The sequence below is a fragment of the Wolffia australiana genome, chromosome 13, assembly GCF_029677425.1.
Source record: "Wolffia australiana isolate 7733 chromosome 13, ASM2967742v1".
Taxonomy (NCBI): Eukaryota; Viridiplantae; Streptophyta; class Magnoliopsida; order Alismatales; family Araceae; genus Wolffia; species Wolffia australiana.
In genome coordinates, this window is record NC_135847.1 from 11,895,847 (window position 1) to 11,964,546 (window position 68,700).

At 37.6% G+C, this 68,700-nt stretch overlaps 2 protein-coding genes across 5 annotated transcripts; both read left to right on the plus strand.

Annotated features, from left to right (window-relative positions):
* Window positions 1-32,106: 32,106 nt before the first annotated feature.
* Window positions 32,107-38,758, plus strand: LOC144710828 (E3 ubiquitin-protein ligase At3g02290-like). 2 transcript variants are annotated; one of them, XM_078584642.1, is made up of 6 exons: window positions 32,107-32,312; window positions 32,890-33,059; window positions 33,156-33,303; window positions 34,874-35,306; window positions 35,457-35,566; window positions 38,491-38,758. In XM_078584642.1, the coding sequence occupies exons 4-6, from the start codon at window positions 34,895-34,897 to the stop codon at window positions 38,518-38,520; spliced, it is 552 nt and encodes a 183-aa protein (XP_078440768.1). In that variant the 5' UTR covers window positions 32,107-32,312; window positions 32,890-33,059; window positions 33,156-33,303; window positions 34,874-34,894; the 3' UTR covers window positions 38,521-38,758. The 2 variants fall into 2 exon arrangements, with proteins under 2 accessions (XP_078440768.1, XP_078440767.1); XM_078584641.1 differs by having other exon boundaries at window positions 32,110-32,312; window positions 33,156-33,308.
* CYP51G1 (CYTOCHROME P450 51G1) lies at window positions 38,754-42,349 on the plus strand. Of its 3 annotated transcripts, none has more exons than XM_078584638.1 (4): window positions 38,754-38,905; window positions 39,440-39,568; window positions 39,686-40,195; window positions 41,163-42,349. In XM_078584638.1, the coding sequence occupies exons 3-4, from the start codon at window positions 39,731-39,733 to the stop codon at window positions 42,174-42,176; spliced, it is 1,479 nt and encodes a 492-aa protein (XP_078440764.1). In that variant the 5' UTR covers window positions 38,754-38,905; window positions 39,440-39,568; window positions 39,686-39,730; the 3' UTR covers window positions 42,177-42,349. The 3 variants fall into 3 exon arrangements, with proteins under 3 accessions (XP_078440764.1, XP_078440766.1, XP_078440765.1); XM_078584640.1 differs by lacking the exon at window positions 38,754-38,905 and adding an exon at window positions 38,912-39,002; XM_078584639.1 differs by lacking the exon at window positions 38,754-38,905 and adding an exon at window positions 39,021-39,160.
* Window positions 42,350-68,700: the final 26,351 nt, after the last annotated feature.

Below are 68,700 nucleotides of genomic sequence, written 5' to 3' on the forward strand. Positions count from 1 at the left end.
GTTTCTTAAGGAGGGGTGTTTTACGAAATATCAGGATTAAGGTATTGATATGTCGTAATCAGAATACTTGGTGAAAAATAGCTAAATATAAAATTACAAAAAATTCAAATGATAATTAAAATAAATCCAGTTTAGTCAGAAAATTCTCCTAATGATAAAATCATTTAATTATTTATGACCTAATTATTTGGTTCATGAATATATCAGCAGACCGTTGACTGAATGGTCCATGGTGCAATCCCTTTACAAAGATGGAGGGTTGAACTTCTAATCGTTTATGAATAAGATTTAAATATTATTTCCTGGTTCATTTCATACTTATTAATGTTACATTTTATCATATATGATCCAAAATTGATCATAGATGTTTGATAACTTATGTTATCTATAAACATCATATAAAGAGTGTATCCGAGTTAAATTTGTGCCTTAACAGATGTGTTTAACATAGGTTTTATGGATTCATTGAAAATCATCTACTTTTTCCTCAGTCCATTTACTTGTGTTATATAAGTATTGTCACATTGATAATTAATAATTGCACTTGGCTTCGTTGAAGATAATTTATTAACTTCGTGTGGATATACATTAAATTTCAATGGCATGTTGGTCTCAGGTAAAATATTAATGAGAATTGGAGGATAAATAATTAAGAAATGGATACCCATTGACCTATATTGAAATTGGCGTTTGATCTTGATTGGCCTAGGAGGAGGAGCTGAACCTAAATCCACTGCAGGTACTGATTGGCCTAGGCGGAGGAGCTGAACCTAAATCCACTGCAGGTACTGATTGGCCTAGGCGGAGGAGCTGAACCTAGGAGGATTGGCCTAGGAGGACATTTGCTTTTTCAGCTGGATGAAGTAGAGGCCAAGTAAGCACTAAATAGCCATATCTTCATCATGGTTACTCATGCAACTTTCTTTATGTGTAAGTAGGGATAGAGGGTCCCAAAAACCAGGACTCATGAGCAGAAACAATAGCACAATGTCATGAAAGAGTAGAAGTTAAGTAAGAAAAGACAAGGAGTGGGAGCAAAAGACTTTCACCATAAGCATAAGTTTTTTCTTGCCTTTATATCAGAGTAGAAGACAAGGGCATTTACATTTTCAGTATTAAAAAATAAGGTCTGAAGAGAAATTTTCCATACAGAAACTTTTTGTGAAGCATATGGATGCAGATGTGGGAAGTTTCTTCTACCGAGTTTCTCAACCTACTCCACTGTACATGCATGATCTTGATGCTCCTTGTGTTGGAACTCAATGATGATTGTGGTACCAAAAACTACTAGGGATGATCTCTCCTAAATATCACCTGTCCAATGTCCCGGATTCGGAGAGGTTAGGTGAGATTCACTTGGCAGATAAAACCAAACTGATACAATGAGCAAGAAAAATGAGCGAGATTGTGCTAGACGAGGCAGACGTGGAGTTGCAAATATTACATGGTCTTATACAGACCATTAATAACTTATTCATAATTCCTACTTGACTAGTTTAGAAAATTTTCACTTGTGAACCAAACAGAGACTATTTGATGGTCTTATACAAATGAGAAAGAAATAGAGACTATATATATAATAGAAAGAGATATCAATAGATAGATATAAATATAGAGAGAAAGATATGGAGAAAAAGAATTTGAAGGCTAAATAAACACTACACCTCAAACTGGAGCATATAAGTCAGGGAGGCCTAGGTTGTCATAAAAGTCACCATTGTACATTCCAATTGGGCTTTTAGAAAAGTTTCTTCCAGCTTATCACACCTTAGCACTAATGTAATGACTACTGATCTTGATGCGCTTGGTACTCTTTAGAATGGTAGGGTTGCCTAGGGGTTGCCTGCAGTTAAGATAGCCACCTGGTGATCACAGTGCTTAGCCATGCATACTAGTGAGACAAAGCTTAATATCTCTAGTAAGCAACACTTCAAACAATGCCATATCCAGTGGTCTGACTTCTGATAAGTATAACACCCAAAATATCCATGAATCTTCTTGAGTTCACATAATGCTCGATTAAGTAAAACACCCAAAATCACTCCCTTGAGAAACATACCTTAGGTATTTCTCCATAATCTTGTGTTAAGCCAAATTGCCATGAAAGAATGCCTAAGATAAATTATTCATACAATAGTTTCCAAAAGTCTAGGTAAGGAATCAAGCAACCAAGCAAGCTTTGAGAGAAGCAATAGAGCCATTAGGCTTGTAATTTAATATAAACAACCACTTTTAAGTCACAATGTTGGGATTACAAGGATGATACACAACCTTCAAGGCACCATGGTTTACTAAAGACATACCCATGGCAGCCTTCTACTCATGTAACTGAAAGGCCTCGAGACACATCTAGGGCAATGAATCAAGAGGATAAAAATATGGCAAATGCACAAAAGGCAGGAAGGAGGATCATAAGTCATTTATAGGAAGGGTGAAGAGTAGAATAAGACTTAGCATTTCTAAAGGCTTATAGAAGATCCAGACTTTCATCAGTGGATGGTGATGGATCTGAAAATATTAAGGAGTCAGACAGTACATTTCAGGCAATGGTAATGTTGATAGTGATGATGTCAGTATCATACGGCAACCCTCCTCAAGGAATATACTAGTTAGGATGGAGATGGAGAAGATCGTACCTTTTGAAATCCTGGGGGTGAAGAGGTCCAGGATAGGGAAGATGAAGGAAGGTGTATTAGGAAATTACAAAGTGTTTTTAATGAATATTATAATGGTAGAAGTGAACTAGTGATGATATCCAGAAAATAAATATGCAATATACCATTTGAATTTGAGGATAGTTGATGGACACACCCTTATGAGCTTGAGATAAAACTTAGGAAACACGACAAATTATTTTCATGAATGAGGGCTCTGCATCTGAATACATTATACTGTTATTTTGTTGTTAAAATGTTTGAAAGACATTTGTGGCAGGTTTATAGAGAGAGAGCTCATGAATGATCATCTAAAGCTTGGATAAGTACGTTTGATGAGAGATATCTCCTTGTTGCACCCAAATATAAAATAAAATAGTTAGCATTGAATATCTCCAATATAATTAAAATGATGCTCTAAAGCATCCAGGCTAGACTAGCTGAGTGTAGCAACACTCGATCATTAGAATTGGGTGTAGTAACAAGTGGCAACGATATTCTGAACAGCATAAAGTGTCGGTGTGTTGAGGAAATTCTTAAAGAAGGATGTCCATGGTCTATAAATAATTCAGGTGGAGTAGTAGGACAGTCAGACCAGATGAGTAGCAAATGGAGAAGTGGGAGTGTATGTCATGTTAGGCCCCTAACTAGGTGGCATTCCCTGCCCAGAGGCCTGCGTGCTTATTAGGAGGGCGTGTCCATTGTATTTCGGCTCACGACATTTTAAGGACTGAGTCATAATGGGTAGCGATGCCCAGATACCTGATCTTTCAGGCCATTGCCACTGTTGATGGTGATTCACAACAGACTGTGCACGTGCCCGTCCGCGCCCAAGGTGAGACGGATCAGGTACAGTCCGCGCTGTTGGGCGCGCGGGCTGAACAGTGTGTGTGCGCGCGAGCCAAGCGCCGCACGCGCCAACGCTACCCGCCAGCGTCGAGCGCTGTGCGCGGGAGCAAGAACCGCTGCGCGTGGGTGCGGGACGCGCAGGCCGGGCAGCGTGCCGCGGTTGTAGCGTGCGGAGTTGTGCGGGGTGCCACGCAGCGGCTGCGCGGGCAGCACACACATTGCGTGTGCGGGGTGCGGGGCTGGGAGACATCCCGCCAGGAGACTAAGGCATGTGGCGCACTGAGAGCGCCGAGACGGCATAGCAGGCGCGTAGCGCTCCTGCGGGTAGTGCGGGACGCGCACTCGCTAAACCCACCCCTATCACTTCTCGTTGTCCATCCATCTCATATAATATTTGCTAAGGAAGAATGCTTGAACAAATGTCAAGCCTGTCTCCCTAACGAGGAGGATACCAATGGACTTACCTCCATGGGCCACGAGGAGGATGGCAACTCCATATCTGAGGATTCAGATACTAACACGGCCCCTCCTCTCAGCCATCACAAATAACCCACACATACATTGCATATATAACACTCGCGCCATGCGAGTCAATAATGTTATGATTCTAAGTCTAATTTGGAATTCTAGAGGGATTGGCAACCCTCTTACCCAGTCTCATCTTCTCTCACTCATCAATAAGCACAAAATAAGATAATTTCCCATCCATCATAAGGAAACTCGAAATGGATCATGTCTATTGTCACTCCTTGAATAAGCTCTGGTTATTTTGGATGAGAGATTATTTGTTGGAATTTATTGCCGAAGGAACTCAGCATGTAACCCTCACAGTACCATGTTCCTCACAGATTTACATGCTCACAGTTGTCTATGCGTCTCATCAACACCTCCTACGTGATGCCCTATGGGAGAAACTCACACAACACATTCATGACAACCCCCGGCTTGCTGACCTCCTTTGGTTTATAGCTAGGGATTTCAACTACAAACAATCAGTCAATGAATGTCAGTGAGGTCGACCACCAAAGTCGAGGTACATGCAAGAGTTCAACGACTTTATCCACTAGGTGTCACTAGTGAAGCCACCCAACATAAATTAGCAGTAGACATGGTGCAATGAGTATTAGGAAGATGCACGCATTTACGAGTGACTTAACCGCTGTTTCACAAACAGAACTGCTCTGATGCCTTGCAATATTAGTATCATGCTTCCCCCGAGATTTTATTCTGATCACTCCCTACTCCTCCTTGAAATGAGTGCTAGAGTATGTCAGCCTCCTTTTTTATTCCAAGCGATGTGAATTTAACTTGAAACTTATGGAGAGATTTCTATATCGCCTATGGAGAACTTTAGTAATAGAATAAGGAATCTCAATCTCATTTGAAATGATGGAATAGACATGTATTCAGAGATGTGCATACATTGGTTGAAGCATTCAAGATGGAGATTGCAGCAATCGAGCAACACCACATGGCACTTAGATGAATGGAATGGGGGAGCATAAGTTTAGGCTTAGTAGCTAGAGGATGCCATGCAACCATAGGAGATTTACTATCTCCAAAAATCATGTATCCAATGGCTTCGAGAGCGTGACAAAAACACACATTTCTTTCACGCCTCAATTCGGCAAAGAGCTCGACCTCATTGTACGACCCTATTAGGGGCGTACATTCAAAACCCCGACCAGTTAGGGACAGTTGGGGTCACTTTCTTTAGTACCCTCCTTACCACACAACTGACTGAGGTAGAAGAGGATCTACTAGCCTACATCCCACACTCGGAGACCGACTAGGAAAATATCACACTAATGGACCTTCCTACGTGTACAAAAATCAAAGAAGTGGTCTTCTCATTTAGTAAGAACAAGGCCCCATGTCCAGATGGGTTTTCAGCGGAATTCTACGTAGCTCACTAGGATATCATAGGCACAGACATAGTGCAAGCTATCAAGGACATCTTCACATGTAAAGTCTTTACTAGAAGTTGAAAATCCACTTTTCTTGCTCGTATCCCAATTGTGGATAATCCAATTTCTTTTAGAGACTTTTGCCCCACTAGTGTTTATAATTCCTAGGTTGAGCGTTGTGAGTAGGAGACATTAACGGTAGACCATAGTGGCTAGGGATGCAGTCTCCGTCCGCGACGAGAGGCACTGAGTTCGTGGTTAACCCTTCCTCCATTGTGACAAGAGGGACTGAGAGGGACGAGAGAGACGAGAGGGCTGCAAACAAGTGCCTCCGCGACCACAGTGTTATGCCACTTTGGTTTAACCGATGCATTCATCGATCTAGTTGATGCTTGTATAAGAGAGAATCACTTTTCTCTCTTGGTGGATGTAAACTCTACACATTTCTTCATTGACATGCGAGATCTATGGCAAGGAGACCCTATCTCAACTACCCTTTTCATATTGATGGAGGAGGTCTTTAGGTGATCGCTCACACAAGAGATTGCCTGGGGGTTCATCCAATTGTATTTTTTGAAAAGGTGTTGCCCGATCATCTCACATTCTCTACTCGCATACGATGCTATCCTTTTGCATAATGGAACTAAAAATCCATTAAGGGCGTTATGAGAGTACTCCATGCGTACAAGTGAGCTTCTTGCGAACTTGACAATGCCTCAAAGAGTAGTTTCATTATGGGCCCATCCACCATCGTAAAGCACTCACATATAACCTAACAATATTTGGGATACTGACAAGGATGCCTTCCTTTTGCCTATATCGTATTCCCCATTTTTCTTGGCCCAACACAAAATCATTATTTTGATGCCTTGCTAGCAAAGCTGAGAAAGATAGTAGATGGATGGAAACTTTATTTTCTATTCCCTAGGGGCTATTCCAATTAATCTGACATGTCCTCATGAGCATTCTACTTTATGCCCTAGTGTCACACGGTCAAATCTCGAGCTAGGACTCTTTGCTCAGAATTGACGTGCGCCGGCCTCACTGCTTGGCCAGAACACTGAGCACCCTCGATCTCTTGCAGCGGAAGCTCTTGGGTCGCTTAAGATCACATAGAAGGGGTTAGAGGAGTGGTTGGTTCTAGGCACCGTCAGTGAATGGGGTCATTGCATTGTTATCATCAAGAATACATCGTAGATTACATGGGGGAAGACGAGGCGTGTTACAAGGAACGAGACGAGGTGCATTCGATGTCCCCGAGCTGGGCGCTGTGCGCCCAGCATTACCCGCTCGAACACCACGCGTCCACTGTGCCGTCTCGGCGCTATCGGTGCGCCACATGCCTTCGTCTCCTGGCGGGATGTCTCCCGGCCTCGCGCCCTGCACACGCTATGCACGCGCCGCCCACGCGGCCGCTGCGCGGCATCCCGCACAGCTACTCGCGCTGCGCCCGCAGCATGCCACCCGGCCTGCGCGTCCTGCACCCGCACGCAGCGCTTCTCGCTCCCGCGCGCAGCGCTCGGCGCTGGTGGGTAGCGTTGGCACCCACGCGTGGCGCTTGGCGTTGGCGCGTGGCTCGTGCGCGCGTGCGCGCCTGTGCCGTTCAGCCGCGCACCCAGCATGCGCGGGCCGTACCTGATCCGTCCCGCATTGGGCGTGGATGGGCACATGCGCAATCTACCGTGAATCACCACCGGCAGTGGCAATGGCCTAATAGATCAGGTATTTGGATATCGCTATCCATAATGACTCAGTCCTTAGAAATGTCGTGAGCCAAAATACACGAACAAACCTTCCCAATAAGCACGCAGGCCTCTGGGCAAGGAATGCCGCCTAGTTAGGGGCCTAACACCTAGCAATACACTCCTTATCGCTCATCGTTCTTCGCTTTGTGGACTGTCTATATACGCATTTCCTACGGTCTGGTCACCACGAGGGGGACATAGACACCATTGCATTTCCTGGCATAAAGTATGTCGCCAACCGAAGAGGGAGGTCTAACAATCAAGCACCCTCAAGACGTCCAAGACATGCTTCAAAAGAAGCTTGTGTTGTGTATGCGAACCACGAGCTTCCCATTGGGGAGCTTCATCTCGTCTAAGCCAATAAGTGGGCTTGAAGAGACTCTAATATCAAGGGTCACAAAAGGTGGAGGACTTGGCTGCGACATTGGCTAGAGATATCCAATGTGACATTGGCAATAGATATCCACAGCCATCAGAGTAAATTGATATGTATGAGATGGTGGAAATAGTCTCATAAAATCTATGCCCCTTAAATCAGAATTTTGAATTTCTATGACTTGTTTTAAGGGCAGAGCATCATTACTTCTAAGATTAATAATAGATAGACATTTTCGACAACTTTTGAAAAAGAAATATTAATCTTGAAGCAACATTGAAGAACCTTGAAGCAATAATTTTCAAAGACCAATGCCCACCGCGAAAAAATAAATGCCATAAGTCTAAGATATTTATATGGACATTTTATGGGACACATCTTCTCAAAATTTGATCCGCCCCCATATGAAATAATTCTCAATTCTCCCAAAACTAATATTGGACCTCTCTCATAAGTTTAGTTTTTTCTTGATCTTTCTAGCACTGTAGGGTTCTTCTTTGATGCTCAGTGGTTTACTATGTGTGCAAACCAAGGGGTTCTTGTACTGCTCATATTGAGTATATGCTCGTCGTGAAAGGTTTCAAAAATAGAAATTGACTTACTAATATTTGGCCTGGATAAATGACCAGCTACAAAATTAGCAAACCCACGTTTAACCTTTGTTTCTGGGTCAAACTCTTGCATTCATAAAATTGATATACAGCCTAGGTATTGCCTCTTTTTTATCCTTCAAGTACTTAACATTTGTGTGATCAGAAAATAAAACTACTTTATTGCATACCAAATACGATCTAAATTTATTTTACTGTTCCTTCTCAACAGCATGGTATTAAACCTGAGCATGTCATAAGGTCTTATAAGCATTTAGGTGGCCAATAACATCCTTCATCTCTAAAAAACATGCTTTCGTATATTAATTTCAAAGTTCACATATGTGGCCAATAATTTAATCAACCATTTAGATAATTTAGCAAAACCTTTGATGAACCATCTTTAGAAGTCTACATGGCTGATGAATCATTTAATTCCTTGGTGTTGGTGGGAAGTAGAAGTTTGTGGATCACCTTTACTTTGGCCTTGTCCACCTCTAGCCCTTGGGTCTTGACCATGTGCTTGCGTAATATTCTCTGTGGGACAAAAAAATGGGACTTTTCAAACGTGAGCACCAGCCATCTCTCCACAAATATCTTTATAAAATTTTCTAAAGTAGCCACGCATGAATTGCAATTTTGACCAAAAACAAAAACTATTATGCATAGAAACTTCCAAATAATCAATGTAGAAGCAGTATTTTTGTCATCTTCAGGGTGAATCTCTATTTGGTTGGATGCTGAATATCTATCTAGAAAGAAGAAATATTTTTTCCCTGTTAAATTTACCAAAATCTGATCAAGGAAAGGCAACAGATAATGATCCTTTTTAGGAACTTTATTAAAAAATTTATAACCAATACATATTCTCCAACTAATATCAGTCTAGTTTATATTTTTTCCCCTTGATTATTTATGGTTACTGTTATTCCTATTTTCTTTAAGACAACATGCACATGGCTTACTCAAGGACTATCCAAAGTTCAGTAAATAAATCCAGCTTGTAACCAATTCAATATTTATTTTGTAACTACATCCTGCCTGATAAGATTTAATTGTCTTTGGAATTCTCTAGTAGTTTTTGCATTTTAATCACTAAAGATTCTATGAACGCATGTGGATGCACCAATACCCTTGATATTATAAATAAACCATGCAATATCAGATTTATATTTTCTAAGTATATAGAAAATATAAACAGAAAGTCGTTGTTTACTCCTGAAAATGACAAGGATGAAGAGATAATAAACAGAAAATCATTGTTTACTCCTGAAAATGCATGTTTTAAAATCGATGGTTATGGTTTCAAATAAAGAATTGTTATCAATATTTTCCGACCTCTGTTTACTCTAGTTGTAGACAAGAAGGTTATTCCTAAAACAATAGGGGTTTTTTCAAGATGTTATATCACCTTCATATTGGCAACAATGAAATCGACTAGGAAGAAACATTGTTCTATTTTAATGACAACATCTTTGAATAATCAACAGGGTTCCCTATTACAGCCATTGTCTAGCTATATTTATAAAATAATAGGTTTAAATTCCCCCAATTTGAATCTATCATATAAAACTTTTGATAAAACATTGACACTAGCTCCTAAATCACATAATGATTTTGAAAATATCATTCCTCCTATCTCAAATTTGGTTAGGGGAACTCCTGGAGCCCTACATTTTTTTAAGATTATGTAAAATAGAACAATCATTTTTAAATAATTTAATTATGTAGTGCTTTGTACTAGGCGTACATAGATTTTTGAAAAAATTTCAATACAAGCGAATATGCTGTATTGATTCATTGAGTAGAACAGTTATTCTTACTTAAAAATCTCAAGAAGGTTTGCCTCATGAGGATTTAATTTAACTTTCTAATTTATTAAAGCCCCAGGGAATGCAATAAGTTGACCATAGTATTTAGGATTAGGCTCTATCTTGCTAGAATCATCTAAATCTTACTAAGGTACTTATACTTGTATTTCTCTTTTAACTTCAGATATGTTGGGCAAGATTTTCCATTTCTGAGTTTGTAGATAGCATGAATTATTTTATGATGATGTTGCAATAAACTATGACTTTCAGGAAAACCTAAATTCCAAGGATTAATTTGAGGTTGAGTTAGGAGTCCACCTGCTTTAAGGATGGGGAATCCATTCTTGTCCATTTTACCTTTTTGTTTGTGGTCTGCCCTTGAATTATGTTATTGTGACATCTGCTCCATTTATTTCTTGAATTATTGGATCATTCCAATAATCTGATCTTGCCTTTGCTCCATTTTCTCCTGTTTTTTTGCACATTCCTATTAAACTCACCATGTAAAGGGTATTAGTTTGCTGAAATCTATTTTTGATTTGCTATGGGTAAAAGTTTCTTTGTTCTTGCTGCAAAGAAGAGGGTTTTATATGCATTTCTTGGTATGTTATTTTTGGTTATTCAGTATCTCTAGGAATCCAAAAATTTTCATCTACATGGCTATACATCTTGGACGTATCGATGGCCTTAACTTGGTCATGCAACAGGCAGTCTACTTCTAAATTATCAGTGCAATAACAATGATGACAGAGCAAAATATCTATTAGAGAAGGGTGAGATAAAATTGAGTGATTTAAAACTATAGACACAAGTTGTTAAATCAGAAAAAACTTGTACCAGTTGGTCGATTCACAAATCAGGCTGAACAGCTTTTACATCAATCATCCCTTTTTTCTAAGCATTTGTATTTCTCTCATTATGAATAAAAGATACATAATAAGCATCACTTTCAGCTAAATTTTTGAAAATACCAAGTGTCTCATCTTAAATACTTTTTCATAAAAATACCTCCACTAGCTGCATCGATCATCTATTTTTTCGTCTTGATCTCTAAATCCTCAATAAATGTTCGAGCAATTTCCCAATCTTCTATCCCATGTTGATGGGGGACCATCCTGCTTTGAAGACCCCGGTGAACCACTTTCGTTGAGAGAGGGCTCACGCACGAGATCCAGCTTTCAAAGTACGAGTCCTATTCAACAGGCCACAAAGGTTTGACGTTAGCTTTCCTTATTTTCCTTGTTTCGTCGGTCTTATATGTCGGTCATGTATTTGTCAGTTTTCTGTTTAATCGCACATAGTTGGACTACTGTATGGACCTTCACATTTGCGCGTGTGTGACCCATGTGTGGGCGTGTTAGTGGGTTTCTCTCTCCCATTAGGAGGCCTAATTACTCTTAATTGGGCCTTCTCCCCTATATTTAAAGGGGAGGCCCATATTTGCCCTTATAAAGGTGGAGGCTGCCCTTAGGAAGAGAATATAAAGCAAGATTGAAGAAAATGTGATTTTATAGGATTTTCCTGATTTTTTAGTGTTTATTGAATTTTTGCCATTTTTATGAAAATGCTATTGTGAAATTAGGAGAGAGAAAAACCCTAGAATTTGTCGAAAACTACCATCGTCTTCACTGGAGCTCCGATCGCCGCCTCTCGAGGTGGTCTAGGGCTGCCGAAGGCCACCCAAAGCCGCTCGCGGCTGCCCGTGGCCGCCCTACATTGCCCGCGACCGCCCAGCATCGCCCACCGCAGCATCTTGCCACCGGTGCAGCCCTAGACTCCCACCGCAGCTCGCCTCTGCCACAACCAGAGTCCCATCGCTGATGTTGCTAGGCCTTTCCATGTCCGCGACTGCTTCCTTATGCCTCTCATGTTGTTGCCACGGCCGCCAGCCATCACTGTGGCTACACCTAAGGTCGCAACCACCAACATAAGTCGCAGCTACCTGCCTTGCCGCCTCGCTCCCGCCATGTCTTTCCGCTGCTGTGCCGTCGTGTCTTGCTGTCACCGCACCTGTAGCCACACTTTCGCCACTGTGCCCGTCGCTACAGCCACTACCGCGCCTCGCCGCTGTGCCCATTGGCGCGATGCGTTGCCATCGCGCCCGCCATCATGCCCAGCCGCCTGCTTGTGCCGCCACGCCTATTTGTGCCACCTCGCCTACTTGGGCTGCCGTGCCTACTTGCGCCGCCATGCATACTTGCGCTGTCGTGCCTACTTGCACCGCAGAACGTACTTGCGCCGCCACCCCTACTTGTATCATCATTGTGCCAACGTCATGCTTACCCACTGCTACCGAATCAGACACCACACGGGCCTACCGCTCCTGGTATGCTCATGAATTCCCCTTGAGCATTACATTATTTGTTTTAGTGTGTCCAAACATTTTCTCCACCGTAGGGGTTAGGTTAGTGCTAGATAGGATTCACGTTACGAAGGTTAATATTTCAATCGGTACGTCCTTGGTTGAGACCGTCGAGGGCATGCACAAAAACAGCAATAGTCGAGCTCACACCGTCGGCCTTTAACCAGACGTCCAGATTATTGGGAGCCTAATGTCGTTTCCAAGTCAAGCTTACCATAGCTGAATGGTCGTCGGTATACGTTGACGCCAGATTTATACTTCTTACTGATTTCATCGTTGCATCATCACTTGGATTACGTCCACATTATTCATCTCCACTACTTGACATGATTGCCCTCGCCCTCCCTATGTGTAACACGAGCCGTTTGATCTTGGCGTCCGTCGTGTTACATCACATGGTGTGAGCATTTTCAAGTTAACTCTCTCAATTTTTCCACCCTTACATCTCTATTTGTGAACTTTAACCTTTGCCATGCTTCACCAAGGGACTCATCAGGCCCTTGAGAACATTCTAGCATTGCTTGTTGATATAATCTCGTTTCTCTAGTAGAATAAAACTTTTTTAAGAATATGACTTCCCTTTCTGTCAGATCAAGCCAAATTGTGTACTAATTTTGAATGTCATTTTAATTTTAAATTTTCTTAAATCATATACTTTTATTAGAACATATAACTCACTCAGACGTATAGTTAGAATAAGGTCGTCTCCATGGGAACTGGTTGTTAGAGGTGTATTTAATAATTGAGTTCAAGTTAAGAAGAGGTAATAATAATAAGGATAGTGAGTATAGTAAGTGATAATTAGTTAATAAATGCTAAGATATTATGCAGATGAGAGAATTAGATATGAAGGAGAGAGTGTCAAGTATTATTTCTAACAATCACAGGTATTAAAGATAATAATAAAGTAGGATCTTGGGATGGATTGATTGCGTTAGAGTTTAGGAGGATATTAGTATAGGTAGTGAAGAAATAGATTAGCCTAATAAGATCGATATAATAATAAGATATTAGTGAGAAAAGATAATGGGATATTTATTTAGTTAATAGTAAATTATATCTTAGATAGTAGGTAGGTATAATAAAAACAATGAATTTTAAGACTTAATTAGATAGTGAAGAATAACTTTATTTTTAATAAGGAGTTACTTAATAGAAATAGTGATTTTAATAGGAGGATGGTAGAATAAAAATAATGGGAGTAGAGCTTTTCTAGACAAGGAGAGGTTATTTAATTAAGGATATATTAGTGAGCTAGAGAGATATTTATATGTGCTACGATTTTAAGGTTAAGATTAAGCTTTATCCTTAAGAGTTAATGTTAGTTTAGGTGGCCAAGGAATAACCTAAGAGGGGGTGAATTAGGTTCTTTATTTATGTTATATTTTTATTTTTGATTAGCCTAGGAGTTTTCTACTTAAAAATTGAGGTAGGGGAAATGGGACACACAGTTATTTTCTAGGCTAATCCTTAATGTTGTTCGGGGGTATCCATCCCAAGCTGATGATGTGCTACAACCAAGTTTGTGTGAATTCCCCAAGCAAATCACTTGGAAATAGGGCTGAACAAAGATGCCAAGAAAACAGAAAAATTCGATAAAGCTTTGTCGTCCTCGACCCTCAAAGGCTTCCGTGGAATGACGTTTCTTGACCTACTTCAACTTGGCCCCCAAAGCCTTAACCTAAGTGATCACAAAGATCGAGCAATAACAGTATATTTAGGAATAATGTATTTTCCTCAACAACACTCAGTATTGATGGCTACTTAAAACAGTATTCAAGATAAGGACCAATTTTAATTAATTCAACAGGAATAATTTTATGTCAAAATTTTTTTAATTCAGAGAAAAAGATTCATAAATATAGCTATGACTTCCCTTCAGTAATACCTCCTTGGTTCTGGTCGTTCTTTCTTCAATCCTCTTCTCCTTCACATTTTTCTTTGGATGAAATTGTTGATTTGTGTTTGACCTTTGATGCTTAAAACTCCAATATCTTTTTCAGTCCTGCACCAAATGCAATGAATCTACCTGGAACAGTTTTGTAACAAAATTTTGCACAGCTGTTATCTCACACAAACGGTTCAAAAATAAATCAGATAAATCTCCAGGGATCAATATTTCAACGTGTCCAACTTTAAACCCTTGTAACTCTTTCCAAACTCAATCAAATTATGTGATTCAAATTTTTTTGGTTTCTTATGGATGTTAGCAACAATTCATATGTTTATCAAAATATAGAACTCAGTATAAAAAACACATACTAAAAATTATAAAACTATCACAGGGTAGAGGATGTGCGAAGTTTGGATCTCAACCTTCTTTTCTTTGAATCTTGAAAAATCCTGCACCAAAAACCATTATTCCAAGTTTTATGTATTTGGATTGATGTTAGCAACAAATGATAGCTTCAATGAATGCTCAAAAACTGCTTGAAAATTGCTCCAAGAATTGAGAGATCTCTCTAACCTTTGGACTGTGATTTTCAAAGGGCAAGGAGGAGGGAGTTTGAAATTAGGGCTCAAACTTTCATATATGGACTTGGAAGTCTGAAAGGGCATAATGCTAATCTATCAAAAGTTCAAAAGTCATATTCATTGATTATGATTAGGCAATATAAAATAATAATCATTTTAATTTCTATTTTTTATATTTAGAATTTTGCTATCAGTTAAGATCAAAAAACTAGCCGTTATGCCAAGGACTTGAGTTTTAAAATAATATTAAACTTTTATATATGTTTACAAAATCATTTAAATAAAGATATCAATATTGGATAATAAAATCTTCACATAGTTAATTTTCATTAAATCATCAATAAATTTAGCCTTAAATACTAGAAGGTAGTGATTAAGATTTTGAACAAGTTATTCAACAAATCAAATGAAGACAAATTTACGCAAAAAACCTGAACAGTTTGAAAAACTATTTTTATCTTCATTTCATAAAATTACAAGTCCTAATTACATGGTTTGACTTTTTTAATATATGGTCAAACTAAGTAACCTTTTAATATATCTAAGACTCTTATTATATCTTCACGTACAATCAATCAACTACTTGACTGAGGGCCTATTGTGCTTGAATCAGAACCCATATTGAGGCATGCATCACTTTTAACATTCATCAAACCACACATTAAAGAATTGTGCTAAAAATACCCTTAAAGCTTAATCTTCACTTAACTAGAACTATCGCCTCCTTATAACATTAAGTGAAATTTTTTACCAATCAAAGTATTTTTTTCCAAACTTTTATGTGGTCCTCTTGAGGTAACCAATGAAAGATAGAAAGATATAAAATCATATGATGATCAATTTTGAAGTTTGACTTCTCATCTGTGGGAATGTTAATTTTAGTGGTTCATATCCTAGGGGCGCATAATATTTGCTTGATCTTTTTTGTCTATTTCCTACATTTTGTATTATAGCATAATCTTCAGGATGATCTTTGGTACTATTTGGAGCCTCTCCACTCTTCTTCATCTTCATTTTATTTTGCTTAACTGATCTACTACCAGTCATAATGAGATATATTGAGGACAACATTTAGCGGAAAGAATGCTTAAGACTAAAAATTAGAATTCTACCTCTTCTTCGTACCTCTTGTGGTTATGTATAGCTGATTGCAGGCCTCAAGACAAGATTACTAATTGTGCAAAAATCATTAAAAAAAGAAACATTAGGAATTTAATTTTTTATTGTTATTTTTTTATTTTAATCAACAAAAATATAAAACCTGTACTCAAGTATATTTAGCAAATAATAAGTATGGATTGTCTCCATTTGGAATAGTCATCAAGGGTTTAATATTCATAAGATAGTGATAAGTTTAAACAACAAACATACATACTTTAGTGATGAGAAAATGTGAGGTGAGAGAGTGATAATTAGTAATATAATTAATATGATTTGTAAAGATTGAGCAAAAGCAAAGTAATGAGTGAGTTGTATAAGGTCCATAGTGACTAAGATGACTATACAGTGAAGTGAAGATGACTATAAATAGTGTACAGATGCAATGTTATGGTGGGATGTGATGGTGAAATCAATTTAAGCTAAAAATGATGTCAAGAAAGGAACAACATAATGTGAGCATACTTACTGTAGATCCTTACATTCTGCTGGGATACGGGAATTTGTGCACGTAGGTAAGCTCAACCTCTTTTCTACTGCCTCTTGCCACTTGATAATGTGCTATCATGACATCTATTAATACCATTTATAACCAATTTAAACTCTTAAATCTTATGATTTGGCTACACATTATCGTGTATTTTAATCATTTAAGTATTTATCTCAATTGATCACATGTTTACTATTTTTCATGAATTTAGCATCAATATGATGCAATTTTCAGGTTTAGCCTTCATCAAGGTCAAACTATGGTGAATTAATCATTTTTTCAAGTTCTATGATGTGCAGGACCCAGGTTATGAGAGTTCACAATTAAAGTTTGATGCACACCACACACAGGCATCATTTCAGTACCGTGGTGCCAAATTTGGAACCACCTTTGGATGCTTGAATTAATCTTATTTGAAATATAGTATGAATGACTTCAAAGCCATAAAGATAGAAGAATTGGGCGAAGATTTCACTCCACTCGGAGCATGCGTTAGGGAGATATGCCTGCAGAAGTTGGGCAAAATTTTGCCTTTAATTGTGATTTTTAAAGAATTTACTCTGTTTATTTTATTAACTTTTCTATTTTAAGACATTATTTTTAGAATTTTATTGCTATTTTGGGTAAATAGAGCAAAAAGAAAAAGAAGAAACAATATTATTCTAGTGCCATGTGGCACATGCTCCAATGGCGCCACATAGGCACAATTGCAATGTGGCACCCACACATCGTACTGACGCAATAGGGATCTACCATGCAGGGGTGCATGTGTGATGCTAAGGGCACATGGGTAGCACACGGATGGTGCCCACCTGGGCAGATGTGTGCACACGAATGGGACACATGAGGCGTGTGTGAGAGAGATGTTAAATATTTTTAAATACTCTATGGTTTCCATGTTTTATAGCCTGAGATTTCACCATTTTTCCAAACTGTGACTATTGTTCCTTCTACTCTTTTGTAGGTGACATGGTGGCATGAGGATCGTTCATCGTACCAAAGAGACGATGACAATTAGACTAGGTGGACCAGGTCCTCGTGATCATTTAGGGGAATAGGGTATGTGAGACTTCACGATTGGACGGGGGAGGATGATGCCACTGTGTAGCGCATGGCATGCGGGAGTGTACCTAGCGTGATCTGAACCTCTTGAGGCTGATTGGATGGTGGAGTAGTTCAAGATGGTGTGCATGCACAGCGATGCCCACACGCACAAAGGACATTTTGGCCTTTGTCCTTCTCTCTCTCTCTCTATTTATCTATCTATCTATCTATCTATCTATCTATCTATCTATCTATCTATCTCTCTCTCTCTCTCTCGCTCTCTCTCGATCTCTCTCTCTCTCTTGGTGAGAGCTCACGGGTGTCGATATTGTGCATCACACCCAATTCTCATCATGTGGCAGATCCAATGGCTGACATCCTCACTCATATCTCCTTTCTCTCTCTCTCTCTCTCTTGTATCTCCTTTGGATAGGGCAACGTGGCCCCATCCTGGCCAATCGTCCCACTTAAGAGCGATCGGACAGCAAGGAGGGGCTCCCACGCCCTTAGCTTTGATCCTTGGAATCGTTGAAGGATCCCCTTTTTTCTTGAATCAAAATCATTTTACCCACTTTTTCATGTGACTGAACTGCAAAGGAGTGATCATAAGTTGTTTTCGCCTCATCCTTGGGCAAGATCCATCATCCGCGAGGATTGTTTGATGAAATGCAGGGAGATAGAATTTTGAGTTTCGTAAGGAGGAGATCTCTGATCCAAGATTGTTTCGATCGAGCAACTCACACACCAAGATTACTTTCCCTCCTTTGAATAGAATACCAAGCTAAATTAGGATTATTTATTGTGTTTGGTTAGAATTTAGGATTAGTTGTTTAAAATTTCCCCAAATTATCAAAATATAAATGTCAAATTCTAGATTTCTCATCCAATGCGGATCTGATACATGTAATTTTAGAGCCGTTGGAAAAATATTGAGTCTCTCATCATGTTTCCACTATCAAATAGTACTTTTCAACTAAAATTGTTCCTCAATCTTCTAAAATTATCCCTCCCGTTAATTGAAAATCCCTATATCTCTATGAATTGAACCTCATCTCACTACTTTAATGCAATTTAATTTTTAATTTTCTCAAGTCCTCTTATTTTTATGAAAGAATTTGTGTTAAAACAACCATAAATTATACCCATCAGCACATACCCAGGACACCAAGAACCAGCTTGATGGCTCTCAGAAACTCGCTAGCTTTCAATCATCCTACATGAGTAGGAAGCATGTTTAATGATCAATTTGTAAATGATCCACACCTCTATTTATAGATCAGATGATATGGATAGAAAGAGGGGGTCAAGATGAAGGGTCTCTCAAAAGTTCAGCTCAATCAACCACCTAGATCATCAAATATCAGTCTTCTAGATCATCACGCATCAAGCTTTTCATTGGAAGGTGAGCTGTCCAATCATCCATATTTATGATTGTTGCGATCATCTCGCCTTCATCATTTTGAGCTTTGAGAATGCCAGATGTACCTGCATGGAAGATAACACAAGAAGATTGTTCAAATATAAACATTTAATCATTGGGATCTGATGGTGTGTCGACGTGTGGCGTGTGACAAAATTCCTCTCTTCTTGTCCCTTTCTAGTGAAAAGCTCGTTGACGAATGCCGTTTAGGTCTAAAAAGGGGGAATATTCCCCAATGATTGCCTGATGTGGCAAGCATGTCCACGTGTCACATTAGCATCCGTCTCTTTTTTAATCAATTACGGTGGTACACGTGTGCGACTTTTCTTCCTGAAATTTTTGACTTTTATCTCTCCCTTTTTATTATTTTGCTACTCCATGTATAAATCTCATTTATTTCAATTTAAATGCCTACTTTTTCTTTTAGTCCATGTCGGCGGTACAAATAAAAAGGCTATAAAGAACTATTTATTGATAAGGGCTTTACGGCATTCAGACTCACAATGTCATATTTTTCACCTTCTGTAACAATTAGCTCTGCTAATCATCGTGATGGCTTTTGATTGGTCACCATTGAATCAAGTTGAATGGTGACTCATGACAGGGGAATTTCTAAAGCAAAAACTAAATTAATGAATTATTATAAATAAATATTAAATCAAAAATATAAGAAATATATATTGTTTGACTTAGAAAATTCATGTAAGTACCAATATAAGGTCGCAATTTCATAAATAATATATTCTAAATCAGAAAATTGATTTATTTACACATATGATGTCCAAAAAATCCTTTGAAATACCATTAAATCCATAAAATCAGAAGAACACTCTAAAAATAGATTGAATCATTTAAAGTTTCATAACATTCATGTATACTAATTTTAATACATAAATAAGTGGAAGGTACACAAAAAGGACCCAATAGTTTGTTTGTTATGGAGAATGAGAACTCTTTGGGAAGAATAATGGGGAAGCTCATGGGGCCAACTTGAATGAGGTGTTATAATTGATAAGGAAAAAATATTATCTTTACCTTCTCTAGGGCCTCTGCTTTACGGCTGCACTTGTGATATACTTGCCTTTGCCGGCTTGATCATCAACGCTTTGCACTCCCTGACCTATGGCTGGTTTGAGCATTGTTGTGCTTAGCTTGCTTGGCCTCACTGCTGGCTTCTACTTCTTCTTTAGTTCTTTTATTTATTTTTTCCTCTTAAGAATTATCGGCGAATCGCAGACAAGAAATATGTTACTTGTTAGATTCATTTGAACAAAACCACACAATTTCTTGACATGAAAGATTGGGCAAGTAAATTTATAGTAACAATGTAAATTTTACACACAATGGCTTAATTCATGCATAAATTGTAATTTTTAATAAATATTCAATTAATATGAACATAATGAGTCCAAAATAGTTGCAAAATTTGAAGAGTAAATGCATCAATTTGGATTTTTCATTCCTCATTCATGCCATCAAGGGCAAAGTTCTGGCCCCTGGATGTTTTTTTGAGACAGTGGTGATAGGGGATAAAGAATCTACATTCAATTCTAAAGTTTCAACACAACTAAAGTGCCTTAAGAACAATTTAAAACCAAAGTAAAAAGATAAAATGTTGAAGCGTGTCGACGTCAGCTTCATACAAAAGAAGATGATGATGAATAAGAGAAATAGGTGAATGAAAAATAGCATGAATGAAGATGAAAAAGATCTCAAGATGAACTTAAGGTGACGTGCTAAAAATTATGAATGATTGTGCCACTTTGGTTAGCTGTGTCATAGAGGCAAGCCAGAAGAGAAATCCCTAGATGCACAACTTGAGGAGAATAAAATATCTAAACTTCTCATGGAAATAAAAAAAGCTCTTCGACTTATTGTGCATGAAGGTGTCACTTGGCAAGATCAGAATGAATATGGGGTACATAGATACTAATGCAGGTAATCACATGATAGGTGCACATCTCATATTTAAAAAATGGAATGAATCTTTGCTTCTGGAAGTAAATTTTTTTACAGAACCACCACAGATAGAGATAGGCAACGATGAGTTATAAACCTTGTATTTATGATGGTAAAATGAAGATGGATAATGTCCACTATATCCCTAAAACTAAGGCCTAATATTTTGAGATTGGCCTAATTTGACGAACAAGGGTGCTCGACAGTAGTGAAAGGTGGTTTTCACACCATGTATGATAAACATGAGAGACTCATAATGAACATTTAATAAAATTTATAAAACATCGAATCAAATACTTAATTGTATTGTCAATAAGGGGTATATTTCATTAAACTTGTATGAAGCACAAAAGTTATAGTCGCTTAAAATTTTAATTCATCAGACATGTTATCCTCCCAGAAAATGGTATAAGGAGCTCCCTAGATGGAGATCCATATAGATATTTGCCACCATAGTATTTTCAGGAAGCAACGTATATGTCCTTTTCCTTCCAGTTCCTGATTTAGGGTGTTCAAGTCCTTATATAAATATCACCACCCACATTCAAAGGAAGTCAATAATTTGTAAATTTCTGCTTGATGATTTATCTAAGCTCACGAGGGTAGAAGTTTTGAAAGAAAATAATGAAGCCCGTCAGGCTGTTGCTAAGCTTAAATTTTGCTGATGCCAAAAGGGAGTGAAGTTGGCTCTCTCAAAATCGCCGAGGGGATTACGAATTCTATAATTTCGGCAACCACGCACCAATGAGTGTGATTTTTAAGGTCCATATTCTCCTCATTAAAATAGTTTTTTTTCAGAGGATAAATAGGACTGTGATTGGCACTGTTTGAAGAATATAAAATACAAGGATCTGCCACATGAGTTATGGGGAGGAGTTGTCAATACAAATGTGAATATCATGAGCCAAGTCCCCACATTTGAATTTCACAGCCAATAAAAGAAAGAAGCCAAATACATAAAATTTCAGAGCCTTTGCTTCTCTAGTTGAAATCAAGATTGTGGAAGAATAATTGAACAAATTTAATGGCTTGATCAAATACATGCCCTTTATTTGCTATGAAGTCAGAACAAAGGATTAAAGATGCTATCAACCATAGAGAGGCCATGTATTTATGACTGAGATATTGTAATTGAAGTAAAAAGCTATTGGAATTGGATAATTTCCAAATAGGCATAAAAATCAAGGTAAAGTTTAATCTAAATCTGAAGATCGTGATTGTGTCACCAAAGTGGTTACACCTAAGGATAGGTCAGTCAATGAGGGTATTATTAATGAGGAACCAATTGATGGGTATCTAAACACAAAAAAGACTCCTCCAAGAATGTTCATGCATCTTAAATGTGTCCATGATGAGACACATAAAAACAATATGTGTCATTAATAATGTTATTTGACTCAAGAAAAGCATTGCTTGTATCATGAGGAATCAAATGATACTACCTGAATGAAGAATTAGATTTACTGAGATGAAGAATTAGATTTATTGGTAACTAGTGAGTACTCCCCATATTTTCATGTCGATTGGTGACAAGTGGGTAAAAAGGGTCAAAAAGGATTCTCAAGGTGAGATACACAAGCATAAAGCCAGACTTGTTCCCTGAGACTGCATACAAAAATGTGTCAACAGTTATGAGGTTTTCATGCAAGTGGACAGGATAGAGATTATTTTACTATTGGCTCTAGCAGCACATAATAGCTGGAAAGTTTATCAAAGTGTTTCCCAATGTTCAATAGAAAAATGATATAATTTATATTTGAGCCAATCCAAAGGCTGTATTAAAAGTAGTGAACACATGGTGATGTTTTTGCATACTGTGTTATCACCTTGATGATGTGCTCTAATGCTTTTAGTTGAACATAATCTGCTTTACTCATGAGGTTATTTCTGCAAGAATGTGACTCAATTTAGTCAATGTGAAGCATTGACATTGAAGTTTAATAGATATATGATGTTATTTTACCGTAGGAAAATGGTGAGTTTGCACAATGAGAAAAACAGTTTTAAAAAATCAGTTTGAAAAACAGATCCATGTTTTGAAGATGACAAGAATGATATGGTTTGGTGGAATGAAGATTGGATGCGAATATTTCCAAATCTCTGAAATGTCATTCCAGAATTAACCATAATGTCAGGAACCAGCACAAGGGAAAGAGTGTAATTTCAGTGCAGTCTATAGTTTAACAACACCATTTACGTACCCCCATATGTTATGTTTGAATATTTCAAATAATGTATTCTTTTTCCAATATTTTGGTTTCAATTTGATAACATCAAAAATTACATCAATAAAATTATACTTTTATACTTCTTTTTTACAACATATTTTTGGATTTGCGCCAGCGTTATTCACCATTTAAGGATAAACTAATAAATTTAAGATTTATTTTACTAAGCTCTATTTTATATGTTTAATTGATTTGTGTGACTAAGCCCACTTGACTCTTTAGAGTCGTGGATTTCACACATCTTCTTGGACTTTTATTTGAAAAAAAGGACTTAGGTAAATGATAAGCCAAAAATAGGGGTGAATTATGCAATTGTAGACTCCCTTATTGTTGTTGATTTTAGCTTATACAATAAATTTATAATACCTTAACTTAAGATGTATAATGATAAGTATAGGTATCGTCCAAGGGAAGCCAGTAAGGAATTTAATTAGTGATCTACTTGAATAATTTAACCCTAATTAGAGTTAATTTAATCTTCAATGAAGATCAAATCACCCAAATTAGATGAAAATTTTAGAGAGGAGGGTAGATGAGATGGGAAGAATAGAAGTAAGGAGCTCTAGAGTGACTTCTTTCATCCAATAAAAAGGATCAAAGGAGTGCAATGGAGAGGTTCAGAGGGAGATTTGATTTGGTTGTTTTGGGGAAATCAGGTATCCAAATTCACAAACTACTATCTAATAAACACAATCTAATCTTCCTCAAAGTTAAAACTTTTTTTTTGTTCTTAATTTGCAATTGGAATAGTTAGATCAATTCAATGCTCACACTTCTTTATCCTAGTAAGGACTAGTACATTCCGCTCAAGCCAGGAAATTTCTTCAAACAATTCTAAGAGTCAATATTTTTCTCTCCAAGAACTTTCAATATACAATATTTTTTCTGCAAAGTAAAAAGATAAAATATATATTTAATTGTATTTATTACTCTTTATATTTTATATTTTATGGAACTCCAGTTTTTCACTTCATTTGAAGTAAATACATCAATTCATGAATGAAAATTCAATTTTTAAATCAACACCATATGTAATATTACCAAAGCCATCCCATTTCTCCCTTTAGATATATCGCTAATTCAACTATGTAACATAAATGTTATTTCAAAGTTTAATTAATTAACTTAAATTTTAATATACATGACATTAAAAAACATAAATTTTTAATAAATAAATTATCTAAACAATTATAGGGGGAGAGAGATTGAGACAGATTGGGTGAGCAAAGGAGAGAGAGGGCGAGACAGATTAGGTGAGCAAAGGAGAGAGAGGGTGAGACAGATTGGGTGAGCGAGGGAGAGAGAGGTTGGGGGACTCATGATTAGTGAGGGATAAAGAGAGAGAGATTGATGTTGAGAGAGACCAGGTGAGAGAGAGAGAGAGAGCTCTAGAGTGACTGAGTGTAAAAGATACACAAAGTTTAACAGAGACCATGTGGGAGAGAGACAAATAAAGACAGATTAATAGAGAGTGAAACCAGACGAAACTATACAATGTCAGAAAGCCAACCACACATTTCATTTCTCATTCATTTTTGATTAACACAATGTATTCATTATAGTGCATGTGTGATTCTTAAATTAGAGTGAATGGATAGATGATCTGACTTGGTAAATCGTGATGAGACCATAACACATAGATCACTAGTTGCTAAGCATCTTCTATAAATATTCTTATCGAATTGATACTCATGAAGGACATCAAAATATCTAGATAGAATAACACTATTTAGTCCCTTTAATACGCTTAGTATTGTGGATCCCATAAACATTACTTTGGAGAGACCAAGGATAGATAATAGATGCTCTTAAGAAAAAATATTTTTTGCTCTTGAGCCATATGGATTCCTAAATGGTATGATACCCAACTATCAATCAATTTGATTTACATCACAGTTTTTTAGTGGTCCTTTGACTTGAGACGCCAAAGACACATTGTGAATGGATGGTTGTACGATGAATATGATTTACAAGTTCCTAATCATGGAATTCTAATTTTTTTTAGCTCCAGTGTAGTCAAAGCAAACCGGTGTCAAAGAGCATTTGACAAATTGAAGAGTGCAGTCTCCAGCGACCGATGCTTCGATTGCCCAAGTTCAACAAACCTTATGAGGTACATACTATTGCTTCTGATTTTGCCCTTGGAGGTGTCTTGATGCAGGATGGACACCTCGTGGCCTACGAGAACCGCAAGCTGAACGACTCGGAAAGAAGATACTCAATACACGAGAAGGAGATGACAGTGGTGGTACATTGCCTGAGGGTTTGGCGCCACTATCTCCTCGGAGGAAAATTCGTGGTCTACACCAACAATTGGCCACTAGTTGCTTTGAGTCCCGAAAGAAGCTGACCCCGAAGCAAGCAAGATGGCAAGATTTCTTGGCGGAGTTCGATTTCGTCTTGAAGTACAAACCGGGGTGTGCCAATCAAGAGGCTGATGCCTTAAGTCGCAAAGAACCAGAAGTTTTTGTGGCCGCACTTTCAGCAGTCCAGCGAAGTATTCTTGATGAAATCAAGTTGGCGCTGAAAGATGACCCATAAGCCATTCGCCTGATGAAGCGCATTGGTGCGGGCGAGACGAGGAGATTCTAGACCGAAGATGGCATTATCTATGCAAACAGGAATAGGCAATATGTGTTGCGTGCGGGTGGGTTGCGCTGGGAGCTCCTTTATGAAGCACACGACGCACCCCACGCCGGACACCCAGGGCAGGCCTACACGCTTGCACTCCTGTCCAGCAGCTATCACTAGCCGGGAATGGAACGAGATGTAGAAGCCTATGTTCGTTCATGCCTGGTGTGTCAACGAGACAAGACGGAGAAGGCAAAGGCGACTGGAACGCTGGATCCTCTCCCGAGGGTTAGCAAACCGTGAGAGTCTATTTCAATGGATTTCATCACTTGCCTTACGTGCCATTTTGGTTGTCGTGGATCGTTTCTCCAAATATGCAACGTTCATCCCCACCACGCTGGAGGTGCACGCAGATGGCATGGCTCGTCTGTTTATGTCCCATGTGGCGAAGTACTGGGGTCTTCCACTAGACATCATTAGCGACCGAGATACAAGATTCACGGGTCATTTTTGGGAGTCGTTGTTTAAGTAGATGGGCTCTAAGCTCAAGTTTTCTACGAGCTTCCACCCCCAGACAAATGGTCAGACGGAACGTGTTAACTCCATGCTCGAAGAATACCTACGACATTACATTTTGGTCAATCAGGAGAATTGGGTGGAGCTGTTGGATGCAGCGCAAATTGCACATAACATCAACCGGAGCTCGACTACAGGTCACTCGTCGTTTGAGATTGCAACTGGAAGATAGCCACTAACTCCTCCGGAAGTGGTGAAGAGAAAGGGGAACGGACATTTCCCCGTGGCCTTCTACTTTGCGCGCGATTATCATGCTCGCATTGAGGAAGCCCGCGAGGCACTAGAACGTGCTGCTCAGAGAATGAAGAACTACGCCGATCAACATAGAAGGGATGTAGAGTTCCAAGTTGGCGACCTGGTTTTGTTGAAAACCAACACGCAGATGTTGAAGACGAAGCAAGCAAAGCAATGTCACAAGGGTCTGGTACCCCGCAATGATGGACCTTTCAAGGTGGTAGTAAAGATCGGACGGGTTGCCTATCTGCTCAACATTCCCTGTCGGTTGGCAGTCCATCCGGTCTTCCATGTGTCAGTTCTAAAGAAATATGTACCAGATCCTTAAGACGCGGTGAGGAACCAGCCCCAGCGTGTGCCGCCAAATGTGCGGGCGCATTTCGATCAGGAAGCAGAAGCAGTCCTGGCAAAGCGGGAAATTGACCGGGGAGGACGTCATGGTTGCTATCACAAGATTGAGTATCTAATCAAGTAGAAGAATAGACCAGCGGAATCAGCCTGCTGGGAGTGTGACTCAAACTTATGGTAGTTTGAGGACCTACTGTGAGCATATGAAGTGGAGCAGCAAGCGTCGATGAGGGCGTCGACAAGTTCAGGCGGCGAGGGCGTGTAGGCCCCTAACGAGGCGGCATTCCCTGCCTAGAGGCCTACGTTCTTATTAGGAGGGTGTGTCCGCGTTGTAGGCTCACGACATTAAAGGTCTGAGTCATTATGGGTAACGATGCCCAAACACCTGATCTTTCAAGCCATTGCCCCTGTACGTGGTGATACACTACAGACGATGCATGTCCCGTCCACGCCCAAGGCGGGACGGATCAGGTAAAGTCCGTGCGTGCTGGGCGCGCGGGCTCACAGGTGTGTGCGGGGGCATGCCAAGCGCCGCGCGCCAAGGCCAAGCGCCACGCGTGAGCGCCAATGCGACGCGCGAGCGCCAAGCACCGCGCAAGAGCAGTAAGTGTTGCGCACGGGTGCGGGACGTGCAAGCCAGGTAGCATGCCGTAGGTGTAGTGCACGGAGTTGTGCAGGGTGCCGCGCAGCGGCCGCGCGGGCAGTGCACGAATTGCGTGTGTGGGGCGCGGGGTAGGGAGACATCCCGCTAGGAGACTAAGGCAAGTGGCACACTAAAAGCGCTGAGACGGAACAGAGGGCACCTAGCGCTCCCGCAGGTAGTGTTGGGCGCACAGTGCCCAGCTGGGGGGTGCCGAATGCAGCGCCCGGTCCGGGGCACTTGTGTAGCGACAAGGCGGGCACGCGCGTGCGGAGCGGCGGCCTTGAGGCAGTGTGGTGACACTACCCTGGCGCAAGGTGCCTCATCTCGTTTGTTGTATCACCCCTTGTCTTCTCCAGTGTAATGGTCTCAACGATGATGCACTCTTTTATGATATTAATGCAATGACCCTATTCCCTGACGGGGCTACGTCCCCACCATCTCCTCTAAACCCTTCTATGCGATCTTAAGCATTTGCAAAGACTTTCGCTATAAGAGATCAAGGCTGCTCAGTGTTTTGCTCCGAGAACTGAGGCCGGCACACACCAGATTCGAGCACGAGACCTAGCTCAAGATTTGACCTTGTGACATCTAGTCATACAAGGATTGTCGAATAAATGAAGGACGATACTTTTAGTGTAACTGCTATAGAAGGCTCTATGAGTCAGTCCGTGCGCTCCTTTGTATCTTCTAGAGCATGAGGTGTAACTTGGAATCACATAAGTTGGACACTCGAGATATCAATTGAGTTAGATCAATCTGTCATAAATTAATCTATATGAACAAATATTTAACTAATTTGGACACCCAAAAAATTTTAGTAGTCCATTAGAGTTATTAACTAGAGTAATACATGGGCTTAGAGGGGCACATGTAAATGATATTTGTGATTTTAAAATATGAAATTAAATTTTAGGGGTTTTATGAAAAATTCCCACAAATTATGAATAGGGAAAGCCCCTAAATGAAATTCACACAGGCCAGAATTTTTCAGCCCCTTAACTTTCTTCTCTCTTCACCACTTGGGTCCTATCTATTCTCGATACAATTGGGACATTGTAACAATGATCATAGAGTAATAATTCCACTCATCAAGATGTAGCTGATTCAAGATTTTAGGGATCACGCGAAGCATCTAGGGGATGAAAATTTGAACCGCTCGACCCAACTAACTCGAGGAACTAACAAATCAAGAATTCAATATGTGCATAGGTGATTATTGTTATGATTTTGTTACTTGTCTTCAATTGCATGAATCACTTTAGTTTCATCCTAATCAAAGTCGTAGAACAGGACCCACATGCTCTTCAGACATATGCTCATCATCTTTAGAGCACTAGATCTCCTCTTCTTTCTTCAAATTGTAATGCTGGTGATCTAATTTACTCTCCCTCTAGACTCTCTCAAAGCATCAGTCAAGATGAGAAAGATGAAAATGTGGAGGTCATATTACCATATTCGTAATGCCATATTACCAAGTTTCCGTGTGGTGGCCTCAACACACTCTTTAGGGATTGAGCACAAACACCACTTTAGGATAACCCTAAGATGGAACTAGGGGAGTAATCTGTGTGTGATAAAAACAAACATGTCATCCATCTCATCTTTTGGGTTTTGTGGCATTTGAATGGTAACGACATTCAAAATATTATTCATCAAATCACCTATACACAAATTGGGTTTATGATTTCTTTTATCCTTAATTGAGACATATTGAGCTCCTCAAATTCACATCTGCTAGATATATGCACACTGTCCCTCGCATGTAAAATAACTTCATTTTGATGAGCCACATTCTTCCTTCACTTTCATCAATATGTCATTCCAATCACATCCGAAGCGGAGAGGAGCCAAGTGAAGGTAGTAGAAGAAGAATAACCCTAAAACATTTTAGTATTGGTTAATTTTTTTCAAGGCCTTCCCCTATTTATACTAATTAAGATTTCTTTAGAAACCCCCAAACTTTAAGTATATCTTCTAGTATCCAAAAGAATATTTGTGTGTGACATTGTAGGCCCATGCATAAGTTTAGTTTATGATTTTTGTGGCCTAATAATATTTATTGGCCTTGAAAATTCATTAACTATGCCACAAGGTAGATTAATTAATGATGGATTGATTTAAGCCAATTAATAGGTTAATTTTCCAACCTATTGTGGCCAAACTACACCTCGCGCTCTAGAAGATACAAATGAGTATGTATTGACTTAAGGAATCTGTCAGTCATCGATTCCTGTATACCTATAGACCCTCATCCAATTGATGCTCCTGGAATGACTTAGTGTATGGTCATTTTTCAGTCCCTAATCTACCATCCGAGTTAGTACTGATGTGTTTCAAGATCATTAGAGAACTCTTCTATGATATTCCACTATCATCGTCGTGGACTTTATCACATCATCTTCCATGAATTGTCTCTTCTTATATTGAGGGTGGATAATCCAATCTTAACCACTCAATTATCTTTGTGAAATTGTTGCTCGACCCAATTAAGACAATGTATAATGCCATGATTAGGATCTCACAGAGTCAAAGTACAACTAATTGTCCACAAGATGTCTTTTATATTGCAGGTCTAGGGACGACTTAAACAACCATGACATGAATCAACCTGATTTTGATTGTTTGGCTTAATACTATTGAGGGATTTGTAATGAGGGATATACTATTGATAGTTTGGTTTAACTTGAGTGGACTCTTCCCACTAAAGAGGCCCCACTATCTATCCATAATGCCTCCACAATTATGGCTATAGTATTGGCCTTCCTCATCATTTGAGTGAGACTAAATAGTCTTATTATATCCTGATACATCGACATCCGTCCTAAGTATCTTTCGAATGGTAATATTTAGAACACATAATTAAAGACCACACAAAAATAGAATATATTAGTTATAAAATTTTCTATTTACTAGTTCACCAACTCCACCTCTTTTCATGCATTAAGGATAATTCTTAGTCATAAAACCAACTCTTTCTTCCAACTTTGTACCCCCTCCAGATAACAGAAAAAGTATAGATTCATCTCCAACTGATTTTCAATTTGAATGAAGACACTAACACTTCATCAGATTTTAATATGAAAAATGGGAAAACTAAACATCTAACCAGTCCAAAATTTGGAAAGTAGATTTGGAAACCAACTCAATTGCACATTTATCCTGATTTCTACAAAAGTCTCGTTATTTTTTCTATCCTATAGTGAATGTATAAAAGAAGCTTCACAGATTTGATTCTTAATTATAATATTTTTAATGAAACATAATTTTTTAATTTCTTTGGAGTGTGCACCCATCAAATGACATTATACTCGTGTCTCTTTGGCAAGTACCTTCATTGACATTAAATTAAATTTTATGTCAGCGTATGTAGCTTCATTTTGTTTCCTTTCTAGTAGTTAGACAAAACTAATGTTAGAATAGGTGGAGGAGAGTTTTAATCCAAGAGATCACCGACGCCTAATGATGGAATGGGGACAAAATGAAAGCTTTCATACCTTCTGTATTCGGCACCAATGATTTACTCAATCCACTTATTGATTCTCCTGTTTTTTCCAGCCCGTATCAGAAAGGCAATGGAATTACAGATACTGTGATGCCCTTTGGTCCCATGCCATCAGTCATACGTCTAAAGAGCCCTAAAGTCCATTATATAGGCCCTGGTATAGTGGGTCCCAATACGATGCATGGAAAATTTCATATATATGTTATCTTATTTCTTTCAACTGCAATAAATTTTCTTCAAAAATTATACATGGATTTTATTCAAACAAAATGCATGAAATAAAATAATATATACTTTCATTTTCTTCAAAAAAAATCCTGGAAGTTGAAAGAAATAAGATAATATATACTTGAATTTTCTTCCAAGAAAAGCTAGGCCCCAGCAAGGTGGGTCCCAACGTGATGGAGGGGAAAAGTCAAGTTTCTTTCAACTGCCATAAATTTTGGTAAAAAAATATACATTAATTTTCTTAAATATATATATATGGTAGTTGAGATAAATAAGATAATATATACATGAATTTTTCCCAGAATCACGTTGAAAGAAATAAGATAACATGGCAGTTGAAAGAAATAAGATAATATATACATGAATTTTCCCCTGCATCAGGTTGAAAGAAATAATATAACATGGCAGTTGAAAGAAATAAGATAACATATACATGAATTTATGGTAGTTGAGAGAAATAAGATAATATATACATGAATTTTCCCCTGCATCACGTTGAAAGAAATAAGATAACATGGCATTAGAAAGAAGTAAGATAACATATACATGAATTTTCTTCAAAAAAAATCCAGGCCCTAGCAAAGTGGGCCCGAACGCGATGCAGGGGAAAATTTATATATCTTTATATTATTTTATTTCTTTCAACTGGCATAAGTTTTCTTCAAAAAATATACAAGGCAGTTGAAAGACATAAGATAATAAACATGAATTTTCTTCAAAGAAAAGTCTAGGCTCTGGCAAAGTGGGTCCCAACGTGATGCAGGGGAAAATTCATGTATATATTACCTCATTTCTTCCAACTGTCATGTTATCTTATTTCTTTCAAAGTAATGTAGGGGAAAATTCATGTATATATTATCTTATTTCTCTCAACTGCCATAAATTTTGTCAGATCTTGTGCTTGCGCCACGTGTCATATATTCAGAGACTACTCTCCACCATTTTCCTGGCAAGAGAACGACATCATACCAAAATCATCGTTTCATGCTGTTTTCTTTCTCCCGATTTCCGATTCTCCTTCTTTTTAGGTCTCTTCGTCCGCTTCTCTTCTGTAATATCTGCTGCTTTGGAGCGGTTGTCTCATCTGACGGCACATTTGGGGTACTAGGATCGGGCCTAGATGATCGGTTTCTCGTCCCCAGGTCAAAGAAATTTTGTGTTTCCGCCTTCTTAGATGATTTTTTTATTTTTTTTGTTCATCACTGGGGGGTTTTTTTTCACGCAAAACATTTGTGTTTAAAGATTTAAATTCTGTGGTTTTCCCCTTTTCTTGAGATATTTGAATATTTATCGGTCGGAATCCTATCAATGTGGAATTGGGAGATTGGTTTACTTGATCTTTGCTTATTCCTTTCCTTTTAAATCCCAATTTAATCCTCTTTACTGGGTTGTTGACATTATATCATCTGATTCCAAAGCGAGTTCGCATGGTTTTATTTTATGATTTGACTGAGAATCTCACATTTTGAGTTTGGAAGAAAAAGTCCTTTCCTTTTATCTATCCTTGATTAAAGTTATACAATTATCGGAAATGGAATTTTAATGATTCTTCTCTCATACATCAAGCAATGCACACCCGTATGTTATTCATCAATGATCTAATATCGCTCCTTTTCGTTGAATTCTTGTTTCTATTGAGATTATTTTTTTGAATTTTTTGGTGGTTGTCTTATCACATTTTGGTGACCTGTTTTCAATGTTTTATTTTTGTTTTCATAGACTGATTACTGAGGCCTATCAGTGATACCTCCGATGGTGGACTCGGCTGAATGTCTATACTCCTCCAGTCAATGTGTTATACTTGTATTCTTTAGATGGCAAGCAATAAGTTATGCACACCGACGATCTTTAGCCCAAAAGAATGACATAATTCTATAGCTGTATTTAAGGTACTTTTTGACCCACAAGTTCGATGCCAATGTCATGAAATACAAGTTTTAGGCATTCTTATCTATGAATATGTGGATTTGTGGGGCATTTTTTAGGGCATCAATCTCCCAATCTTGGGGGAACGTATCATGGGACCATTTTGTTGCTGTCCATGTGGAGATGAACTGGAAGAATATGCGAATCCAACCAGTAGTATTTATCAGAACTATCTGTTTTTGAAGAGGTTCTTTCATCGAATTATGGGTGGGGTAATGCCTTCTTCCTTATTCATTTGCATTATTTTTGCTATTTCGAAAAATTCTGTAGAAGAGCCAACATCTCTTACTTCATTTGTAAAATTTTGTAACCTTGTCAATATATTTTTATATTTGAGTGGTGAAATTTGTCTTCCATTTTTAGTTTGCTCCGAAACACCAGACATGTTTCACGTTGGTTCCCTTCGCTGCTTCTAGTGAAAGTCTACATCAGTGACATTCTTTCGTGGAGTTTATACCCTTAATAATGTATGCCGAAATTTTGTGTTTTTGTTTAAGCTGAGATTGCTGCTTTTCACGTTATTTGACTCATCTGTTCCATTCCTTCATTTTCTCTTTTAAAAATACAACGAGAATCATTGTTAAATTCATCGAGAATGTGCAGTTTATTCCTGAAGAATACTTGAGAATCATCTACCAAAGTTACTTACTCTGTTGGTTCATTGGATACCACTTCTGATATGATCATTTGACTTAGTCTGACATAAATGGGTTCCTCCCAGATTCTAATCTTTTTAAAATTATATAGACTTAACACTGGTTTCTGATACATAATCCATCCATTAACCAATTCCAATATTTAAACACGTTAATCTAGGGATCCATTCTTCCAGGGTGATTAGAGCTTCATAATTTTTTTAAGAGCATCAGTGGATACCTTCAATATCCAAGATATTTTTTGTCAGGAATCTATAGCAGAACAATCTGTATTATCTCTTACTCTTGTCTTGGCCTTGATATTGGTGAGCTTAATATCTACACTTAATTCCCTGATTTCATCAAATCTTAAGTATTTTGATCTCTAGGAACTACCTATGTCTTGCCCAAGAAGAGATCACATGGACTTTGGGTTTTGCATCATTGATACAGATGATCAATACGCAATGACGATGATAATGAAAAATAACCGTCATCATCATTATCAGTCAGTTTTTTTCAAAAAAAAATCTTTGTCACTGTCGTTGGATTTCTAAGAGTCGCCATCCATCATTTTTATGTTGATTGAGTATTTAGTGTTACCATCGTCATTGTCATCTGCTTTGCAAGAGCAGTCATCATCTTCTTCACCATGACCATCAGTTGATGACGTATCTTCTTCAGCATCGTCATTCATTAAAGCTTAAACATGGATCAATCTGAAGACTTCTGAGGCAGATGATGATGTTGACCAATTTGTCATCTTCCGCAAATCCTTCATAGATGCTGATAGAGATCTCATTAAGATCTATGGAGAATCAAGAAAAGAAGAGATAAGAAGAACAAGATGAGAAGTTTGAATGGCCTAAGCCTCATGAATTCTACCGAATACAAAATTACATTATTGGATTTTATAGCCGTCTGATGAATTTCTTCAAAAAAAAAAAAATAGCCGTCTGATGAAGCTAGAGAGTTACAAACTTTCCTGCACAATTATCAAATGGGCCCTCAACTTTGCAGACCCTCTGTGAGAATATAACTTAAAAATGGTTTAACTTGTCAGATTGCATTCAATTTGACCCTTTTTTATCTGTTTCTAGCTGACAGAAGCCCCGAATTCATCATGTTTCCTTGTCATGTAGAATGGGACAGCATTTCAAAGGATGGACGGTCGGAGTGTCATGCTGTCATTTCAAGGAGGGAGTCCATCGGCTTCATCGGGCTCGGGCATCGGAACAGATGACCACTCATTGACTGACACGTGTCAGCTCGTCCCCCGTCCTTTGCCATTTGATGCCCATGAAAGACACTCATTTTCCCAACGTGACGGGCTCGTTTCAAGATACGATAAATCTCTGGGCAATAGTCAGGATGGTACAAGAGCCTTTAAAACTGGTAGCAGCTCCAGTGTTCTTCATTTGGGGTCATTTAAGAGAGAAGATGATTCAAACGTTGATGAGGAGAAAGCTAAGCTCTCTGAATATGATAAATCCAGGCCGGGTAAGCCTTCCTTTTGGATGGACAACATGGTTTCAGGATCTGATGATGAAGAGCTCTGCCCAACTTGTCTTGAAGGTGAAGAACCTTTTTTCATGCTATTGTGAAATTTGAAGTCCAGACGTAGATACTAATGAATACTCTATCATACATCAATGCTAGAAGCTCTAATTGTAATCATTTTATTTTTTTAATGCTTTCTGTAACAGCCTATTTTTTTCTTTTCAGAGTATACGACCGATAACCCGAAAATTCTGACCAGTTGCTCTCATCATTTCCATCTGGGCTGTATATACGAGTGGATGGAACGAAGTGACAAATGCCCGATGTGCGGGAAGGTTCGGAGATTATCTTATCCCAAAAATGAGTATATTTCATTAATGGCCAATCAAGATAGAGATTCCGTCTTTCTCTCTCCTTTCTTCCCTTCCATGGCTTCCGCTCTCTATCTCTTTCTCTTTCTCTCTCTATCTTTCTGTTTATCTATCTGTCGCAGTCCTTCTATTTGTCTCTCCATCTCTATCTCTATCTCCAAGATGATCAAGGATTCAGTTTTTAGCTCTCTCTCTCTCTCCGTTTTTTCCCTTCTCTATTCTTAGCTATGAGACGATCCAAGATACAGTTGTACACATGACGTGATTCAGTCCCCCTTTATCTCTCTCCTATATATAACCCTCTCTCTCTCCCTGTCTCTCTGTGTCTCTCTGTCCTCTCTCTTTCTTCCTATCTCTCTCTCGCTATTTCTCTCTTATTCTCTCTCTCTCTATTTCTCTCTCCCTTACTCTCTTTCTCGATTTCTCTTTTTATTTCTCTCTCTTACTCTATTTCTCTTTTTATTTCTGTCTCTTTCTCTATTTCTCTATTTCTCTTTTTATTTTTCTCTCTTACTCTCTCCATATTTCTCTCGCTTACTCTCTCTCTGTTTCTCTATTTCTCTTTTTAAGTCTCTCTCTTACTCTCTCTCTATTTCTCTCTCCCTTACTCTCTTTCTCGATTTCTCTTTTTATTTCTCTCTCTTACTCTATTTCTCTTTTTATTTCTGTCTCTTTCTCTATTCCTCTATTTCTCTTTTTATTTTTCTCTCTTACTCTCCATATTTCTCTTTTATTTCTCTCGCTTACTCTCTCTCTGTTTCTCTATTTCTCTTTTTAAGTCTCTCTCTTACTCTCTCTCTATTTCTCTCTCCCTTACTCTCTCCTACTCTCTCTATTTCTCTCTTTATTTCTCTCTCCTATTCTCTCTATTTCTCTCTTTATTTCTCTCTCCTACTCTCTCTATTTCTCTCTTTATTTCTCTCTCCTACTCTCTCTATTTCTCTTTTTATTTCTCTCACCTACTCTCTCTATTTCTCTTTCCTACTCTCTCTCTCTCTATTTCTCTTTTTATTTCTCGCTCCTACTCTCTCTCTATTTCTCTACTTTTCTGCTTATTTCTCTTTTTCTCTGCTTATTTCGCTCTTACTCTCTATCTCTATTTCTCTATTTTCTCTCTCTTACTCTATTTCTCTTTTTATTTCTCTCTCCTACTCTCTCTATTTCTTTTTTTATTTCTCTCTCCTACTATCTCTCTATCTCTTTTTATTTCTCTCTCCTACTCTCTCTCTCTCTCTTTTTATTTCTCACTCCTATCTCTCTATCTCTTTTTATTTCTCTCTCCTACTCTTTCTCTATTTATCTGTTGATTTCTCTCTTACTTTCTCTCTCTCTATTTCTCTCGCTTACTCTCTTTCTCTATATCTCTTTTTATTTCTCGCTCCTACTCTCTCACTCTATTTCTCTTTTTATTTCTCTCTCTTACTCTCTCTGTTTCTCTTTTTATTTCTCTCTCTCCTATCTCTCTCTATTTCTCTTTTTATTTCTCTCTCTTACTCTCTCTGTTTCTCTTTTTATTTCTCTCTCTCCTATCTCTCTCTATTTCTCTTTTTTAGTTCTCGCTCTCCTCTATATCTCTGTCTCTCTTTATCTGTTTCTATCTCTCTCTCTTCTATCTGTCTTTCTCTCTGGATACTTTTTCTATTTCTCCATATCCATCTCTCTCTATTTCTCCCTTTATATCTCTCTCTGTTTCCCTTTGTTTCTCTCTTTCTATCTCTCCCCCTAGTGCTGTCTTTCTATACCTCTCTCAGTGTCTCTATCCCTATATTTTTTTTTCTCTCACCTCATTTCTGTCTCTTTCCCTCTCCCTATTTCTCTCTATGTCTCTCACCCTGTGTCTCTTTCCCTCAAGTTCTCTCTCGCTGTCTCTCTCTCTATTTCTCTCTTATTCGATGTGTCTCTATGCCTCGCTATCTCTCTCTCTCAATGTGTCACTATGTCTCGCTATCTCTCACTATCTCTCTCTCTCTCTCAATGTATCTCTATGTCTTGCTATCTCTCTCTCCCAATGTGTCTCTATGTCTCGCTATCTCTCACTATCTCTCTCTCTCTCTCAATGTGTCTCTATGTCTCTCTATCTCACTCTCTCTCTCTCTCAATGTGTCTCTATGTCTTGCTATCTCTCTCTCTCAATGCGTCTCTATGTCTCGCTATCTTCTCTCTCTCTCTCAATATGTCACTTTGTCTCGCTATCTCTCTCTCTCTCAATGTGTCTCTATGTCTCGCTATCTCTCTCTCTCAGTGTGTCTCTATGTCTCACTATCTCTCTCTCTCTCTCAATGTGTCTCTATGTCTCGTTATCTTCTCTCTCTCTCTCTCAATATGTCACTTTGTCTCACTATATCTCTCTCTCTCAATGTGTCTCTATGTCTCGCTATCTCTCTCTCTCAATGTGTCTCTATGTCTCGCTATCTCTCTTTCTCTCTCAATGTGTCTCTATGTCTCGCTATCTCTCTCTCTCTCTCTCAATGTGTCTCTATTTCTCGCTATCTCTCTCTCTCTCAATGCGTCTCTGTCTCACTATCTCTCTCTCTCTCTATCAATATGTCAATGCGTCTCTGTCTCGCTATCTCTCTTTCTCTCTATCAATATGTCACTACGTCTCGCGATCTCTCTCTCGCTATGTCTCGCTATCTCTCTCTCTCTCTATCAATATATCACTACGTCTCGCGATCTCTCTCTCACTATGTCTCGCTATCTCTCTCTCTGTTTCTCTATGTCTCTCTCTATTTGTGTATCTCTATGTCTCTCTCTATTTGTGTATCTCTATGTCTCTCTCTATACGCTTTTCTCTATTTGTGTATCTCGATGTCTCTCTCTTTCTACGCTTCTCTCTCCCTCATTCCTATCTCTTAGACCTAACCGCTACCTTTTTTTTCTACATTCAGGAAATGGAATTCTGCGAGAGCCTCCCGTGAAACGGCCCGCCCCGGCATTATTTTTCCTTTTTAAAAAAAATTAATATTTCAACGGCCTGGTCTCTTAGCACGTGTGACCCGCACGTGATCCCGCGGGCCCCACTTCATGTCCTTACAAACTGCCAGCTGTGCATCTGTCGTTCTCGAAAACCCGATTTTACCCCTTTCTATAATCAAATTTGTATATTTAAATGTACGGCATTAAAACTATATCAATCTTCGGGCTCGATTGTGCGCCGCTGGGCTTCTCTTTCTTCCCAATTATTTAAATTAGCTTCGATGATCTGCCATCCAATGGCTGAAGTGTGGCTTGCGATCTCTTCACGATACGTTCTGGATTGAGTTGCGATTTCAGGACTTGTTTCTATCTCGCGATTCTGTCCAGGTAATCGATTAGAGCATGATTGTGTGATTTCTCTCATGTTCTCAGTCGTTTTGCATGTGGCTGGCTAGATCTGTGCCTTTTCTTTGTGTTTGTGGCGGTATGATTGCCTTAAGTCTAGGTTTGAGTGTTTTCGAGGTTGTTAGCGGTGATCGGACATCCACTGGCGGAAGTGTTGTTACCGATCTCGCGATTTGTTCGGGAGTCGGGATTGAGTCGCGATTTTAGTATTCCTTTCCGTCTCGTGATTCTTTCAAGGTTATCGATCGGAGAATGATTATGTGATTTTTCTTCAGTTCTCAGTTATTTCGCAAGTCGCAGGCTTGATGTTATTCTTTTCGTTGTGTTTGTGGTGGTATGATTTATCTGTAGTCCAGGTTTGAGTGCTTTCTAGTTTGTTAACGATGATCTGAAACTTTGCTTTGTGTTTGTGGTGGTATAATTGTATGTACTCTAGGTTTGAGTGCTTTCGAGTTTGTTAGCGATAGTCTGAAACTCTTCTTTGTGCTTGTGATCGTGTGATTGTCCGTAATGTAGGTTCGAGTGCTTTGGGAGTTTCTTATCGATGATCTGCCATCCACTGGTGGAAGTGTAGCTAGCGAACTTCAGATTCGTTTGGTAGTGAGGTTCGATCTCAGAATTATTCCATCTCGCGATTCTGTCCAGGTAATCGATTGGCGCGTGATTATGTGATTTCTCACCCGCTCTTAGTTGTTTCGTATGCGGCAGGCTAGATCTGAGCTTTTCTTTGTGTTTTTGCTTTTATGATTGTCTGTAATGTAGGTTTGAGTGCATTCGAGTTTGCTTCGCTAGTTTGAAGTTCATTCAATGGATTTCAAGGAGGTTAAGTTTATGAACGCTGGTCTTGTGTTCGTGGCTACGCTGTTGTTTGTGAAATTATTGTCGGTCCTGTTCAGTTCAAGGAGCCAGAAACGGCTTCCCCCAATTGTGAAGGGATTGCCGATCGTCGGAGGTCTATTTAGGTTTTTACGGGGACCAATTGTGTTGATCAGAGAAGAGTATCCCAAACTTGGAAGCGTCTTTACAGTAAAATTGGTGAACAAGCATATCACCTTTCTTATTGGGCCAGAGGTTTCAGCTCATTTCTTCAAGGCTCCTGAGACTGATCTTAGCCAGCAAGAGGTTTATCAGTTCAATGTGCCTACCTTTGGCCCCGGTGTTGTTTTCGATGTCGATTACACTGTTCGTCAGGAGCAATTTCGATTCTTCACTGAAGCTCTGAGGGTGCCCAAGCTGAAGACCTACGTCGACCAGATGGTCCTCGAAGCTGAGGTTCGTACTCTTCTTGTGTATGCTTTTTAAGAAATTTTAAGCAAATCTCATTCAGATTTCCCAGAAATAAAACGTTTTATTTCTGGCTTTTGGCATGAACTTGTAGAGCAGATTTCGCAAACTCTCTTTTTCTCTTATAGTATTTATTTACTTCTGAATTTTTGAAACTGCTTCCATTGTTTTCTCTATTCTTGATCTGAGGAGGACAAAATCTTTTTCAATATTTGACTCTGGGACATGAGTTGTTAGCTTGTGAGCTTTCCATATTACACTTTGTTTACATGTGTTGTTTCCTCTTTACATGTCTTTCTATTTTAAGCCTTTCTTTATTTTCGCCATTGTGTGTAACCTGCCGCGTACACAGGAACAGATCTATGGATAAGCACTTCTATTTTTTCTTGGTTCTCCTTGTTGGTGCTTCCCCACTCCACCTGTTGTCTAGGGCTTGGCTGGGGAGAATTCTACCTGAGGCATGAGATATCTTTCAAAAAAACTCATTAGCAAATTACAAATGTTCTTATCACTCATTCGTTTTTTTGCTTTTGAGCATGAATAAGATGAACGCCTGTTTCCCTCCATCGAATAATTTCTTCAGATGAAAACCGATCTCTGTCTTGTTTCTCTCATTTTTCTATTCCAAACATTGACGTTGATTCAATAGGAACGCTGATGGAGAGAATTTGTTCTGAGTCCCTTAAATTACGGGAGACTTGATTTTCGGAGTTTAAACTTGGGGTTATATTCACATTATGTTGGGGACTGATTTGGGAATCCCCTTGATTTAAGCAAGTTTTTTTTACTTTTTCTGGACTTAATTTCGAAGTAATTATTTTTCATCATTGATTAGTTGCATGAAATTGAAATTTCCCCCGAAGTTATGAAATAACTCACTTCATGACATGAATCATGGGAACAAAGAGAATCGAGATAGAAACTCAACAAGATTTAAGCTTACTTCTCTATGCAGGCCTTCTTCTCAAAATGGGGGGACAGCGGTGTGGTAGACATCAAGGATGAGCTGGAACAGCTTATCATCCTCACCGCAAGCCGGTGCTTATTGGGCCGAGAAGTCCGGGACAAGCTCTTCGCTGACGTGGCGGCCCTCTTCCACGACCTCGACAGCGGTATGCTCCCCATCAGCGTCCTCCTTCCCTACCTCCCAATCCCCGCCCATCGTCGCCGTGACCGCGCCCGCCATCAGCTCGCTGCCATCTTCGCATCCATTATTGCCTCTCGGAAGTCCGAGAATCGCTCCGAGGATGATCTCCTTCAGTGCTTCATGGACTCTAAGTACAAAAATGGCCGCGGAACCTCCAACAGTGAGGTCACGGGCCTCCTCATTGCAGCCCTCTTCGCTGGCCAGCACACAAGCTCCATCACGTCCGTCTGGACAGGGGCCTACCTTCTCCGCCACCGGGATCACCTCGTCGCTGCTGTGGACGAGCAGAACACTGTCATCCAACGATACGGCAGCCACATCAACTACGACGCACTGTCGCAGATGGACACATTGCACTGTTGCATCAAGGAGGCCCTCCGCCTGCACCCGCCGCTGATCCTGCTGCTCCGCCAGTCCCACAAGGACTTCACTGTCAAGACCCGAGATGGCACCGAGCTGGACGTGCCAGCTGGCGATATTGTGGCCACGTCACCCGCGTTCGCAAACCGGCTGCCGCATATTTTCAAGGACCCGGACAGCTACGACCCGACCCGGTTTGCGCCCGGGCGGGAGGAAGACAAGGCTTCAGGGGCATTTTCATATATCTCCTTTGGCGGTGGGCGTCATGGCTGCTTGGGGGAGCCCTTTGCGTTTCTTCAGATCAAGGCTATCTGGTCCCACTTGCTGAGGAACTTTGAGCTCGAGCTGGTCTCCCCCTTTCCGGAGACTGATTGGAATGCCATGGTCGTTGGCGTGAAGGGCAAGGTCATGGTCCACTACACCCGCCGCAAGCTTGACCCTGAAGTTGCCTCTACTCTGTGAGCCTTTTTTCCTTTTTCTTAATTCTTTTCCATCGCCTTTTTAGAGCATGTTTTTGCCTTTTTTTGTTAATGTTTCATTATCTCTAGGCCCCGTCATTATCTTGTTTATTAGTCAGATTTGTACGTTTGTAGTGCTCCTAGATGCAAATCTAAAGTTCCTTGCCATTATTACAATCTTGTATTCTGCTTAGATTAAGCGCTGATTCTAGTCGGAGTTTCTATAGGCTTCTGAGAATGTGGGATAACAGGGCCCTAATAATACTAACAATGCTGCTTTGAGAAGGCCCACCCTCGACTCCCTGAGTGGGATTCTCATCTGTGTAGTACAATTACGTTCTTGAAGTTCTGATACACCCATAGTTTAACTTCACCATCTTGTTAAAGCCAAAGTCACATTCATAGATATACTAATATAAGCAAACTAGGGAAACCGGATAAAGCTTGTATTTAACTCAGCTCTGCTTAGGGATTGTGATGTTCTAGTCGTCTCAGATTTAGCTCCTTGTATCTATAGTGATGTTTCTTTCTTCTCAGTGTGGTCTGCCCATTGTAGTTAGCATTTTGGTTGGAGGGATCTGATTTCACACAACTTCCTTCTTTTTGTTCAGAGGTATTGATCCTAAATTGTAGTTCAATAGGTCTCTTATTGGTTGCTTCAATTGTTCCTTAGAAAATGCTGTACTTGATATTCTTCTACCTAGACTCATTCACATCCCCTTGATTAAAATGCTATTATCTCCTTGGGATATGTTGGAATGACACAGCCGTAGTGCACGGACAATTGCCAAGCATGCCTGGAACCCCCGAAGCCCATCTCCACAGAATCAGCTACTTTAGCACCTATATAGAATCTATGAGGATATGGCGACAACCCTCGAATCCACGAGGGAGGTCTGTTTGAATCCAGAATCAACACGAAGAAGAGCACCCAGAGAAGGAGAAAATTCTTAATCGGGAAAAATGTAGTGAATAAAGAGTAATTAGTTCATGTAGAGGAGTATATAGGTCTCGAAGAGTACAAGGGTGTCCAAATGGATGTAACAAGACATTTGACATCCTCTGTCATGGCTAATAACCCATTAGAGATCTTGACACAGGCAAAAGGGAGATTTCAACCCACTAACAGAGGTGGCAAGAGTCGAAAATGATAAAGGTGAGATTTCTGGTCACAAGCTGATTATATATGTCTTGAACATGGGAAAAGGCTACTAAAAGGGGGATTTTTTATATCCTTTGTGGCAGAGACACTCATAATTCTGCTAACAAATCCTATTGGCAGAAGTAATGGCAGATTAATCTGAGATTACTAACAACCCGACAGACCTGACAAAAGCTATGTGAGACACTTCTTGAACCTGTTACTTTTCTGCAATTCTGACAGGGTGTGTCACAGTGTCACCTCTGACAATACAGTTTTGACAAGATGTGGTAGAATGATCTGACAGCTCAAACAGATCTTCTGCCAAAATATTCATTTCACTAACTGTCAAGTCATAATAATATTGGGCCCACTTTAAGAAAATTAAAAAAAAAATTCATGGAAAGTGGGCCATTCATTTCAAGGTTCAATGTTCTTGCCATTTCTTGACAACTTCATCTAGGAACATCGTTTAAGATTTATACATCAAAGCTTGAAATGCTCCATAGGATGAGATGGACAAGAGCTTCTTCAATTCGCAGGGCTTCTTCAGCATAGAATCGGTAAGTGTTTCAGATTTCATCATGGTTTCTTCAGAGCAGGAAGTAGTAAAAACCCAAAGTAAATAATGTAGAGGATAGTGTTTTGGTTTGACGATTATGGCGACGAGAAGAAGAAAAATCAGATTCTAACTGAGATACAACTGATTTGATAGAAATTTTAGATTCTAATAAGTTTTCTACTTCTCTTCCCCATTAATTCGTTAAATCTAACATAAATGTTAATTAATTGCGGATTGATGTAACCCAACAGATTGGCTACACTGATGGAATATAAGGGTCTACAGAAGGTATAAATATATTTATCAAGTATTTGATGAAACCTTTCTATCATTAGCTACCCTCTAAGTGTAATCTCTCATCTGGGTGACAGTCCTATAATGACAATGGATATGTGATAAACTCAAATTTTTGGGTACATATTATGTTATTAAGAATTGAGTTTATTCAATAAATTTATAAACCTATACTCGTAGACTATGTAATTATATAGCGACGAGTAAGGGTCCTCTCTACAGGGAACAGATATTAGGAAAAATATGATTTCAATTGTGTGAAGCATGAAGATGAGAAGAGTTACATATATGGTAATGAATGTGTGATGAGATTGAATGATAAGATGAGAGATGGTTAATTAGGGTTCTACAAAAACTAGGGTTTAAGATAGACGAGGATGGAGAAACAAGATGGGGTCGTAATGATGATGTGTTAGGTGGTGGATACGATGATTGATGTACTGGTATTGAGAAGGGATGATAAATCGAATAAGTAGGAAGAAATGTTAGTTTAAATGGGAAAGATATAGGTAGGTGACAAGATCGTCACTACAGAAGACGGAATATGAAATGGATGGGAGAGGATGATAAGGTATGATGATGGAAATGATGAATAATGGGAATGGATGATGGTGAAGGATGGCAATGAAAGGTGTAACTGTAGTGTTGGAAATGATTCAATGTAAGTCAAAAGGCTAATCTTAGATACTTATGTTCCGCCAGGATCAGGGTGTCTTCTTGTTGCAAATCAGCCTCCCCACTTCTTTGTTGAACCTCTGCAAACACTAGAAACACCAAGGAACACTTGATGGACCTTCAAAATTTTACTTTCTTTCAATCAGTCTCACTAGGAGGAAATGAGCTTAGAGATATCTTTATAATGATTGAGGTCAATTTTTAGATCCAACCATATAGATGGAAAGAGGACTGAAAGACAAAATGCCCTTAATATTCCAGCTCGTTATGGGTTCTGAATCTTCGGATATCAAGCATAGAAGTTGGATGATTTCTAGATGGCAATTTAATCTAAATATTTCTCTCTCCTCATCCTCGTCAACGCCGTCACTTCATTCAGTTAGGGTTTCTCTCGTCTTGGCTTTAAATGCAATGATTGACTGATATTCCTTCTCGTTTTCTGCGATCAACGGTTCTCGTCGCGCCATGTGTCACCCAGAAAAAAGAAGAAAAATAGAATAATAGTAATATATTATAAAATAGTATCTCGCAGTTGACATGGTGCTGCTTCAGCATGCACCACATCAGCCATTTGGTCTTTTTATCCAATTAATAATTGACATTTGTGTGCCACATGTACACGTGGAGCCCACGTGTACACGTAGCGCAATGTGGTGTTGCCATGTTGCTAGCCCTCATTGTTGACCATTCCAAAGACAGAAAAAAGAAGAAAATAATAATATTTAATCCTCAGTCTATGGAGCGCATTTATTGCTAAAAATATCTCCTTTGTTGTGATTGGTCCACGCCACCTACGCTAAGAAAATTTGAAAAAAATATATTATAAAATTCATATAAAATGAAATAAAAGCCAAAAATATGAATAAATATATATTTCAACTTAGAAAAATCATATCTTTCTAAATTTAATGTCAAAAAATTCTAAATAAATCATATTTTGACTCAAAAATTTTTTTCTTTCAGAATATGCTGTCAAAAAAATCTCTAAAAATACATAAAATCCAGAAAACTCAGAATATCATTGTAAAAATGAATTTAATCATTTTAAACTTCATAACACGCATATATGATTAATTTAATGCAAATAAACATATAAATATGGTCATATTAAGCTACTAAAGATGCATGTTATCAAGATTGCCAACTATTCATTTCCAATGAGTCGTTCTAATTAATATATATAATTTTGGAAAATTATCGAAAACCTATATTTTGATATTGAGAATATAGGCAAGAACTTCATTCCATTGTCTTCCTTAAGCTATCTTCTCTTACACTGCGCGAAAATGATCCTAGCTTAACGACACAACCAAAGTCAGATAATTATTGCTAGTTTCAAGTTAAATCTATTTCAAATCCTACAATTAAGTATTCATAAAAATATCATTGTCAAAATACCAACATCCATCCAAAAAATGTATTTGGTGTCCAATATCTAACGTGCATTTACCCAATAGTGACATGAATTCAAATTGTTGAGAGTAGGTATGAGACCATCCAGATAGGCTCAATTAATCTTTTTTCAAAAGACTACCTGCTATGTTTCCTTACTGCCTCCAAATAAATTTTTATTAAATAAAATTCTCATCATTTGAACATGTATAGATAGAGTTATTATTTCTGAATGTTTCAATATAGTTTGCCAATATCTTATGGATATGAATTAATTCGGATATGTGTATTGATAGAAGTAATTACCATAGTATCATCTCATCACCATTTACTTATCATTAAAGATATCCATCAACTCAATTATGAGTATCAAACTTGTATAATAATGAATACAATGTTTACTAATGAACTGTCAATAAGTCAGTGAAATTTGATTATTTTATAGAATATGTATTGTTAGTTTAAGTAGTTAAGGAATAATTTAAGAAGGGGAAGTTAGGCGCTCAACCTAATTTAAGTTGGCTCCTGAAGCCTTCCCTACTCTGGCTCCCAAGGCCTTCTACTTATGGGCCCCAAAGCCTTAACCTGTCCGACCACAAAGATCTAAATAAGAACAATATACTTTTGAACAATATGGATTTTTCCTTAAAGAATTTGTTATACAACCAGTTCTCTGAGTCATATTCAAGACAAGAAATAATTACACATATTTCAACAAGAATAGTCTTTCAGATCAGTAATTTGTTGATTTATAAATAGTAATTAGTAAATGAAGTTGTAACTTCCCTTTATCAATACCTCCCTATTTATGGTCGCTCTTTCCCTTGGTCCTCTTCTCCTCTATGTTTCATTTTCGATGAAATTCTTTAATCTGCATTTGACCTTTGATGCGTAAAACTAAAATATGTTATTAATACGATTAGAACATCCAGTGGAACAACTTTTATCACATAAATATACGCGAACTCAAATTGAATCAATCCCCAGGGGTTGGTCTTTCAATATTCTTCGTCAACCACCAGTTCCTCAGCATCCAAGGTCAAACCCTTGCAAATTTTTTAAAGCTCATCCCAATGATCAGATTCCAAGTGATATATATTTTATGAATGTTGACGACTAGTGTATGAGAAGAAAAAATCTCAATATTGACCTATAACTCACATTAAAGAAATGAAACTTATCACTATTGTCACGGATGTGTGAAATTTAGACTGTTTTTTTCCTTTAAATTTTGGATCAACCTACACCAAAAATGCGATTCTAAATTCTTTAGACTCGGATTGATGTTAACAAAAAAATCCTCCTGAAGAAATTTAGTAAAAAATAATTGAAGGCTGCTTCATGAAGAATGCTTAAAGAAAACTGAATTGTAATTTTCAAAGAGCAAGAAGAAGAAAAAAAATGAAATGAGGTCTCAAGGCTGCATAGATGGAGCTAGAAATCTGAAAGGGAATACTGGTAATTTATCAAGATTTAAATATTCGTTTGTATTGATTATAATTAAATAGTGGGAAAAGTATTCCTCTTAATTTTTCATTTTTATATTCACTATTGTCTACGAATTCAAACACCTTTCGAGTGTTAAGACTAGTCGTTATTCCAACAACCTAAGCCTTCCAAATTTGAAATTTTCAAATTTACTCAAGATATCATCACTAGATAGTAATATATGTCTGTATTTATGTTTCATTAAAGCTTCAATAAATTCAGCCTTAAATATTCAAAGGGAGTAAGTGGGAATTTAACAAAGTCATTAAACCAATCAATCAAGGTGAAACCCGCACTAATATTTGAAAATTATTAGAGTTTATGTTTATCTTCATGCCATAGAATATTTAAGTCTTAAAATCAATGATTTAACTCATTCACCATATGGTCAAACAGAATTGCATTTTAATAAAGTTAAAGATACTATTTGGTCTTCACTTACATTCATTACTTTGACCACAACCCGTATTACGACATACATTACTTTGAGCATTCATCAAAACACATATTTATTTTACTAAAATGCCCTTAAGGCTTAATCTTCATATATAATTCCATAAACGTTTATGATGTGAATATAATTTTATCTGATATAAGTTAGTGAATAGATTACAAAATATTAGATATTTATACATCATCTCTGTATCATCTGTTTTTGGGCAACAGAAGGACATATAATTGGCATTCATTCATTTTTATTTCATGTCAGGACCTTGAGCCTAAATGACCATATATCTTACCCATAATGTTTGAACTCGAACAGTTAAGTGGTTATAATTTGTGAATCCCATATGAATTATTAAAATCAAAATGAGGAGAAAATGTGTAGGAAGATCCATGATGATGATGATGATGATATTAACCATAGCTTATAACTTCATGAAATTTATCTTCTTGATCTTGATATAAATTGATTTCATAGCATAACATTGATTCTATTCATGACAATGATGATTATTTTATTAATTATTAGACATTATATTTTCAGGTGCTTGTTATTTTTAATCTATGAAACAAAATAATGAGAAAATGGGAATATTTAACTACTTATTACATCCTTAATTTTTATTTTTCTGGATTTCCAAGCCTTTGATGCCTAGTAGAAGAAAATAAGATCTCTTGAAGAAGAATTTCAACTCCTAAACATATAAACAAATGAATTTCCCCATGTCTCGCTACAATACTAACAATTGAAGCTCTGATCACTCACTGATACTCCACCTCCCACACATGAGTGCTAGAGTCCCTATGCCTCCTTTTCCGTTACAATCCATGTGGCTCCAGCACGAGGCTTTTCACAGCTTTGTCCCACACCATTGACATGGAGATTTCTACATTGCCCATGTAGAACTTCAGTTATTGACTGAGGAATCTATATTTGAAATAGTGGAATAGACATGTATTCAGGGATGTGCACATACAAGTTGAGACACTAAAGATGGATCTTGCAGCAATTGAGCACCAACTTCAAGGATCCTAGACCAATGCAGCTTTGGAGCAGAAGATGACGATTAGTGATCAGCTTGACGATGCCATGAGATGAGAGGAGATTTACTATCTCCAAAATTTGCATATCAATGGCTTAGAGAGGGCGATAGAAATATGAGCTTCTTTCATGTATCGATTCGACATAGATCTCGACCTAACTATATAGTCCTACTAGGGACATATAATCAAGATCAAGAACAGTTGACGACATCTGGCATTACCTACTTTGGTTCCCTTCTTACCTCCCAGCTGATTGACTTGGAAAACACTATATTCACAGCCTATCCTATGTCCTACGCATGTAGAGATCTAGAAGGTGGTATTCTCACTTATTAGGAATGATGCCCTAGGCCTGATGGCTTTTTAGCTGAATTATTCATATCTTGTTGGGATATCATAGGCACAGACTTAGTAGAGTCTATCAAGGAGATATTCATACATAATGTTTTTCATAGAATCTAGAAATCCTCTTTCCTTGTGCTTGTCCCAAAAGTGGATAATCCAGTTTCTTTTAAAGAAGGTCAACCCATTAGTCTTTGTAATATAGGCTTAACCCATTAGTCTTTCCTTGCGCTTATCCCAAAAGTGGATAATCCAGTTTCTTTTAAAGAAGGTCAACCCATTAGTCTTTGTAATATAGGCTACAGGGTTATATTCAAAATCAATACAAACTGACTTGGGACCTTCCTTGATTGACTCATCTTTCATGAGTAGTGTGGTTTTGTCAAAGGCCGATGGATCCATGACAAGACCATGCTAGTTCATGAGCTAGCATAGTCACTAGAGTCTCATATTCAGGGTTCAAACATCATCATCAAACTCGATATGAAGAAGGCCTTTGATAGAATCCAATGGACTTTCATCACGAGAGGGTTGTGATGCTTTAGTTTCATTGATGCACTCATCAATCTTGTTGATGCTTGTAATTGAGAGAAATCATTTCTCTATTGGTGGATGGAAAATCCACTTGTTTATTCATTGATATGTGTGTACAGCTAGGTGACCCTATCTCGCCCACACTCTTCAAACTGATGAAAGAGGTCTTCATCTAAGCATTCACATGAGCAATTGCACAAGGTCTCATCCAGTAATATTTTTTGAAAAGTGGTTGCCCGGTCATCTCGTATTCTATATTTGTAGATAACGTGATCTTTTTCCTTAATGGACCTAAAAAATCAGTGAGGGGCTATTGAGTGTACTTATTGCATATGAGAGGGCATCAGGCCTACTCGTCAAAGCCTCGAAGAGCAGCTTTATTATAGGACCATCTAAAACCATAAAATGCTTTGAGATCATCCATCATTACACTCAATAACTCACAAGGATGTCTTCCTTTAGATTATATTAAATGTCTTTTCTTTCTTGATCACGCACTACATCATTATTTTGATGCCTTACTGGCCAAGCTGAGAAAGAAACTCAAAGGATGTAAAGTTCATTTTCTATCCCCTAAAGGGCACATTCAACTCATACGTCACATTCTCCTATGCATTCTACTGCATATCTCTCACTATTCTTTGATTTGTGAAGTGCCTATGAGCAAACTTCCTTTGGTGGGGTCACTTAGAGGGAGGCCACCAACATTGTTGGGTCTCTTGGCAGAAATCATGTTGACCAACAGATGAGGGAGACCTAAAGATCCCGCGTCCTCAAGACATCTGGGACATGTTGATAAGAAGCTTGTATGGCATATGCGTACCATGAGCTCGCCATTCGGGCGCTTTATATTGATTAAGTATGGCGAGTGGACTCGTCGTGAGTCTAATATCAAAGGCCCCAAATGTTGGCGTACTTTGCAATGCCACTAGCTAGAGATATCAATGGTGACCCACTAGCTCATCGACCAAAGCACAATTAGTGTCTAGTATGATACTTGGCTTGCGGATACTGCCTTACCTCAACATCCTACTTTTCTACACAAGCTACTCTACTTGATTGTGGCCCAATTGTTAACTGGTCAAACAAGACTCTTATGGAAGCAGCATAGACTTCTGTTAGACTTCTTATCAACGACTATGACGTTTGACATAGGGACCTCCCCTGACTGTCCTATTTGGACACTCACGCTTGATGGGAGTTTCTTGTGTTATTCCTCTTGTAATAACTTCTGAGAGAGATTTCCTACATGGGCTTGGGGTTGGTGCACTTGGTAAGATCATCGCTCGTATCTCATTCTTCGTTTGGAGATTCATGCACTGTGGCCAACCTATTGATGATCGGGTGACTTGTATTGGTCACGCCGTTAGTTCGCACTACCAATATTATTGTGTATCTCCTCAGGTTGAGACTAAAGATCACCTCTTCTTCCATAGTAAGATTGCTGTAGATTATTGGTGCCAATTTACTCACCATCGGTGTATAATTTTCTGTTATTAAACTACATTAACACTGCTAAAGTGTTTTCAAAATAACTTGATCTTGTCAACACACTCTAAGATTAGCCCTTATCTACATATTACCATAGGATACTTACTATGAGAGATATGCAAAGGGTGGAACTCTTCTCATTTTGTATGGTCCACCATGAGCACACATGATGTCATGAGCCACATCAAGTAATGGCTATGGCAAACCCATCTCCTCGTACCAGCTATCGCTTGAAGCTCACTACCTACATGTGACGCACTTTGCACTAGGGGTATCCTTTCGCTTTGACCCGCATAACCACCCGAATGTAGATTGTCCATTGGCACCCACCCCTTGTGGGTTCTCTCTAGCTCAATGTGAATGGTGTGAATCGGGTTGGGTCATACTCCTAGTAGCATCTCCACAGTGTAAAAAGTATTATTTTTGGTTTCTCACATCTCTATAGAGTTCAGACTAATATGTGCAAGCTCATGCTCCTAGTGGCAGCTCCAAGGTGTATGTCAATTCTTCATACATTGTCTCACGTGCCTCACCAGCATTCACCACCAGTTGTAAGAGGGGAATCAAATGGGAGATGACTTCCCCAACTTTGTGGTATGCTCTTGCACCCATTCCTTCTATACTACTTGGTAGGATCTTCCCAAGAGGTCTGAGGCAGCCATCCCATCAAGAGACTCGACTTGTTAGCTCTATGAGCACGTTGAACTCTTGAGCTCGATGCCTCCCATGAGTGGTGTATCACATGGAACACTAGGCGCAGGAATGCACGTCTCCTTCCTAGAGGTTATACCCTTTGTGGAGCTCAAAGATGATATCTGATGATTGCAAACATAAGACCTGCTCCACGCATCGCCAACTGGGGGGGAACAGGATCGAGTTGTTGGCGTTTGAGGTCTCCACAACAACATGCATTGGTATCACTATTTATCTTTTTCCTTTGTGTCATGGGTGTGGACCAGTGGTGTCCATATGTAATTGGGATATTTACGCTTGCTCCAAGCCTATAAAGTTTTCTATACATTCAACCGTACATATAAAAAACTCTCCTTGCGTGGTATCCAGGGCATGGCTAGATCGGTCTACAAGCACAACCCTTGAGTTGGTTGTACGCGGGACCATGTTTTTGCCAATTAAAAGAAATCAGGAGTCAATCCTGAATCATAAAACTCCAGATACAATTTCACATCATGAATAAAGGTATCTTTTATATGAACGAATATATATCGCAATTTTGATCTATAGTTGAATCATTTTAATTAGCCAGCCAACAATTCAATGTAGCCTCCTTAATCTTCTCTGTTATTAGGGGTGTTGGCACAAAATATGCCAACTTGATAGTTACCATCAGTGTGTACACAATTGTCTGAAATTCAAAGAGATTATTACAAAGCTAAAGGCACATGATGCTTAACTCTCATATCAGCCAGATAACAATGGAAATACTTCCTCTCTCTTGGGAAATAATGAACTATTGCAACATTCACGTAGCTAGCCAACTCAGTGTAGAGATGGATATCAAAACAGAGACAATTAACCACCCCGAGGTTGAGGCAAAAGTCAAAGGTTGTAACCATGTTGTCAAATATGTTCTCAATCTAGACATAGTGCTAGAGAGTGTCTTGAAAGGTTCTCTAGCACCACCAATGAGAACTACTACCCTTCAATGAAGATAGCATTCTCAATCAGGGTCTCAGCCTAAGGCATACATGGTCAATTTTTGTGATTATGCAACACAAAGACCCTCGTATCTTGGAATTGTTGCTACATACCATGTCACAACAGATCGTGGGCTGATGCACCAATCAACCAACTATAAAGGGACAAACCAACTGATACTAGGTAATGTCTCAGGTTTTAAAATATTCATAATTGGATCTGCTACGCTTTCATTTGCTGATACGATCTATGTCTGAAAGATGCACTACATGTTCCTGAAATCACTAAAAAAATAGTGTCTATTCATAAACTCATCTTATAAAAGATAACATCTTTATTGAATTTCACCAGTCTTTTTTTCTTGTCCAAGACTCGAAAACAAATGAGACTCTCCTCCGAGCAACAATCCTACAATTGTTTATCACACAATTAGTTTAAACAGAAAAATAGATAAATAATATAATTAGAGAATCGATACCTTCTAATATATAATGCATTTTTTGTTGAAAATTTCTCCATTGGTTTTCTAATTTTTGTCTTCTTTAAACTAATGGCACCAGAAATAAACAATAAAACATAAAAAGATTAATTTACAAGAATCATTAGTTTGACTTGAAAAGTTATATTAGGGAAACTTAGTTCTTATAATAATTGTCTTTGTCTCTTGCTTCCTTGTTCATTCGCTTGACTCCTAAAAGAACTAAAATTAATAAATTTGGTTAATTTCAAATGGTTTGACCTTAAGAAAGGTCATCATACTAGTTTATATATTTGAACTTCAATTAACGCAAAAATTACGACTTAGTGGAATGGTGTGGTAATGGTGAAAGTATCATAAAATAATGATAGCATGCATCATAATCATGAAAATTAGGCGTGAAATATGGTGAAATATCATGTAAATGAATGCATAAGAATCATTATTGGTGAATGGACAATAATGTATGTCTAGTACATAAGACTTGGGCCATACATATCTCAAGATTTTGTATCAGGTGATTAAGAAATTCAGATGTCCATTTTCTCATCTATGAAAAAATTTATTTGCTCAAGAACCAAAGCCGAGTATAAATTTCTTGCCAATGTCACATTTGAGATTCTCTCGTTCACATCTCTTCTCTCCAAACTCAACATTCCCTTGCCCTCTCTGCGCACTCCTTAGTATGGTAATCTTGGTGCTACTTATCTACATATCAATCTTGTTTTACATGGATGAATGAAACATATTGATATTGGATCTACAGGTGATAGGGTCAGACTTAAAACTAGCCTAGTAATGACACATTGCGTACCCCTCTTCTTGGAATCAGGATGCCAGACAAACACAACTGATAGATGGTCAGGATGATTGCATCTCCTACTTATCTCAATGTTCTTACCTCAGTCATGTAAAAAAATCTAATCTAACAACTTTATCGCTTGTAAAAGTCAGTTCTAAATGTAGACTCACAAATATATCCAACAACAACAGTCTCATTTAATTTTGTGTGTTACTTCTCATTCCTTCTAGTTCTACTCTCCATCTCCATCTTGTTCGAGACTTAAGTCACTATTGATTTCTTTTATCCCCTTAGATCTCCTCCTCTTTCTCTTGTTTAGCTTATCTTAGTCTTTCTTTTTCTCTTTCGTCTCTCGACTAATTTACATTACCATGATAACTAAAGGTAATGAAGCATTAGACATGCTAATAATACCTAAAATCCACATACCTTTAGAAACCATCCTTGCTTAGACTTAAAATAAAAGAATAAAAAGAATAAAGGGCAGAAGAATAACAAGAAGAAGAAGATGAATAGGAGATAATCTCTAGGATAATTTCTTCTTGATAAACCAGAATATTTGGGTTAAATAATTCATTTTAAGGCTCTGATTTATGCAAAAGTATTATTAAATTTTCCTTAGAATATGGTAAGGGTCGAATCCACAAGTAGCAGGCAATGGGAGAGTAAGATGCATTTTAAATATATTTTAAATATATTTTAAATAATACTTTAGGTGATGTATATTTTTTAAGGATTTTAAGTATTTTCTAAATAGGAAAATCAATGAAATCGATGAAACTAGTGAAAAATATTTTAATTAGTTTTATATAACTTATAATAATAAAATGTGATTTTTTCAGAATTTTCAAGGCAACAAATAAGATTTAACGTTAAGAAAACCTTCGGCCGCAACTTGTGGGCGACGGGGCTCCACCGGGTAGGTAGTAAATTGAAAATGCTTTAACTTTTGCTACAAGATGAATTTTTCAGTGTTGTTTGATGCATTGGAAAGCACAAAGTCTAGAATATCATGTGGAATATAAGAAAAATGATGAGAAAATTAAAATCAAACATTTTGGAGATCACACAAACCTTATTGTCACTTCTTCCAGGGGCCAACTGGTGATCTTTATCCAAGAAGCTTCATCACCCTTGAACACTCTATTCCATACTCTTGAAGAGGGAATAATGAATCAAATATATCTGATGCAAGAGCCCCCCAACAGAAAGTTGGGGCCAATAATCTAATATGAGATGCAAAGAGATGGAAGAAGAGATTAGATAAGTATCTTTCAGCCATTAGATTTTGTTCAACAGGTTTGGATGGCTCGGATTACTTGATTTTTACCTTGTACCCAAGTTTCCTCCTTCCCATATTTGAAAACATGCCTTCCAAATTCACATTATGGGTTTGTTCCACAATTATGGCCTTTCGTTGACCCGGCTCTTAAAGAGATTTGAATGGTCTTCTAGAGTGGGCTTCTTGTGTATTGGGTCTCTTTTTATTATCTAGTAGATTGCTTTGGTTTGTCTTTTCCTCCCATTGGTAGCCTAAATTCACCATTTTATTGACCTAGGTCATGTTTTTCAAATAAATATACAAGAAAATGTAAGAAATCCACTCGACTCTAAGGAGTCAAGTGGAGTTAGACTCAAAATCGTAAATATATATAAAATAGATCTTAGGAAAATAAATCATAAAGTTCTCATTTTATCCTTAAATGGTGAATAATACAAGGGCATATCCAAAAATAAGTGGTAAAAAGAAGTGTAAAAGCATAATTTATTGACCTAATTTGATGTTATCATTGGGCCACCACAGTTTTAGGAAAGAATGTGTTTTTCCTTTTACCATCTTTCTTGAGGATAATAAATCGCCATCAAGTTTATAAATTAGGGATCGTCTTCAGATATCGTATCTAGAAATTTGAGAGTTTTATTGAATAAATTTTACATCATTTCATTAAAAAGCAATTGATTATTCCTTTTATATGAAACCTTGCTATGATTGTATCGGCTTCGGTCCTATCCTAGTAATAAATTTATCAAAAAACATTGAAACATTTTTTTAGATCAGTATTTAGGTAATAAAAAATTATGTAACTATAAATCCATTTTCATTGAGAAGCTGTATCTTATAGCAATTTGCACTTTATAAAAGTATGTATTCAAACACCCTATGGTCTTATGTTACGGTACTTAATGTTTTAAAAATTTGGAATCTTCAAAAAAAATATCAAATAATTACCTACCCCACTAATGGTAATGAAAAAATATGTTATTTCTTATTGTGATGATTTATCATTCATCTTTTACCTCTCTCGCTCTTTGGTCTCCTTCCATTACTCATTTTATTATATCTCTCAGGTTCTTCTCAATCTCACTCTCTCTCTCACTTTCTCTCGCTCACTCTCACTCCCTCTCTCTCAATCTCAGTCTCATTCACTCTCTCACTCTCACTCTCTCTCACTCTCACTTTCTCTCTCAATTTCACTCTCATTCACTCTCTCTCTCTCACGTTCTCTCTTTCACTCACTCTCTCTCACTCTCACCCTCTGTCTTAGTCACACACTATGTCTCTCTCAACCTCTCTCTCACTCATTCTCTCTCTCACATGCTCTCTCTCTCTCTCAATTTCTCTCTTACTCTCTCTCTTTCATGCTCTCCTATTATCTCTCTCTGTCTCTCTGTCTCTCTGTCTGATTCGTCTCTTTCACTCTCTCCCTATCATTGATCTTTATCAGCTTTACAAGAAGTCTCATTATTTGATTAATATAACTTGTTTGGCTCACTTTTCATTGATATCTCTCTCTTTTGAATCTCTCGCTCTCTGGCTGACTTGCCCTCTCTCGCTTGTTTCCACTCTTTCCTTCCTCTCTGACCTCTGTTCTATTATTCTTCTCCCTCTTGCCTCTCTGGCATCTCTTTCTGCTTTATCTCTCCTTTCTCGTGTCTCTTTATATTCTCTATTTCCCTCTCCTCTCTCCCTCTTTTCCCTGTTTTGTACTCTCTATCACTCTTTTTTCTAGATCTCTCTCTCATTTGCTCTCTTTTTATCTTTCTATGTTTTTATCTATGTCTTTAAATGAAACGGAAAAAGAGAAACCTGTGAGTGTGAGAGAGAGAGACCAAGAGAGACAATGAGTCTTTTCATTCCTGTTGTCATCGCCATAATTATCCGCATCATCCATGAGCATTGTCCAAGTCATCAAGAGTATTTGTCCCTACCCTCAACAGCCATCATACTCTCATAGATGGCCTGTATCCAATCAAATTTGGCCCTTGTCTTGGTGTCTCCCAGTCATCCATGGTCTTATCCCTATCATCAATGGCAATATCCATAGCATACACAGTCATTGCCAAACCTTGAGATCAATCAAGAAACCTGGAGAGGAAAAAACTAGAATACAGTGGAATAAACGATGCATGCTGAACACTAGTCTTTGGTTATTTCATGGAATGCTTTTGTATATTTATAGACAAAAAATGTCTTTTGCAAACAAAACAATCTCTTTTGAGAAGTAACATGTGATCGGATCCATTTGTTGCACGTCTCCAAAATAATGTGTCTTTAACTGCCTTGATCACACGGTTACTGTTTGATCATCGCAACCATGTTGTCCTTTTTACTTCCGTATAAAAATCTGACGATCAGCCTCTTATGTTGTTATTCTTTATTTGGTAGCAACTTCCAACAAGGTGATCATCGATCGATAATCAGGATCATCAAATACCTTCCATCTCCTTGTTGATCCTGGTCATTTGCATTTAAAGCTTTTTGGCCCCCTTCTCACTGAATTCAACAGACTTCAATCGTCTGAGAGCTTTCGCACAAATATCCACCAATTGGTTCCTTTCTTACATGTTTCACTCTTTTATTTCCTTCTTCCAAACAATTGTATATGATATCAAATCTGGAGTCAATATCCTTTGTACAATTGGGATGCATTAGTTTCTTATTATTAATAACATTAATTTCCACTACTTCGGGTGTTTCTCTTTTTCTTTTCTCTCAAGAGCATTTCAGGAGTAGAAGTTAGAGCAGTCGGAAGGATAATTCCCGGCAGCCAAATGGGGGATCCAAGCCGACATCATATCCTCTTCTATTTCATTCATCTGTTCATGGCTAAAAATATTTCAATTAAAGTCTAGGGTGGCTTACAATCACTCTTATCAAAGATTTAGAATTTTTTAAGCATACCATAAATGTTCTAGGTCAATTCCAAATTCAATATATAAGGATTGTTGTCCATAATCACACAACTCAGGCTCTTTCATCATTAGCCTTTTCAATGTCCATTTTGCTCCCTCCATGCCACAAGCCACAAATAATATGTCCTTAACTATAAAGGTCACAGTGTCCCCATTCCATCATTGCAATCTCCTTGTCCTTATTATTTCTTGATAAAATAAAACAAAAATAATATTGCATAAAACAATTAAGGTTAATGTAGAACTTATTATAGCATTTCAAATTCTGTATTGATTGGCCTTAGAAGTAATTATTTTGAGTATCAAGGTTTGGCAATGTTAATCTGATTGCATAAATTAGTTTTAGGAATAAGAGCATGGAAAATATTCATAACTCTGCATTCCATTAAGAACTGTAGAGCCTTCTATGTGGAGCCATTTCTCAGGTATGTGCAGTGTGGGGTTTGAAATTCAAATTGCACTGCACTCATCACAAAATTGTGTATCAGTCGCAACCAGTGCACATTTCTACTTTCCACCTTGTTTCACTCTGCCTATCTCTCTATATTATGTACAAATATTGCATAAAAAATAATAATATTTGTCTTCATTCCTCGTCTGGCAGGCAAATTCCTCCCGTATGATCATCAGCCAATCATTAAAATAATTAAAGCCTGAAATTTCCTCCTTTAACCTGATCTTTGGATTAAAGTCTAATAAACTTATAGTCTCGCTGAATTCAACAAACTTCAATCTTCCAAGTGCTTATGTTGAAATGTGTACCACTAGGCTTTGTCTTTATAATAACATTCAAAATTACCTTCTCTGAATCTTAAAGTCATTTTCCTGATGAATTTAGTTTCAGAATTTTAAGGCTGAATAGCATACATTTATGATCATTTTAGTAAACATATACAATAATAAATTATTATCAAACCATGCTATGTCACATTACCATTCACCATTTCCAGCTAAAGAAGTTATATGTTAATGAATCAAAATTCAGTTTTTCTTGAATTTGATATTCTGACTCTGACCAATAAATATGATATTTTGTCCCCGTACAAAGTGTTATACATGAAAAGTCACTTATATATAGAGTGTAGTTTTCATCCGCCCATCTGAATGGTTTCCCCCCTTTGGAAAAGGCACCCCTTTGATTGTTATTATTCTCTGATGGCATACAATATCCCGAGTCAATTTTTTATTTTATATTCTGAGTGATGGTACTAATCATATTTCACATAACCCTATATCTTACATTACATTGGCAAGATTCAGTTCAAGTAGCAGAGCTTGATGTGATACATCTTCACAATGAAAGTGAAGCGTTCACATTAAATGAGTTTTTGGGAGAATAAGAACAATGAAAACTTTGTTTCAAAGGGTATTTAAGAAAAAAACTCTAGGTATGGGAGATTTAGTATGTAACGTTTGGCGGATAAGTCCAATAAGGAACAGTTTCCAAAGGAGTGGCACGCTTCCTGAGGCACAACTTTAGGAGCGCAGAAGTGATGGCACAACAACCAAATATATCAAAATTAAGAAAGGGGAAAAGAATTAGAGATAATAGAATGCGTTGTATTTCAGAAGTGAACTTACTGAAACTATCATTCGCATCTTAACACTAAGAATTTCATAGGAGGTTGTCATTTTCTCTGAACATTCTAATTCCATTAATGAAGAACAAACCATATATGCTACACAATGTGCCGGTTTATGTGCAGACTTGAGAGTGGAAGTGAAGCTAGAGTGGAAGCAAAGCGACCGTGTGATGGAATGAAGATTGTGTTAATTTTCACATAAGATGTTGTCTTTAGACTAAAAAAATTATAAACTGAAAGTAAATAAAAATTAAATTATTTATTGTATGATTTAAATAAGGAGGGTGCTCAGCAAAATAAATAAATAATACAGAAATCTAGCGCTAAACTTGTGTAGTTTGACCTGTTAGTCCCTCACCCCGGAAATGATAACTAAAAACTTTCATAGCTAAGCCTCAATCAATTACTTTATTTTTCAAAAGGACTTAAATAATCTTACCTTGACATCATGCTGCAGTAGTATGAGCATTTGCTTTCCTTGATGTGACATCAGATGCGCAACGAGATAGTATGGGGCACATAGCAAGGGTATTTCATTACAAAAATCATAGATCAGCATGGAGACATGGGGATCTAGAATAGGACAATACCTTGTGTTGATAGCAACTTTCTCCAATATCAAAGTAGGGAACAGTTATCTGAGGACTTCCAAACCATAATCTAGGGTTGTGTAAGAATAGCACAAAGTCAATTCATTGTCATGTTATGAGATCAATTCAGCATTGATAAGCCTTAAAAATGCACGTAAAATATGTCGTTGTTTGGGGTTTTAGACTTATGCAATAAAATTTATAATTTCCCTTAATCACTAAATATGCATATAGAGCAAGTAAGGGGTCGAACCACAGGGAGGCAACAAATGAGAATTTTTATCCAATTTGAATAAATTAATTTAAGAATGAATTAATTTTGCAATTAATAAATCTTAATTATCCTTAATATTTATAATTTTAAGCTCAGATTAATTCAGATTATTAATTTCCCAATTATTATAAATTTTAAAACAATTTTGTGAATTAAAATTGGGAATTAAATAATCAAGATAGGGATTTTTAATTTGGACTTCAAGATAGATGAATTTTTCATTCAAACTTTATTTTTAGGTTTTTTATATATTAAATTAAATTTCTAAACAATAAAAATCGAAATCTATAGAGATAAACTAAACAAATTAACCTAGAGAGAGAAAGTGAAGAAAATGGGGAAAAGATGAAATCCAACCCTAAATCAAAAATCTAATGAAGCAGAAATGTTTTAAATTGATGTAGAATTAAGGATCAAAAATCAGATCTTAAATCATAATCAAAACGAAGTGCTAATTTCATTCAAAACAAACTTATAGGGCATGTACATTTCACCCATGCCCCGGCGTTTTAGAATCATTCAAGAAGATGATTGAAATACAAATCAGAGACTTACAAATTTGAGTTCAGAACCAAGATCTGTCGACTTCAAGAATCCCTCATGTGTCCTTCCTGGGCAATTGCTTGGGGGAGAGCATCCAAAAGTGATTTTCGCCCTTTTCCAGACCTCCATTTAAAGATCCAACCGTCTGGATTGTAGAGGGGGAAAAGACGAATCCGACATCTAGATCTCAAGATATCAAGGTTTTAGTGAGGATAAATCTGGACCATTGGATCGTTTTATTTTCTAAAAAAAATGATTTTTCCTGATTGGTTGAGCTTATTTCTCGTTTTCCGCCTTATGGGATCACATGTCGGCCTTCGTTGTCCGCGTCGGCCGCTCACAATGATTGGAGAACAATCATTGTCCACGTGGCCCTGAAAAAAAACAAAAAAAACAAAAGTCTCTCTCTCTCTCGTTTATATATTTTAAATCATAAGCCGCTTATTTTGACTATTCTTCTCTCTCACTTCTCTCTTTTATATATTTTAAATCATAAGCCGCTTATTTTGACTATTCTTCTCTCTCTCTCTTCTCTGTTTTATATTTATATAATAATTATCCACTCATTCTCTCTCGCTCTCTCTCTATTCTTATTTAAATAAATATATCCATTTATTCGCCCGAATTTCGGGCGAATGACGTGGATACTCCTTAGTAAATATTTAAATATTTTATAAATGCCAAATAAATGATATATGTGTTATTTAAATATGTAAAAATCATTTCTTGGCTATATAATGGTCAAAAAATTATATAAAAATATGGAAAAATTCCAGAAAAATCATGAAAACACTTATCAACCTTTAGCCAAGTATTTAAAGCCCTGTAAAAATATTTCTTCACTGTAATGAGGTTAAATTACATGTAAAAAATGATAAAAAATATAAATAATAGTAAAATGAGAGTGTAAATGATTTATCTTTATTTTATTATGATAACATGCAAATATAGTCATTTAAACACATAAATATATTGTAAAATTCATTAATTAATCGTGTTAATTTGCAAGTTATCAAGCATAGCATGAAGTCAATATTTACCCTCACTTTAGTAGAAAACAGTTTTAACGGTAGATGAATATTGATATATCTCTATTCATCTAATCAATGGCTAGTAAAAATTATATATTCAGAAAGGCAGTACTATGAGTCCCATCTGCTTGAGAATCAAATCCATTTTGAAAAATAAGTCAGATGAGTGTCAACTTAAAACACCATCATGGATCCTCATTGATGCAGTTCCATATTTTTATGTGTTTTCTTTAATCTTGAGAGTGCACTGAGCAAGTATGATATGTTGAAGGCAATGAACACTAAAGAAGGTGAAATTGGAACTACTTTTGGCTGGATGGAGGAAACTTTTGACAGCTCGTGACTTTAATAATGTGTCCTCATGATAATAAAATTAATGGATGGCATAGCACGCGATATCTCACACATGTGCCAATAGAGGTCTTGAAGGACATGCGGCAAGGCAAAAAAATAATTGTTATTACAATGGACAATGCAAGCAAAAACAAGCCGATGGTTACACATCTACTGGTGCTATAAGAAATGTAAAACCTACATTTGATAGAACTAGCCACATGCATTGTATTGCACACAACATCAACCCTTTCATTCACATGACCTAAATTCATTGGGGATTCCATAGCCACTGGCCCTTGACAAGGAAACAGATCTAGTAGATAAGGAGTCTCAAGATTCCCGCACATGATTGCTAGGGCAGTCTACAAGAGTGCATCAAATTGTTCCAGAAATCCATGCAGTGGTGATAGGAGGAGCTATGTCCAATGGTGCATGCAACTAAAAATGCCTAACAGCATTTAGTTGGTGTTGGATGTGAAGACTAGATGGAACTCCACTTATGACATGCTTCAAGTTGCATAACAAAAGAGGGAAGTGTTTAACAAGATGGCCTTTTTGAGTTGGAAAGCACAACAGAGAGAAATTTTTGTGATTGATTCAAATTAATGGCATCTGGTGGCACAGTTTTCTCAAATTCTAAAGGCATTCCATGAAATGTTAGATGTCTTGTGCAGCATGAGATATGTTGGTGTAACAACATTTATATCATTGATCATGGCTCTTGATAAATAACTTGTTGAATCATATTAATGCCATTGACCAAGGACGTCTTTTCTCCTTTGGTTTTGTTTTCATATTTGAACAGTGAGCCTCCATTCAGACAACCAGCAGGCCATGAGAGCAAAGCTTTCCAAGTACAAGGCTCGCGTTTGTGAAAATAATGCATTTTTAGTTGCTTCTTTTGTAAATTCACAAATTAGTTTGAACTTTTTTGCACCTAATGATTCTGAAGCCTTGGTGACATATTTTTTATTTCTAAATAACATTCGTGGTGAGGAAGTTTCGGATGTAAGAGATAGTGAAAATGTAAGAAGCGAAAAAGGTCCCAGAATACCTATTTAGGGTGGTTGGCTTGATGTAAGCTTCACACCTTCGATCATGACAAGAATTTCAGGGGTTCTTCCACATCATAAACGCGTCAATATTTCAGCCAAGAATGAGCTTCAGACCTACTTACAAATGTTAAAAGCATAGAATGACCCCTTGTTATGGTGGCAAGGTGAAGGATGTTAGATATTCTTAAATTTTCAATTTTGGCCTAAGATAGCCTCCTTGTTTGTGTGTCTGGTGCGACAAGGCTCTATACCATTGCAACTATTATATTAAATGAATATATATAAAGATTCCTATCAAGTGTTCCAAATTCAATCCTTGATCAGCTATGCCAACTTCTCATGAGTCTTGCACAGAACACTTGGGTGGTTCAATGTAGGAAGAAATTTATAGTGTCGAATTAAAACTCAAAGTAAAGAAAATGATTTAAAAATCTAAAGAAAATCTTGGAGATGATACAATGACAGCAGACTCCCAAAAATAGAGAGAAGACCCACAATGCCTGAAAAATGAGTTTGGCTAGATACATGATTAGCTTAACCTTCAAGATCAACATCACAAACTCCATCAGGATATTATCATGTCCTTATCCTTTTTCATATCTAACTCCTCAAACCAGTCTGGTGGGCCAAAGAACAATAAATGATCACTGGTGTCATCATGATATGCATTATTGTCACTCATAACTCCCCTAACCTCATAATTCATATATATATTATGCATGTTATCAGTTATTTTTTTTATCATTTCAGGATTCCTCCCATTTCAACATTGGTTTTCTCATTTTTGTGACATTGAGGTTAATACGATGCATTTTTCAGGTTTCCCCTTTCTCAATGTCAAAACATGGTAAAATAGTCATATATTTAAAGTGTACAACATTTTCAGACCCAGAGTAATAGAATTCATGAATAGACAGTCATAACATACTAAGTGCTTACACAAACGCTAGACCAGGGTGCCTACTTAGCATTGCTTTTAAAGGCATGAATGACATGCATGTGGCATGGCACCCATGGTACGTGCTAACATGTCACGGGGTCTTCCATGGGGGTGCTTGTGTAGCCCAAGGGAAGGAAGGATAGGGCGGTACATGTGTGGTGGTTGTTATGTTCTACAAGCCTTGATATAGATGAACAAATCAAAATGATCCGTAGTGGAACACTTCAGCGAACTGTAACGGCATCGACAAAATATTGAAATAAATCACAAGTGCACAGATCGCATTTGTGACTTCTTTGATCCGCGACGAGACGAGTAGAGCCTATCATGTGTGACCCTAGACATATCCAAGCACTCCTTAGCATGTTAGATCTCCTGCTCGTTGATGAAGCCCTGTCAACCTCAATCGTCATGTTTATGTTGTCCCCATCGCATCGGGCATGGAGAAGAGTCATCGGGAGAATGGAGAAGAATGTTAAGGCCCTTGAACAATTCTCGCGTGGGTGAATTTTATTTAGGGCCTTCCCCTATTTATACTAAGTGGGTATTTTTTATAAAAACCCCCAAATTTAAATATGGTTCCGATGTCCAAAAGACCATTTGTATGTGACCCTTTAGGCCCATGTATCAATCTAGTTAAAGACTCAAGTGACTCAAGAACCTTTATTTGCCTTCCAAATAAATTAATTATATCATCATATAGACTAATTAATTTCATATTGATTTAACCCAATCAATAGGTTGAGTCTCAAACACATGGGGTGACAAGCTACACCTCTTGCTCTAGAAGATATAAAGTGTTGTGTATCAACTCACTCATGGAACCTGTTCATCGTCAATTACCGTATATGTATAGTCCTTCATCCATTTGGCGCTTCTAGGATGACTTAGGGTATATTCAACTATCAAACCCTAATCGGTCATCCAAGTTAGTACTACTGCATTCAAAAATCATCGAACTCTTCTCCAATTTTTCACTACCTTGGCCAAGGACTTCATCGCATCCTCTTCCTTGAGCTATCAGCTCTTATACCAATGATGGAAGATCCAATCTTGACCACTCAATCATCTTTGTGAACTTCGTGATGCACCCAAACTAAGATTATTCAAAATTCTATGATTAAGGACACATAGGTTATAGTCAAAGAACAATTGTCCCTCCACAATACATCTTTGGTGTCTCAAGTCTACGGACCACTTACACAACTGTGATGTGAATCAACCTGATTGACACTTTAGTATAATACCATTACAGGATTCGTATAGATCAAATCAGTGAACTCTTCCCACTAAAGAGCACCACTATCTATCCTTAGTGTCTCCACACTAACGGCTACGGGAATGGCCATACTCATCATATAAAAGAGGCTAGATAGTGTTATCCTAGCCAGATACTTTGATGTCCTTATCGCGTATCCTTTGTACAGGAATATTTAGAACACATGCTTAAATACTAGTGATCTCTGTATTATGATCTCATCATAATTCACTAAGTTTGATCATGTGTTCACGGTCTTCATTATAAACATCACATGTGCATTATAATGAATATGGAATTTCAATGAATATGGAATGAGATGTGGAATTTGTGATTGGCTTAACGGCCACCTATGTTTCCATCAGTGGCCATCGTCACTTATGATCACTCGAGGACACCAAAATGGGGGGAATTTATTCTGATTTAACTTTTTTGATACCACTGTGATCATTTCTTCTCATGGGAATTACATCAACCCACTTAGCCACATACTCCACCTCCATCAAAATATATTTATTCCCATGTGATGGTGGAAACATTCCCATAAAATCTAAGCCCCATAAACCATTTTTTTAATTCAAGAATGGGTTTTAACATCATAACATAATTCTTTTTAAGGTTCACTATAGATTGGCATTTCAAACAATTCTTGCAAAAATTAAATGAATCTCTATTTAATATTGATCAAAATAAACCATATTGAATGTCCTTAGAAGCCGTAATCTTTTAAGAGAAATGTCCACCACCGAAAGGATGAATGAAAAAATCATATGATCAAATTTAACTTCCCAAAGTAATTTTTTTTTGTGCTCCTTCCATTCGTGTAGGATTCTTCTAGTGTGAACCCTAAGTATGTGATTAACAGGAAACGTTTCAGAAATAGGTGTTGTGGTGTTGATGTGTAATATAGATAAATGATCAGCAACAAAGTTTTCACATCCATGTCTATCTTTTATTTCAAAATAAAATTCTTGCATCAATAAAATCCATCAAATTAACCTAGGTTTTTCTTCTTTACTGTTCATCAAATATCTAAGAGCAGCGTGATTGGAAAAGACAAGAATGTTACTACCTAACAAATAAAATCCAAATTTGTCTGAAGCAAAAACAATGTATATCAATTCCTTTTCAGTGTTGTGTACTATACTTGAGCACAAACTAAGGTTTTGCCAGCTTCCTTTTATTCATTGATCAAGAATTATGCCAAACATAGATGGAAGCGTCGCACAAGCTCAAATGGAAGACTCTAGTTAGGTGCTTGTAGAATTGGTGCTTTCACTATAGCCTCCTTGATTTGCATGAAGGCTTGCTCCTTACATAGTTAATTTTAAAATCTGATCTTGTTGGGAACTAATAAATTGTTCAATGGCTTAGGCAAGTTAGCAGAGTCTTCAATGAATCATTTATAAAAGCCTGCATGGTCAAGGAATCTTTTAAGTTTCTTGATCTTGTTGGAAAGTTAAGGGTTCTGGATCACTTCCACTTTGGCCACATTCGCTGACTAGATGTCCCAAGACTATTCTCTCTTGAACTATGAAGTGAGACTTTTCCCAATGGATTAGTAGCTTTTTATCCATGATTGCATCAATACTCTTACCAATTTCAGAGAAGTCATCCATGATTTCATGGTTTCATGATGATTATTGTTTCAGATATTGCTATCAATAGTGTAATTGTCTAAGATTAATTTCAGGCTGATTTAGGGTTCAACCTTGTTCATTGTTCCAGAAACCATTTTCATCCAATTTACAATTTTGTTTATAATCCATTGTCGATGCTTGCTCTTCTCTCATCTGCTCCATCTACTTCTTAAACTCTTGCATCATTTACAACATTTGATCTTGCCTTTATTCCATATTGCCTTGTTTTTCCTGCACATTCATGTTCATCTCATCATAAGCTGGGTTAGTGTTGTGCTGGAAAAATTTTTGTGAGCTTTACGGGTAGAAATTTCTTTATTCTTGCTAATAAAAAGATGAGGGGTTAGATGGATAAGAAGTCCTTCACATGTCAGGCCAACGATATGCATCTCTAGGATTTTGAAAAGTTTGATCCATAGGGCTATTCATCCTTGACCTCCAATAGTCATAACTTGTTCATGTAAATGATAATATGCCTCCACACTAGGGAAATGATGGCATAATAACATATGTAGTAGAGATGGTGATGGCATCAAATATGGAGCGATAAATATATGTTTTTATGATTCATATTACTACTTATATCAAGAATATGCACAAAAATTATCACTTATTCATTTTGAAAATGAAATTAACACTCAGTTTTCTAATTGGTCCTAACTAATAGGGTTTAAAGATTTATGAACTACCCCACTTAGCTCCGTTGAATCAAGTGGTTTATTTTTCACTCTATTTGCTTTG

What these genes read in the sequence shown, in the direction of transcription:
- LOC144710828 (XM_078584641.1), top strand. Translation starts at nt 33,189, where the DNA reads ATGGGACCATTTTGTTGCTGTCCATGTGGAGATGAACTGGAAGAATAT. An exon ending in CTGCCCAACTTGTCTTGAAG is followed by an intron (nt 35,307 to 35,456) that starts GTGAAGAACCTT and finishes TTTTCTTTTCAG; the next exon opens with AGTATACGACCGATAACCCG. An exon ending in AATGCCCGATGTGCGGGAAG is followed by an intron (nt 35,567 to 38,490) that starts GTTCGGAGATTA and finishes TTCTACATTCAG; the next exon opens with GAAATGGAATTCTGCGAGAG.
- CYP51G1 (XM_078584638.1), top strand. Translation starts at nt 39,731, where the DNA reads ATGGATTTCAAGGAGGTTAAGTTTATGAACGCTGGTCTTGTGTTCGTG. An exon ending in AGATGGTCCTCGAAGCTGAG is followed by an intron (nt 40,196 to 41,162) that starts GTTCGTACTCTT and finishes TTCTCTATGCAG; the next exon opens with GCCTTCTTCTCAAAATGGGG.